The sequence below is a fragment of the Argiope bruennichi genome, chromosome 3 (genome assembly GCF_947563725.1).
Source record: "Argiope bruennichi chromosome 3, qqArgBrue1.1, whole genome shotgun sequence".
NCBI classification, from domain to species: Eukaryota; Metazoa; Arthropoda; class Arachnida; order Araneae; family Araneidae; genus Argiope; species Argiope bruennichi.
The window spans coordinates 27,761,382-27,822,329 of record NC_079153.1 but is presented as its reverse complement, the minus strand read 5'-3'; the positions used below and the strand labels follow the sequence as shown (position 1 = coordinate 27,822,329).

Here is a 60,948-nt window from a genome sequence, read left to right as displayed (position 1 = left end):
TCATCTTCCGCGGTCACCAATATAGCGGATTAGTGTGAGTGAGGATAGAACGACCTTGTGGTTCGCAGCCGAATAGCAAGACCACAAGATAAAAGTAATACTCGTGTCTCGCAGCTGTTATCTGGCTTATAAGTTTCACCACACGATCCACTAAAAATTCACTCGCATCCTCCAATTTAGGACCTCTGATATAATGGGTAAGTGTACTTCAACAGATTAAACGAACATCTTTTATTTAAAAAAAAACGCAATTACATTTAAAAAGCTTTATTTTTCGAAATAAAAGAATTGTAGATCTTAAGAATGCTGCAATACTAGGAAATAATCATAATTATCTGCAATGTTCATGAGTAATATATACAAAACAGTTCTAGCTTAGCTAGACAGCGCATCATTTGAAGATAATGACAGCATTTAAAATTTATTATGAAACAAAATAATCACATGAGAATTCAAAGGAAAATGAAAATATAGAAAACATTCGACTCATACAACAGTAACAGACAGAAAATATAAATCAAAATTTTTTCATGAACAAAATATTTATCCAAATATAGAAATAAATCAATAATTGTAAACTGTACAAACTATTGTCAATGTGAAAATACTGCTATAATGAAAGCACTCATTTTTAATTCGAAGAATATTTTTTAAAATTAAATTGATATTGTTGTCAAAATTATAGCAAAATATCTCAATATGTATATAACCTTAGAGAAGCTGCAAAGTGAGATACAAAACTTTATAACTGCAAAATTGCAGATGATTTAATTGCGATAAAAATATCCATTTCATAGATCAATACAAACAATGCCATTGTACTTGATATTTCAAAGTTAAGAAATAATCACAATGATTAGTTATTATTTTAGAAAAGTACACAAAATATATATTAGCGTAGCTAGGAAACAAATAAAAAAACGAAAATCACAGCTGTTTTTATTAAAATTTAAACAAATTGCACAGATAAGTAAGAAAACTACTAATTATTAACATTGTGTTTTGTATTTTAAAAAAAACCCTTTTCATGCTACCATTATGATATTACATTAAGACAGCGAAACAATTTATCGACGATTACTATTTATTTGGTTTTAATTTGAATTACAGTTGTACTTTCATACGGAATACTCTGACTTTCTTTGGAACGGCTAATAGCCGATTTTTTTGTGTTGTTGTTCGCTTCGACAAGTTAAATGATCAATTATGTAAGTCACTATAATACTTAAAAGATTGGACTGTTCCTGTAGGTAAGCTCATACTTCCTATTCTAGTTTTCACAAAGGAATTATAGATTGATCATTAGACAACAGAATGCAAGGCCAGTTTAATCACAAAATGTTTAAGCCCTATTGCACAAGATATTGTACGATGTCTCCACAATGATATCCAACATTCTGAATGCTGGTCAATATTGTGTAGTTATTTAACAATATCATTAAGCATTTTGTGCTAATAGAGAGCTGCGTACCTGATTTTTATTTATTTTCCCTTGAAATATAAAATGCGTCCTTTAATCTGGGAATGATAAATAACTTTTAAGGTAAGTTCTTAATTTTATGAGTTATTAAATTGCCTTATTTTTTTCTACTTTTAGATATCGTATTTTATATACATACAAAACAACTAATGACCTATTTGACAAGATCTAAAAAAAACTAGGTTGAAATATAACTAGAGTACTGTTTGTTATAAAAAATAAAGCAGTATTATGTATGCCACTTTATAGACGGTAAAAATATAAGCATCCAAAACCTTCGAGGCGCTCAATTTTCTATGACTTCTGAAAATTCAAAAATCAGTGTTGAAAGTGTGGTAGTACGATGTATGACAAATTACAGAAAATTAAAACATATTTCAATAATAAAGAGTTTCAAAGTACTTCATTTTTTAATGGAGAAAAGGTGTTAAAAAAGTAAAGTTGAATGTATGGCAATATACTGTGTATGACATAACATTAGTGATAGGTAAGTATACAACAATCCAAACTTTCAACATGATCACATTTTAACGGAAAAAAACAACAGAAAAGCACATACTAATTTTAAAATTATGATAATACTCTGCATGACACTTTATTGGTCATTCAGCCAAAAAAAATTAACAGCCAAAAAATGTAGACCATCCCCAACCAATCTCGGTAATCTCGATATAATTTGAAAATCACCAGGTAAACCAATTATCTTGGCGATTTTGCATAATCTAAAAATCGGCGCTAAAACCGGAACTGCAACCATTTTGGTGTTTTATGTATAGAAAAGCTTGGCAATCTTGTGAAAATCTTAATATTGCAAGCAAACCCAGGGACCGTAAAAATTAACAAATATCCTTTAAAGATTTTTTTAAGATCCTTTTTTTATTTTTCGTGAAAAATGAATTATGAATATGATAAAATTGAATACAACAGTGCATACGACAATTTATTTGTAAATGATTAGCATTTTAATGAAGAACTCCAATTTTCAGTTCAATGTTTTTATAATGAAATTAATACGATATATTTGCATATGCATTATTTCTAAATCCATATATTTGAATGATTTCGTAAAATTTAATTTTATTCTATAAATAAATCTTTGTGCATACTTATCTCGTGTAACTGAAATGATCATTGATTGCACTTGCTTCATTGGTCAGTACCATAAAGGGTTTATGTTATAAACTTATAAATAGAATCTGTAAACTTTCATCCACATTTTGATCATTAATGAATGATATATAGTAAAGAGTTTCTGTATGTGCAATAGTTTATGGCAAATTGCTCATTAGAAAAAGGTAACTCATTATTAAAAATATACGTTACATTCATGACTGATTTTTGTTCTTTCTACTACATTGCCTATACCATTTCATTTTTAATGACTAACTCAAATGGCTAGCTTTTCGTGAAATATTAAGCATACACGATTGCATAGCAAATACTATAAAAGCTATATTGATACATTTTCAGTTTACTGCATGCATATTAAACATTATTGGCATACATTTAAAGAATATTTTGTGTAACAACAAATTTTCCTTTTGCAAATATGGAACATCTAGAATGTTTAAACTTGAAAAGATTGCTGGTTCTTCGAGATTCCCAGACTTTTGATGTATCTGTTAAAAAAGAGAAAAAAAAATGACTGAATAAATTAAGACATTATAATATATCACAAATAAAATATTTTTATCCCTTTTTTTTCATAGAAAAAGTGTATTAAATGAAATTGTATAAATCAAAACAACTAAGAAATTTTTTTACTGCTTTGTGAACAAAAAATATTAAGCATTACAGTGATACTCCATTGAATTATTTCTTGTTTAATAATCCTCGTTAATTCTCCCCGAATTTTATTCGTAATGCAAAACAGTCATTAAGTGAAACATTTTTCTCCATAGGAGTCTATATTAAATAGGACATTATGTTCCATTATGAAAGAAATATTCAGATAAATTTATAATTAGGTAATTTATTATTTATAATGCATACTTTTCCTTTTAAAGACATTAAGCCTTGCCTAAGCTTCAAAATTGGGCAGAAATTAGACATAGCATTATCGTTAAATGAATTTGTAGCGGACATAGGTAACACGACCGTATCATGATGATGATTCCTAACAGACGTACAATAATTTCTTATTTTTTGGCATCTCTATTATTTCAGTGGAAAGTTGTTGCATTGTTGCGTTTATTATTTCTTTCTCTCCTGGTTAAAATCTCCTCAGCAGCTTTTTGCGGTGACACAGAATGCAGCTCCATAAGCTCTTCGGCAGTTTTGGCTATGTTTTCCCATCCCAGTTTTCCCATTTCCACGAAAAATTCGAATACAACGATATTCCATTATGTTTCCGTACTAAAGAAAACGTTTCTGAATTAAAATCTATTTTATGCGCTTTCATATCGCAAAGGATGATAATAAAATCAAATCGTTAGGATCCAAATCAAAATGGTTGACAAAGTAAACAATACTATATAGAGAGTTGTTAGAATTCCATCGTTTGTTTGGATTAGAGAATAACAACTTTTATTGCTTTTTCGCATGTATTCATCGTTTAAGTTTTGTTTTGATTAATATATTGGTGACTAACTCAAAGGATACTTTAAAGTATATTCCCGATTCAATCCGGTTTCGCTTTTATTACTGAATTACAATTGATATCATTCATTCAAATAAATCAAAAGCATAACTGCTTTAAACAAGTGGTAAAACAATTTAATTTTGAGAAAAAAAAATGAAAAAAGTTTTCATAAATTGAAGTACCAAATAAAACGATTTATGTGCTTCAATGTTACTTATCGGTTAAAGGGGCCATTTTTCGCAACCGAACGAGAAAAGTGGCGAACATGGACGATAGCCAAATATTGCTGATATTTAAAAACGGCGCTAGAATTTGGCGTCGTAATTTCTCGTTGGCACGTTTGACTCCATGGTCCCTTTAACCGATTAGCATATGGTTTAAATCATATGATATAAAGAATGATAAAAGAGTTTACTTTCTGTCTGTTTCTCGTGCCCAGAAATCTTCTTAGACCCTCTTGTATGTGCCCAGGCGAGCACCACACCCGGGGCAGGTGTGTTGGATATCTTTACATGAATCAATACACAAGGGGATGAAGAAACATGGGCAGCTGAAATAAAGAAAAATAGTAAAGATTACTAATGAGCAGCTGATTGAGGTCTTAGTATCTCTTTGATATTTTTAAGTTTTTACTTCTAGTCTAATTTATGATTGCATGGGTTCGTTCATGTGGACAAACCATGTTCACTTGATAAACAGCAAGTACATCACTTTAGCAATAATTTTGGGACGCACTATGTTAATTATGCTGTACTTTCCAAAATGGAGGAAAAAAAGAGATGTATTACAAAAAATAAATAAAAAAAGTCAAATTATCGTATAATTTTGGCAGATGTTTGACCGAAGTTCAGACAAAGTTTAAATAAACTTCGATTTATTTCACCATGGGAGGGCAAGTATTGTACATGGGAACGAAGTTGGGATGCATCCCTTCGCACCAGATGACAAGAGCAAACTAATAGAAAATTTTTCCCTTTAGTGATTTTACAGAGAGATTCTGATAGGGATTTCTTTGATGCGTGTCGACTTAGGAAAGATAATCTTTGAAAAGAATATATAAGTGCTAGTGATTTTATTCCTTGATTCGGAATGTGAAAAACTAAAATATCAGTAATATTTTAGAACGCGTGTTAGAAATAATAAAATAAAAAAAGTAGAATTTTGATCAGAAAATAAGAGGAAATTCTAGAATAAAGTAACAGGCTAATTTAATAAAAAATTAAGAAATAAATTAAGATTTAAATTAGATTATGAAATATCTTTACATATAGATGGGTGATAAAATAATAAGAACACCCATGAAATAAAAGAAAAGCTTTAATAATACGGGGTAAGACTACCCTTAGACTAATTACAGATTGTATGCGACTTGGGATGGATGCATAGATGTTATGAAACAACGTTTAATAGAATAGAGGCATTCTTCATGAAGAGTAATTCCAAAAGGTAGATTATTATTGCATTATCATATGTATGGTTATGCAATAAAAACGACAAAACTATAAAAAGAAATAAAGTCTCATTTTAACAGAGCAGTTAATTCTTCAAAGTATTAAGAAACATGTTTGCCAAATTTCTTTCGATTATATATAGAGAGATAGACAAACGCGAATATTTAATTAATTTCCATATGAAATTGGATATTTTATCATCAACTTTCTTCTTAACTGTATTCTGATTTAAATCAAAAATAGCCATAGAAAAAAAAAAAAAAGAAAAATTAAAAGAAAAAAGATTTACATAAACATTCGTTAGTAAAATTATTTTGATATATTCCACAGTGAGTTACTCTATCAATATAGATAAAAATTACATTTATACAAATATTGATCTATTGCCTTTATTTCTAGATACATCAAGTTCATATTCTTTGTTATGTTTTCATTTTAAAATAATCAGGATGAGTTTTATAGCAACGAGTAAATTAAAATTAGTAAGACTCAGTTTGCAATAAAATTGAGTCAATCAATCCTCATGTTGTTGTTATTGTTGTCGTGTCTATGCATACAGTGCTAGTGCAAAAGATTAGAGTCCTCCAAAAGCCTTGATGATAAGATCTGCAAGTTCTGGAGCACGATGGCTATGGAGGATTTCGGTTGGAGCTGCTCCAAGTTGGAAGAGGGAACCGATAATGACCTGGCAGTCAAAAACATGATCTGGAGTTAGTTGCGAATGGGGACAGTACTTACAGATGGGATAGGATTTTATATTGGTTCGTGAGATCTTCATGCCTTTGAAATGTCCAGTACGTAGCCTAGCTATAATCAATCCTCATATTTTCATTATATTCCTTATATTCACATAATATTAGTAAAAAAATTAATACATTTTAAAATCCGAAATAACGCAAAATTTTTCAGTGTAAAAGTCGAATGCATTTTCAAATTATACATCTTTTCGTAGCTGATTTTATCAAATTTGATTTAGGCCTACAGTTTTGTTGTTGAACTGTTAGATAATTGTTTTTAAAATGAAAGAACAAAATCGTTCATCAATTGATAAAGAATTCTCTAATATCAAACCACAATTTCTCCAAAAATAAATATTTCAAACGTCATAAATAAATTTGTAATACAATTTGAAGATTTTAAATTCTAAGAAGAAAAGTTCGGCTTTTTTTTCAATTTTTTTCATAGATATAGAATTAGCACCTAACTATATACAAATGGTGGAAATCGATAGCCAGTACTGTTCAAATTTGAAGACACATTCAATCAAATATATGCGCCTAATTTTTACAAATATTTGCTAGCCAGATTTAAAGTACAGGGAAAACAAATAAGAAATTATTTCCGTGTTCAGTTTCTTAATTATTTCCACTTTTAAAAGGAAATCACTCTTACTATTACTGGCATTCATCTTTCGATAAGTTTTGAAATTAATCATAGCATAGTAAATAAGGTAGAGTGGCGGAATTCCGGGCACCTATGTAAGTTTAGTAATAGTAAATTTAGTAATGTTTTTCATTGGGCAACTTCTTTTAGTACAATCATTAAGTGTGAAATGAGAGCAATTCTTATTTGTCCCAGCAGTTTATTTTTTCTCTTTCAAAATAACCAATTGTCTAAAAAATATCTTTTCGCCGTATTACCAATTACAACGAGCAATACCACGCAGGATTTACCATCGTTGTTTTTCGATTTGTTCTAAATTGTAAATTCGTTTTTCGATTACAACTGTACTTTTTTTAAAAAATACTTTAAAAATTTTTGAAGTAGTTTTCTACTTTCAACTTCTTTAAATCAGAATAACGGTTTACGACAATCGATTTCTGCTTTTTTTAATGATATCCATCTAAATGGAAAATCTCTTTCAAATGTATATCACATAATTTCGAGGCATCTATAAAATTTACAAAATATCCATTAGACACAAAATTTTTTTTTCTACGGAATAATATCGCGCATCAATTTTTATGCTGCACGGAATTATGCCACTCAAAGTGTATTCATTTGTCAGGTCCTATTTCAAATAAAAATAGATAAATGGACTAAAAGAAATGGTTTATTCTAAAAGAAAAATTGACAGTTCTGAAAATATATAGAGATGCAAGCTTTTTTTTTGTGTTGCCTTGAAAAAGAATTTTACCTAGAACAAGAAGACCATAATTGAAGAAAAATTTTGATTTCTTTCCCTATCCAATAATGTTCTAATAATGAAATGGAATGGAAACTGGAAAGTGAGAAGACTTTTACCATATACTGACTGAAAAAAAAATCCCAAAACCAATAAAAAATTATTGTAGTGTAATGAAATTTCAGCATCGCATTTGTCTAGGCAACATATTTGATTAATTAAATTTTAAAAATCACGGGTTTCAAATGGGAAATACTGGTATATTAATAACCGGTGTAACCGTCAGAAGTTTGGATGCAAACCTGCAAATATGGATGCAGTCTGTTGAACAGGAGTCGGATCTCAGTTTCTGAGATGGAGTTCCATGCCTGTTGCACCTGGTCTGTCAATACAAGGATGGTTAATGCTGGGGTTAAATGACGGTGGAATTGTCATCTAATGATATCCCATATGTGCTCGATTGGAGAAAAATCTTGTGGTCTAACAATCCTTGAATAGGGATGGCGAATATTTTACGAGCGGTTATTACGTAACCAATATCAAAAAGTCACAAATACAAGTGATCAATACTTTTCAAAGAGGGGTGTGATTCAAATCCTTGATACGATCTTACTGGTGATATTTCGATTACAGGTTTTGGATCACGATAGAAACTAACAATCGATACGATATTACTGAAATTTACCGGAGCGGTGACTTCACTGGAAAGTAACAATCGATACGATCTGTCCAATGGAAGCTCTCGAACATAACAGAAAAGGAGAAATCTGTGAACGGATTGAAAAGTGAACGGACCGGTTATTGGAATCATCGTATCACTGAATTGCATATCACTGAAATTTATCGGAGCGGTGACTTCACTGGAAAGTGTGATATCGCCGCTCCACTTCATGAGAGTAACCGGTCTTACTGGTATTCGTATGTGTTGATGCACTGTTCCATACAAATCGTTCTTAATTGCTTGTGATTTGACTTTGCATATATTCCATTTACTGCTGGCGCCATCTATTGGTAGAATATAGAACTAAAGTAAACAATTTAAAGAAATGACATTTATATTTAATTCAAATTTTTCAGAAAATGGTTTACTCCAATGCAGAAATTAAATAAATAGTTTTGAAAAAAATCAAATTTAAGAAGTAAGCCGAAATAGATAAATTAATTCAATCACACGTTACTTAAATTAGTAAATTAAGTATTAATTACAATTAATAAATTTTATATTTAATATTAAATAATAATTTTAAATTAATAATATGATTGAAATAACAGATATTTGGAACAAATATTTAAAAATAACAATAGCAAAATTATTTGTTATTCAAAAAATGGTGGATTATACATCTCTGTCCTTGAATGCTGTTCATGAATGGCAATACAATAGGTTGAATCACCAGACTGATGTACAAATTTGCATACAAGATACGTGAGATAATCACGAGAATGTTCTTGCCATCATACGAAAATGCTCTCCAGACCATAACACCAGGTGTAGGCCCACTGTGTCTAGGCCATAGAAAGGTTGGTTGCAGGCGATCACCTGGTCTCTTTCTAACCAATGCATGCCCATTATTGGCACGAAAGCAGAAACGATTTTCATCAGAAAATACTACAGATATCCACTCCGTCCTCCAATGACGCCACTCACGTCGAAAACGGCAATACTTTTGGTGTCAGTGGAATACAAGCTACATTGCGTCTGGTTCAGAGCTGTCCTTGAAGTAGCAGATTTGTAAGAGTTCGTTGTGTCACTGTGGTGTCAACTGTAGCTCGAATTTTTACTACAGATGCAGTCGATGCGCCACAGTCATATGTTGAATATGGCAATCTTCCCTCTTAGTAGTGGGACGTGTCCGCTCAGAACCAGGAATTTTTGAGGCAGTCCCTTTTCTTGTACACTGCTGCTAACAATCATGCACAATGGATATATTCTTGCCAAGTATTCCTGCAATATCTCGGAAAGAAAATTCACCTTCTAATAGCCCTACTACATGACCTCGTTCAAATTCAGTGGGCTGTTGATAATGGCAACTCCGTCTTCTTAAAGGCTATTTTGATTAACATCAGCTCACTACGTCAAATCTCAACGATAAATAACGCTTATAAATTATACAGCAAGTACTTAAAGCAAACCTGATTTGTAAGTTCATAGTGGCACTACTAGCGCCACACTTATCCGCCTAGTACAAAATTTGAATAGAAGTTATCTTTTAGATGTATAAACATGTCTACCAAATTTCGTTTATCTAGCACACTTAGTGTTTGGAGTTTTTTCGTCAGTGCATATACTTCCTATCATATATTTTCTAATATATTTCAAGTATGTAGGTGCTCAATACTATTTCCCGCGCTTTTTACTGCCAAAAACAGCTGTGAGTGGAGTTACTGCGCTTTCCACTACATCCTTCGAATTTAATTTAGTTCTATTAAACATTATTTTTCAAAACGCCATAGCTCTATTTTGAAACAGACTTTGTAATCTTGAGTTTCGACACGGAAAAGGCGAGGTGCTTGGACTGACGCAACACTAAAGGAAGATATTTGGTTTCCACGGATTGGGGTTGCATCAAATTCGCTAGTTCGATAATTCTTTCGTGGAATCATTCATGTAATTAAATTTTGAACCTAGAATTTATTGGCCGCGGAGCTGAAACCTTAACAGTAGGCCACTGACCTTCATGGATCTTACCTTTGGATCATGGATATATAGTAGATCTTCTTATCATGTATATATAGTGCCTTTCATGGATCTTACCTTTCAGAAATACAGAAAAACTTAAGTGTATTGAAAGAAACACAGATGGTCGCTTACCAAAAGATGAGTACGATGATACAAGCAATATAAGCACAAGCTCCATTTTCTGCTGTAGTGGTAGTGATGACCGTCTGTCTACAGTTTCCACAAGTTACCTGGACGGGTTTCTCCCCGAATTCCGGGGGGACAACTACAGTCACATTTCCTTGCTGGGGTGAATAACCTAAACAATTCAATAAAAGCTTATTAAAAAATATGTAATATCAGATGAGGAAAAAGTTGAAAGTTTGTCTCATAGTTTTTACCAAATTATTTTATTTAGAATGAATTAACTTATATAGCAGAATCGAATTTTTTTGTTCTTTGGTCTAAATTTAGAAAGGAAAAAGAAAGAAAGAACGAAATTTGATTATGAAATTGAAATTCGTTGTAGCTATTCTCGTCTAAATGACTGTGGCTAGAGTTCTTGTATTCAATTGTATAATGTAAATATAATGTTACCTGTGTAATTCATAATGTATAAAGTAATAGTGCTAATGTTGTAATGATACGAGGAATTAAAAAAAAGGGGTTTTGCAACTGAATTGGGATAATTTTGAATGTATTTATATTGATGAGGAATGAAAGTTCGGAGTACGGTGTTATGCTTGATGCAGTGGTTTAGTATTCAAAATAGCAATCATGTAATCCCTTATTGGACATTAATCTAAAAGAAATAAGCATTCTAATAAATACTTTGAAAGTCAATCGCATTGATTTTCCAAAAGATTAATAAAGGAAAATTCCACTTCAAACTTTATTAATTTTGAAAACGCTATTTCATTTTATACAAAAATTTGTCTTAAAAATATTAATAATAATTACATTGTATGTTTAAAAAGACAAAAATACATAAATATATAAGACATATCAATAAAGTTTTGCTGCAATATTTATAATTATACATATATCAGCAATAATGGTATAATGGCAACTGATGGAAAAGAAGTTTAGTTTTAGGAGAAAAAAAGGTAATAATTTTGAACACATTTCTATTAGTAATCTAAGACTATTTTTATTAGTGATAACTTAATTCATGAAAAAATTACAAAGTCAGTGAATCTTAAGAATCAAGATGACAGAAAAAGTGAAAAGTTATAGTCTCAATAATATATATTGATGAACATAATACAAAAGTTACAGTCATTGAGATTAATTAGTTATTATCTCTACTAATAATAAAGATAAGTGTGTGTTGCGTAATACAATCCAGATTGTTTAACTTATCGATCGAACTATCTTTACTATCTTAACTATCGAATTAGGCTCGCATGTACTTTAAAATGTGGAAATGTGCCCCTCGAAACATTTTTTTTTTTTTGAAATTTTAATCAGAATTTTAGTCAAACATTTTGTCATTTTCCAGTGATAATTTCCGAAAATAGTATAACAAAAAAAAAAAAAAAAAAAAAAAAAATTCACACTTTTTCAAAATTTAAAAATCAAAATTAATTTTTTTATGATACCAATATAATTATCGAGCAAATTTTTTCTAAATTTTATCAATTTTTAGAAAAAATTCTTTTACCTAATTTATAACAATCTGTTATATATAAAAAGCTAATGTACATGGCATAGTAATAGCTTTTTTTACTTGTCTAATGACAACAATCGAATATAAATAAATTAAGTGAACTTTCCAAAACTTTCATACAGATGTTCTTAATTCAACGCTTCACTAATTAATAAAGCTTCAATTTATTATTAGAAATGCTATGGAAAGGGTTTACCAAAAGTTCTATTCATTCAGAGGAAAGAGGATGTAAAAGAAATTAAGAAATAGAAGTCAAACAAAATTTAATCGAGTGGGAAAAAAAGTTTAAAAAATGCTTAATTTATTTTATGAATATTTTTTTTAACCCAGGGCAATGAATCAAAAATGTCGTTCAGTACGTCTTAAATCTTGGTGCACGAATAATGTATATATTTAAGTTCAATAGAAGAATTTAACGTAATTTTACTTTTACTCCAAAACAATTTTTAAAAAATGAAATTATTCATTACAATGTAATCAAATCTGAAAAAAATTGATATTTAATTCAAACTTTAGTAAATTCTTCCAACCGTTGGCGAGTCCTAAAAATTAGAGTCCAATACATTTTTTTCCGGTATGCCTGACAATTTATGATATAGCAAGCAGGAACAATAAAATTTAGTTATTTAACTAAAAAAAAGCATTTGTCAATATATGAACTTATTTAACTAAACAACAATTTTCTTAAACTGGTTATCTAAATAACGAAATTCAGTACCTAACTGCATGCTTAGTGACAAAATTATAGCTACAAAAATAGTAGTTAAAACTTTTGCCAAAATGACGATCAGTTCTACGATGCAGATGTTTACACAGAACGGACAGCTGTTATTCTTGGAAGAAATAATGCTTCATCCTTTATCTGCAGGTAAAGACAGATGACGAAATGTCACGTTAATGATCAAGTTAAACACTTCTACCCTTTGTTATTCAACGGATTTGACACGTTTGCTCAGCTTTTTTTTTGAAAGAGTATGTAATATGGGCATTTGCACCTACAGCATGCATTCATCAATCTTCACACATAAAATATGTAATAATATTTCAAGGTTAAGTACTTTAGTACTGTTCATTTTTTTTCCGCATTTAATGATGACTTGCAATTTTCACAACGTTAAGTTGGAATAGCAGCATCTACGGCGAATTCTCGATTTTGGTATAGTTAATATAGACGAATAACAATAATAACCAGATGAATAAATTACTTTCTCCAGGGGTTGGACTTTTTTGAAAATTATAACCTGTCAGTTTTAAATCTTCAATTTTAGGCCTACTTTTTCACTGTAAAGTACAAAATTATCAATAAAAGGAAATCTCTACTAATAATAAATTTGATTTTATGTGTGTTCTGTCTTTGCTTGGCAAGATTCTCACTTTACTACGGCCAGTTTGATTTAAAGCTACCAACTGCAGTATATACATACTTTGGAGGATGAAATGCACAACTGGAAACGGATTTTCATTTAAATTTTAATACTATTAAAATTTATTTAAATTTCAATTAATTTAAACTAAACAAGAGTTTAATGTTTCTTAAAATATTCCAGCACAAGAACGATTTTTTCACTTTTTTTTAAAGCTTAAAACATAGTCTTTTCATTCATATTCATTGGTGTCATTAAAAATGTTCCATACATTAAATTTTTTTTAATGCATTTGTTTAATTTTCAACAACAGGCTTCATTTTTGAAATAAAATTCAATTCACTCTCATTGTTTCATGAAATATATTAATTGAGTGATTTTCTTCCGTCATTGAAAACTAAGGAATAAAATCTATTATTCGTGCAGTTTTCCTCAAGAATCGGAAAAGTGAGCCCGAGTGCCAAATAAGACAATATGAAATTAGAAGCATATTATCTGATGCTTAAAAATATAATCCTATATATTTTTAATCATGAGATAGTAATAGTATTCAAAAGTGGTTAAGCATCGGATAGTGATTTTAAAGTCAATGATGACTTTAAAATCACTATCCGATCCGACAAGTCAGCGATGAATATCAAGTTACGTAAAAGAAATTTAATCGAAATCTGTTTTACATAACTTAATAAAATTTACCTCTGTTTGACGTCAGTGTTTTGTTTATGATAAAAATGTAGGAATTCACACCGTACAGTGTACATGATTTTAATTTTCGTGCCATTAAAAATTATATTTAAATATGTACAATACTTTAGTGCTTGAACTACATTTTATTATAATAATTTTCTAAAACGTATAATAAAGTAAGGAAAGAAACATTTTTATGATACCTATATTCATTTTATATTTTATTGTTTTTTCCATTTATATAGCTGTTATCACGGTGAGTAATTTTTAGTTTCCTTCATAAGTAATACTATATTTTGTTTTAATTTTTAATTTCTTTTTGGCATCGAGTTTATAATATAAAACTAGTGGGAATAGTCTCTCTAAAACCTTCTAACATAGTCTCTAATAAATATGTTATCCCAATGAACACTTTGCATGGTATGGGTGTACAATTGTTACGAAATTTGAAACTCGGGCGAGAATTTAGCATTTTTACTGAATCGATCATGTGAACCTTGGTGAATATTTTTCGGCGATTAATGCCTGTATGTGTACGGATTAAAAGTAACTAAAAATCGAATTTAGACGCGTTCTTCCAATAAGATTGAAACAAATATTTGGCACAAAACTACAGTAAAAAGTCACAAAATCGAATATCAAATTCGATATATTTAAACCATTGCGTTTTTCAGTAATAGCTCTTACGTTTTTCTTAAAGTGCAGACGGACAAGTAGTCAATCCCTTTTTGCATTTGGCAAAAAATCTAGTAGGTTATTATATTAAAGATGTTAAATCCGTGTACTGAATTTTATATATTTATCTTTCATCGTTTTGTAGTTATTGTGTTAGCTTATATTCGAACAGCCGGACAGACAGACTTCCTCAGAACGTTCAAAAACTGATAGAAATCTACAAATTGATTTTAAGACTTTATACCAAATTTCATCTGGTTAGCTCAAAGCATTTTTGAGTTATTGTTGTCACAGACAGACGGCTATTTTCCAAAAATGTGTTAATCGAATTCAGGAAAGTCTGAAACGTGGAGATTCTTTAAAATCTCGAGTTCGAATTTTTTGACAATTATAATACTTTCTCTATATTTCGTATATAAAAAAAGTAAAAATGAAAAAAAAAATCAAAAGTATATGCTATTAGTTTATTAAATTTAACTGCTTCACTTCGTATACAAGAAAGTAAGAAGCAAAAAAAAAAAAAAAAATTAACAAGTTCATTAAATTTGGCCGACAATTTTCTTAAGTTAATATAAGTTCATAAAACATTTTGTGCTGGCGGTGGTTGTGGGGGAGCTATGACAATAAGGAATACTCAATAATCGAATATTCAAGGATGTACGGAAGGACATAGAGGTTGGAAAATACTCATCTAAAGCGATAGCCTTCCATGCCTTATTAAATAACGTACCGGCAGATGAACTTATTTTCCTTAACCATTTATTTTAGGGATAAACGTTTCAGATACAATCATAATAAATATCACGCAACTGTTGCATGAAAGTGACTGAGGTGGCAGACAGCTCCAGACATTGTTGTCAGATTTGAAGATTTAAAAGCGAAGTAATTATGCTCCAAAACAGCAGATTTGAATAATTTGCAGATCAAACAAAAAATAAATAAATTAGTTTTGTAATGATGCACTTATAAATGAAATAAACTTATTTCTAAAGTGTCCATCCTATTCATAATCCCAAAAGCTATTTTCTAAACTGTTAGAGGTAAGCCTCTAGTTCCGACTAGAAATATTATCTAAGAAACGAATTGTATTTCATGTTGTTTGAGTCAATAAATGTATTATTGAAAAAAACTCGAAGATTTGAACTCGAGATTTTGATGAATCCCCACGCTTCAGATCTCCCTCAGTCCCCAAAACATATTTTTGGCATTATGCCAGCCTGTGAACAAGATAACTCAAAAAACGATTTGGGCTAGATGGATGAAGTTTGGTATATGGATTATACAACACATTTGCAGTTACCTTTCAAATTCTGAACAAAATCAGTTCATTGGAAGTCTGTCTGTCTTTCTGGTTATTTATATATAAGTTGACACAATAAAACGAGAGAATTATAGGTATAAAATTTCATACATAGATTTGAAATCTTGCATGGAGATCTATGTCAAATTTGGAACGAAATCCATTAAAGGGTTGGCCGCCTGTCAGTCTGTACTCTCACAATCATGTAAACGCAATTACTTAAAAATTCAATGATTAAAATATATGAAATCTGATATGGGGTTTTATGATTTTGCTTGCTGTTCCGTGTCAAAATTCCGTTTCAATCAATCGGCATTCACTATTTTTCTCGATCTACCCACAAAGCATTTTTCGGACTTTTTTAAATATTAATTTTGTTTACTTCCTTCGTTCCTTAAATGTTACATCGACATTGCTTAGTTTGGAAAAACTGTATGATAATATCGAAGAATACATTCTAAAATTTAGGACAAACCATTTTTCAAATCGTGGAAAGTTTATATCTTTGTGGTGAAATCTTATAAGCCAGCTAACAGCTACGGCACACGAGTAATTACTTTTGTCTTGTGGTCTTGTTACTCGGCTGCGAACCACAAGGTCCCAAGTTCTATTCTAGCCAAACCAATCTCCACATTGGTGACCCGGCCGTGATGCAAATATATCTCCACTAATTTTACAGATATTTCCATGAAACTTTTCCCCGTGTTTTTATTATGGTATAGCATGCATTTTTCTTACTGGACTGTTAGATCGATCTTCTTTATTTTTCGAGTTATTTTTGTATAACTTCCTCATTTCGCCACTAGGGGCATTGTAACTTGTCTCAATAAATTCAGCATAGTCACTTTATTGTAGATACACGCTACTTTCCTGTCTATAGAATACTCCGGTTGAAATTTAAAGGCTTAAAGGACTTTACTGATCACCCTGCATAATTTGATTGTGATAACATATATCTGTGAAATAAATTAATTCTTTTTCGATTTATAGTGTAAGCAAAGTTTTTATTATTTTTTTTGGTGCTTTCATCTAATTCATATTGCACAGACAATGTAAAAAAAAAAATGGCAATTTCAATAAAGAAACAATTTTTTTTTTAATTCGGATATTCTGAACCAGACAGTTTGTTTATTTGTCTGACCGTGGGGAATAATCGTGGGTTGTATTGGAGGTTTTTCGTTTTTCTCCATTGGTAATAAATATAGCCAGCAAATATGAAGTGATTAAATTAAGCTATTTGGTAGAGATAAAAGACTCCAAGGATCAGCAAATTCAGAAGAGTTCGATCGGTTCTGAACGGAAAATTTAACCACATATTTAAAAAAATTCTGATCAAGCCGGTAGTTTTACTTCACAATTGTGACTCTGAACATTATAATTATATGGAAAGAATGTGAAATAGTGATGCAGAAACAAAAGTCAAAGAGACTATATTATTTCATTTTCATGTTATTAACTATATTATTCGTTTATAATCATATACAAATTTAAAATGAATTCTCTTGTATTCTAGAATAGTAGCTTTGTTGATAGAATTTCCTGAAGTGAGCAGCACAGATTGGTTAATATGATTTTATTAAATTAGCTATGTTAGGCACTCTTCTAAATTAACGCACCATTTTAAAGCTACATTAAAGGTTATTTTAGACGCGAATTTTGGAACACGACAACAGGACAATCAAGCATCAGAGGAATGGAAATTACACATAAACTTACATACATAGCAACTTGAACCTTGAATTTGAAGAATCAGCTGCAAGTTAAGCGTTTAATTTATGTCATGGCCTTTCAAAATTCCCTATCCTTGTTAGTTTAAAGAGGTCAATTATTTTTCTTATTTGAGGCGAGGTGAGGTCAATTATTTTTCTAATTTAAGTGTGAGGGTTCCAGGTTCGAGACCCGACTCCCCCGAAGAACCGTCGTGTAAGGGGGTCTGTTGCACGTTAAATCCGTCCTGACCAAACGTCCTCCCGCTGGTGTGGAGAGGGGGTGCCAGCTCAGGTGTCGTCCTCGTCATCTGACCGCGGTTCAAAATTACGAGGTCCGTCCCAAAATAGCCCTAGTGTTGCTTCAAACGGGACGTTAATATAACTAAACTAAACTAAACTAAAACTAAACTTATTGACAGAAATAAAACATCGAATAAATAAATAGAAAAGATGATAATTTTCTCCGAAAATCATCAAAATTGATAGATTTTAAACTGCTTTTTCTTATCACTACATATCTAATGATCTCATTTGAGATGAAACAGAAAAAAATGACTAAGATATAAAATGCTTCGAAGAATATAAAGCTAAAATTTATATTTATGGTATTCAAGATTCATTCCCTCCTGCTTCTTTTGCGATAAAAGAAATAAAAGGAAATTTTCACGTGAGCTAACTTTTTCCGTTTCATTCATTTAAATCATTTTCACATTCCTTTCTCGGAATTCAGTGACATCATCTCCTCATGACTTCGGCTACGTCACTAACCGCAAAATAAGGAAGAAATCGCTCAAGAGATAGTTTCACATTTGTGTAATTGCTAATTTAAAGGAAAAAGTTTACGCTAATCGGTACTTAAGTAAGCGATATGATGAAAAAATTATCTGTTTTGAAATAAACAGCAAATAATGGTATAGAGATTATACAGTGTGGTCATAAAATTTTTACCTGATATCTAAACAATTATTAAACCAGAGGAAAAGGTCTCCCCAAAATATTCTCGCATACCCTCTGCTAAAGCGTATCCCAGAGTACATCTTGCAAGGCATTGTCGTTTATAAATTACGAAATATTTTCCTTTGGCGCGAATTTTGCATTTTTACTTAAACTATTATCTGATCCTTGGTGATTATTCCCAGGTATTCGGTTAATAATATCTGAAAATAGAACTCATGTTTCGGACTCGTTTTCCCCAACCAGTTGAAGCAAAAATTTGACACAAAACTACATTTACAACAACAAAATTCCACACCAAATTTGATATATTTAAATCACTGCATTTCTGAATTATTACATCTACATGTTTCTGAAAGTACAGACAGACAAACGGAAAATCTTCTTGTTGATTCAGCTCAAAATTTGATAAGTGTCTACACTATAGATCTTAAATCTGTGTACCGAATCTTATCTATCTAGCTCTCTTCGTTTTGAAGTTATCGTGTTAACTTATGTATATTCAAAAAGCCGGACAAACAGACAAATCTTCTGAACAGATTTTGTTCAGAATTTGATAAAATCTACAAATTTGCTGAAAAGACGTTACAGCAAATTTCATTCGTCTAGCTCAAAAAAAATTTTGAGTCATCTTTGTCACAGACACAAAAACGGACATTTTCCAAAAACGTGTTTTTCGAACTCAAGCAGGTTAAAACGTGGAGGTTCGTGAAAATTTCAAGGTCATTTTTTTTTTTTTTTGACGATTTCAATGCTTTATCTTTACTATGTGTGCGAGAAAGTACAAAACCACCAATGGAAGCAATTCTCTAAAATTTTAAATATATAATAGTTATTTTCTTAGTTTTTTTTAGTCCAACGGATGATGCAACTAATGAAGAAATAGTGACTTTACATTCGATAATTATCAAAATATCAATGAAGAAAAAATTTCAATTGTACTCTTTGGTTCCATGAATTCAAATTGTCCATTAATGCTTAATGTCAATTGATATTGATGCTCTCAAAATTAAGATTATAGATGCTGTGTCTATTGTGACACTCGAAATGATTGCCAATATTTGATGAAAATCGGAACATAGCCTTGACATTCTTTAAGCTACTGAATGAAAATGAAATTTATTGATGTAAGTGGTTTCATTAAGAATATTATGAACGTTCTTTATTTGTCATATGGTTGCTTGGGTATAATAGTTTTTACAAAAAAAATTTTGTAGGCAAAAAAAGAACTTGTGACCACCATCTATAAACATTTATCTTGTTTCAAAGTTATGAATACAATAATTAATAGAACAAAGCGCCAGAGACCCGTTTGATGTTTCTTAAGTACCATTAGTTAATTGGAATTTAAATAAGTGAATTTCATTAAATATTGCATAGCAAAAGATAGTCTTGGCAACTTTAGATAAATTTAAATGTTAGTAAAACAAGTAGTAGAGAAATACGAATTCAACTGATAATAATGACTCTATTTAGGGTGACCAAAGACTCTTGAAGGTCTATTGAATATCACAGCATTATTTTTGCACTTTTATTACGTTGAAAGTAATAAAAGTATGTAGGAGCTTTCTACCATAAATCACAGATTATACTACTTTCAATATTTTAATTTTCTTCATGTTAATTTTTATAAACATTTTTAATAAAATATACATATAACTCACCAAATAGCAGGATTTCATACTGCAAAAATGAAAGGAGATATATTGCATAAAGGATTGTTTTCAAAAATGATATCGGTGCAGAAATATGTTATATGGGGGTGGAGGTGGTAAAACGATCAAAATTCATTTATTTATAAAGTACAGAAAGTAAAGAACATTTTGTTGCAATAAATTTTAAAAACTATTTAATTTAAGAGACAGAAGAATACGATTAAATTTTAAATTCCTCCATTCGATGGAGGCAGGGGTAAAAACAGAGAAAGAGAGAAAAAGCTGCAAGTTTTGCGAGGGACATATTTATGAATTAATCAATAATCAGAGATTCTTTTTTGACTAAATTTTAACACTATACAGTCAAATAAAGGATGGAAAATCTCTACATCAACTAATAAGATGTGTGTGTGTTGGCATTCTACGGACTAGACCATTTAACATAAAATTATTCAATTCGACAAACATATACTTTAAAGAATGGAAATTGTAGTGATTGGATTTTGAAGCGTTAGGAAATAAACATTCATAGATGGCGCTAGACAACTAGCGCGAGTGTAATTAAAAGAGTGATGTCATTCGAATGTTTGCTTTTGGAGAAGGAGTTACTGAGCAGAATAACTCGAACGAATCTGCAATAAATTTGTTGTTAAGTTTTCTATTTGCCTATTTATTCAAAGCACTCACGAACCAGCCACGACAAAAATATTCAACTTAGAGAAAATTTTCTTGAAATTTGAATTAATTAAAAATGGAGTGAAATTTTGGCGTTTATCCATGATAACTTTCGAAAGTATTACAGCACAAAATTCACTTTTACATCATCTTTAAATTAAAAAAAATATCTTTTCAATAATACCAAGTTTTTTTGTCTTTTGATTTATTTCTATTTTTTATTCATTAAAAAAATATGTTTAAGCATATTTTACAACAATATATTTCTTGGAGTGAAACTCCAGTCGCCTTCGTAGTTGACTGTATTTTAACCTGATTTTCTTTTTTCGTGGTTAATTTCCAAGATTTATCTCATTTTTACATGTTGAGTAGATTTTAGTATAAAACATGGAATAAAATTTTTGCAATATTATTGTACTTAACATTAAAGTTTAACTAACTCTAAAAGTTTGAAAAGTGCACACATTTTTAAACACTGCATATAATTGGACGCACAATGATATTGAAAAAAAATTAGAAAAATGCTTAAATGCAAATTAATGAAAAGTAAAAGGCTTTTAAAATAATTTGAATTATACGTCTATCAAAATTTAAAGCTTAAAAATATTTCGCTGAGAAATCCATCAAGACCAAGTTGCCCAAAACATTTATTTTTAGAAAATATTAATCTTGACAAACCAAATGGTCGCCAAAGGCGTCTAGTAAGATATAAGTTCAGATATAATAAATTCAACAGTATCTGTAACGGCAGCATGATTCTGTTACACACAGTAGTCCCTCAAATAAAAAAATTTCAAGAAATAATCTTTCAAGCAACTACTCATGTTTACGCCTCAGCGAATATTAACTAACTACCCTTCAATTAAATTCAATGCAATTTAAAATTTAATTTGTTATCAAGAGGATAATCCTTTATAAATCCTTTTTAAAAGTAATCAGAACACTCGAGAACTCACAGAATAATGCAGTGCAGTTCAGTATGCTGGTTACTGAGTAAGGAAAAGAAACGAAAAATAGTAAGAATAAATATAGAGGAAAATAATAAAAAGAAATAAAGGTAAGATAAATACAAGCTCAAATTAAATCAATAAATAATAAGAATAAACAAGAAGAATAAGAAAACTATAATCGTTCATTATTATTGATTTTTCACAAAATAATATAAAATACAAACACAGAGCGATAAAGAAGCCCCTGTTTGTTCATTTTTTTTTCTTTGGTCATGGTTTAAGGTTGCTATTGACAACAAAGGTTGAAAAGATGATAACTTTTGTAGAAATCAGACATACTTAATCGTTTTTTTTTGCAGTTTAACTATTTGTTGACAGATTTTTAAAAATGGGGCAATTCGAAATACAAAAAAAAAAAAAAAAAAAAAAAATACTACTACTAATAAAAAAAATAACACGATAAATAGAAAAAAAAGCCATAAATATATAAAAAAATCATTAACTCTTGACCTTCAAATTTATTTGACTTCCTAATTAGATGACATCATATTTGAGATACTTATCTTAACCCCTTCTAGGGCCGTAGGAAGTATTCTTCCCACCAACTAATCAATCTTTGTATGAAATTATGTAGGTTGGCATCAGTTCTGACAAATTTTTTTGGAAAAACAGAAACTTAGATGCTTCAGTTCTTTATTTCACACAAAATGATGTGTCTTGATTTGTTACTTAATTAATAATAAACCAAATTAATTAAGTAATCATATTTAATTTATCTAATAAGCTAAAAGAATTCCTTTTCTTATTCTAATTTCAAGCCTAAAAATATTTTAACATAATATGACTAGAAAAAAATGGCCCTTTAAAGGGTTAATTTCTATAACATTTGGGCATTTGAGATATTAAAGCTTTCTAAAGTGATTTTTTTTCAATATAAATTACTTAATATTTTTCATTTAATTCCATTTTTAAAACTAAAAATTCGGTCATACGATGCGCGAGTCAGATTCGTCAATGTATGCAAAGGGGTTAGCGTTTAGCCATTTTACATAACAAAAGTTGGGAGGAAGTAGTTTTTTTTATTGAGAATTTGATTTAAATTTATTTCTAAATTTTACAAAATTAGAATCTCATATATTCTTTATAGATTAAATCTTTAAATATAAGCTTTTTATGCACCAACAAAATCAGAGACAATTCGAAAATTCTAACTGAAATCCGGAACAAATATGAAACACTTTTTAAGTCCAAGTAAATTTTTGAATCGACACTCAAAATACCGATTATCTCGGATAATCAGGTTAATCCGGATTATCAGATCATTTCAATTTATATTAAATATTCTAAATTCATTTATATGCATTCTTTGAATGTTTGACTTTTTTTTAAAGTCGATTTAATGCTATTGAAATTCAACATTTGTGAAGAAAAGTGATACGCCAGTCAGCACATGCCTATTTCAATACACACAATTGATAGTAGATAATTTTCGATTATAGAAATTACGTTTCATTGTTATTGAAATAACGATCGTCGAATTTTCTATGATTTCTTTGTCTCACTTCGCAATTAGACGGTGAATACCAGCTGAAAATGCATTTTTATTGTTTAGCTACACACAAAAGAACATTTGGTGAAAACGCGACATGATGAGTATGCATTATGTAAAACAAACACGCTACTCTAACTTTCTACGCATTAATTTATGAAATTTCCGCTACAAACTTCTAGTTGAGGATTCATGTTTTAATAGCAAACACCGCGAGAGAAGTGAGTTAAATAGTTAAATTTTTACTATGCGCGTACAACAGTTCAAATATTTCACACAACTACATGCAGCATAAAAAAGTATGCTTACATGTATTTAAATGATGTCATTGAAGAGTTTTCACGTTCGCTTCGTTTCAAGGTCAAAACTTTTGCTTTTTTGATTGAGAGTAGAATTACACAACGGAGAAATAATAATAATAATAAAAAAAGAATGATGGATCTATTCATCTTTCTGTTAAGTGGTTCCCAAAAGGGAAAACCACAAAAAGGGGGGAAAGAAAAAGGAGTGCCATTTTTTTGCTAAGTTAAAACGAGTTATGCAAGAATTTGACAAAGATGACTGCTTATTTTCTCACTAAAGAATGAAAACTGGTATATTTGGTCTTAAAAATTGATAGCTAAAGAAATAATTGCCTTAGAGTATAAATTTCATTATCTTTCATTTAGTTAGGCAAGTTAGGCAAAACAATGCAGCCGAATACCTTTTGCACTTACCTTTTCTTGCCCTTATCTGGACCGGTGGCAGCTAACTTACAGGAAAATGCTGAGATTATAATGAAAACATTAGAGGGTGTAGTCTCCCAAAATTTTTCCCGTATACTTTGTAATAATCTGATGTTATCCCAGAGAACGTCTTACATGGGGTTGGCTTACAATAGTTACGAATTATTAACCTTTGGAGCGAATTTACCATTTTTATTAAATCTATCATGTTATCCTTGGCGAGTTAACATTAGAGGAAGTAGTCTCCCCAAAACTTTCCCGTATACTTTGTAATAATCTGATGTTAGCCCAGAGAACGCCTTACATGGGGTTGGCTTACAATAGTTACGAATTATTAACCTTTGGAGCGAATTTACCATTTTTATTAAATCTATCATGTTATCCTTGGCGAGTTAACATTAGAGGGAGTAGTCTCCCCAAAACTTTCCCGTATACTTTGTAATAATCTGATGTTATCCCAGAGAACGCCTTACATGGGGTTGGCTTACAATAGTTACGAATTATTAACCTTTGGAGCGAATTTACCATTTTTATTAAATCTATCATGTTATCCTTGGCGAGTTAACATTAGAGGGAGTAGTCTCCCCAAAACTTTCCCGTATACTTTGTAATAATCTGATGTTATCCCAGAGAACGCCTTACATGGGGTTGGCTTACAATAGTTACGAATTATTAACCTTTGGAGCGAATTTACCATTTTTATTAAATCTATCATGTTATCCTTGGCGAGTTAACATTAGAGGGAGTGGTCTCCCCAAAACTTTCCCGTATACTTTGTAATAATCTGATGTTAGCCCAGAGAACGCCTTACATGGGGTTCGCTTACAAAAGTTACGAAATATTAACCTTTGGAGCGAATTTACCATTTTTATTAAATCTATCATGTTATACTTGGCGAATTTTTTTTTTTTGGCTATTAATCCTGGCGTGTGGTTATTAGAATAAAAAAACAGAATTCTGCTTTAGACGTTTGTTTCGCAGTCGATTGGAATCAAAATTTTATAGTTTCGATTATGATTAAAAAATTCCTTACCAAATTCGATATATTTAAGTCAATGTATTTTTTGAATTATTCGCGTTTACATGTTTCTGACCGACAGATGGACAACCCCTTGTTGGATTTGGCTCAAACTTTGACGGGTGTCTATGCTATAAATGTTAAATCTGTGCTCCGAATTTTATTCATCTTGCTCACTTCATTTTGCAGTTAATATGTTCACCAATATTCGAACAGTTGGGCAGACAGACTTCCTCTGATCGGAATTTTGTGGATTTCTACCAGAAATGTACAAATTTGATTAAAAAAAAAGACAGTACATCAAATTTCTGTCATCTAGCTCAAAATGTTTTTGAGTTATCTTTGTTACAGACATATAGACAAACAGACATTTCTCAAAATGCATTTTTCCAGGGAAGTCTAAAATTTGGAGATTCATCAAATTTTCGAGTCGAGTATAAGAGGGGAATGACGTAGCAATTTTCAGAAGGCTTAGATATATTGCTTGAAGTTCGGATGTAAATACAGAACAAAATGGGTGAAGTCTTCCGCATATTGTTACATTTCGGAAAACTGCTGCTGAATGATTACCGCTTTTTGAATCAAAATGTGGTAATCATTAGCCGATATGATTACCACATTTTGACCCATTTGTATAAACAGGTACTGTTGTTTGTGTTCCTACAAAAAATTCTGGAACATCACGTCTGAAGTTGATGGTTTCAGGAAGTGTATAAAATCATTTATAAAATTAAAGGGTGCCTCCTGTCATAGAGGTGGACTGCTAGTATTTACAACAATCGGGAAGTCTCCAGTTTTGAATAAGCATAAAATCTCCTAAACGGAATCCAAAAGTTGCTGTAAAAGACAATTTTATAGAGAATAACGAGCCGTATAAAGGATTGAGAACCATGTTGCACAGTGGGTGGTATTCGACACTTTTAATTTTATAACAGTAGTATCAACAAAGTCGTTTCCGACTGAGGTCTAAGGAGGGCTCACCACTTATAACGTGTAAACTTTGAATTGGCGTTGTTCTAAAAACTCCTATAGCTATACCAAGTCTTTGATTATGTACTACATCTAATAATTTCAAGGTAAATTTGGCAGCTGGGCCATATATTGGAACTCCTTAGTCAAGCTTTGAGCGTATCAGTGATTTGTTTATCTTAATCAAGGAGGCTCTATTTGCTCCCCAAGACAGGATTTTTTAACAGGTGTTTGACAGGATTTTTATAATATTTATTATTTGCAGGCAATTTCTTTTCAAGTTTTTAATATGAAAGCAAAAAGTCAATTTATTATCTAATATCACGCTTTAAAACTTTTTTCCCTAACTGTAGGAATACTGTAGGAATGACCGACTTATTCAGTCGAAGTTCTAGATCTGCATGAAGACCACGTCGCTTTCAGAAGTGAATGTTAACTGTTTTCTAAGGAAAAAAATTTTTTTTTTCAAAGCCCAGTTTGTCATATTATTTATGGATGTTTGTAATTGTTTTTGAATGAACTCCATACTTTCGCTAACACAATGCATCTGGATATCATCGACATAAAGTGGTGTACAAATGGTGGGATATTCGAAACAATCCGATTTATTTTTATGATAAACAGCAAAACAATGCTACCTTGAGGTACATCTTTATTCTGAATGAAAGTATTTGATAAAATATCACCTACACGAATTTGAAAAATCTTTGTTCGCTAAAAATTTTGTACGAAAATTGATAGATTACCTTTTGAGTCTAAGTTAAATAAATCTTTCACAATGCCATAACACCAAGTTCGGTCGTAAGCTTCACCTATAGCAAAGAAAATAGATACAAGATGTTTTTACCTTACAAAAGCCTCTCTCATAGCGGTTTCCAGTTTCAGCAAATTATCCAATATACTACTCTTTTTTGCGAAAGCAACTTTGGAAAGAGGAGATCTAGTTTTTCTCTACTAAGGCATAATCAGTCTGAAACTAGCCATACTTTCCATTAATTTACTGAGGCAACAGGTGAGGGCTATAGGTCTGCAGTTAACAGAATCTTGCCGATCTTTTAGTTTTCAGAATGGGAATTATTATTGCTTTTTGCCAGCAAGATTTGAAGAACCTTTCTATCCAAATTATGTTAAATAAAGTAAAGAGTACCCGCAATGATGAATAGTTGAGATGTTTCAGCGTATCATAATGTATTCTGTCAGGTTCCCGTGATATAGAATTATATTTTTTAATGCTGTTTGCAAATCATGTAATTTAAAAGTAGTATTTTATTCCTATTTATACACTGGTGTGCTAAACTTAAGCAACAATGTACATTTTAAGCAGGTAGACATGAAATTGTAGAAAAGGGGTTATTGAAAAAATACAGTGGGTACAAGGGTACAACTAACACACAATTCAGTAGAAAGGTGATGCGTATGCAAATGTTAGGAACAAAGCATCATAGGCGGTTTCAGTGTACGCAAAACGCGTATAGCTCAAGTCTACAGGAAAGGAAGAACGGAGGCGCAATCAAAGACATTCGCTGCAAGTGCAAGTGAGTTCTTTCGTGAAATATGACTAGAAGAAATCACCTAGATGACTTTACACGTAGATGCTGGAAGAGGGGCGCAGTTTGACCAGTGTAGCTGAAGAGTTAGGAATCAATAAAAGTATCGTTTCGCGCGCTTGGAAAGCCTTCTAAATCATAGATACAGTTATTAGAAAGGTTGGTGGTGGCCACTTTAGTGAAACAACTGCAATGGTTGACCAATATTTCGTCCAGCAGGCGAAAAAAAGATACCAGTCAGCAAGCGCTATTGCTCAACGACTGTGTACAGCAACAGGGCAACAAGTGTCACGGTTTACTGTAGCCAGACGCCTTCAAAAAGGTGGCCTATTCGAACGCCATCCTTAACGCTGCATCTCTTTGAAAGTTGGACATCGGTGGCACCGTTTAGAGTGGTGTAAGGAGCACAAAAAATGGACATCTCCTCAGTGGAGTCGTTCTCCTTTTTACGGATGAGAGTCGTTTCAGTGCCAAAAGTGATTCTCAACGCCAGTTGATTTAGAGAGAGTCGATACAAGGTTTCATCCCAGTGACATCACGGAAAGAGACCGCTACGGTGGACCTGGAGTTATCTTCGGGGAGGCATTATGCTGAACAGGCGGACTGAGCTCCACGTTTTCGATTCTGTAACTGGAGATTGTTATCGTAAGGAGGTGATCCTTCCCCATGTACGTCTGTTTCGAGTTGCTTTTGGACCAGACTTCGTTTTTATGGATGACAATGCACGGCCACACTGCACTGCTGATGTTCAGCAGCTACTAGAAAGTGAAGATGTCACTCGAATGGATTGGCTAGCATTCTTTCCTGGCAAGATTTTCTCTCGGTTGGCTAGAAACCGGCCATTTATCTTAAATCTTATCCGATTTTAATAAGCATTTGAATCAAAACAATGCTGCAAAATATAAATACAGCTTATGAACTGTTAGGTGAAAATCAATTCCGTCTTTAATCAATTTTATTTAGTTTCATTATCATGCGAGGACATGATGTTGTTTTGGTTCGGGGGTTTTGAAGTTTCAAAATACACAGGCAGAAAATTGGCAATTTATCGCTTTTGAGACACCAACTTTTTCGCTTATAGGGTTATTAGAAAATGATAAAGAAGTTGGTCACATTTGGTGACTTATCACCAGCAAAAAATACAACTTGGCACGAATGTCCCCCATGTACCCGATTCTCCTGTCCAACCAATCCAGGGTAGAGTCGTAAGAAGTTATTACCAAAACAAGCACGAAGAGGAAAATGGGAATCAACACGTAACAGTGAGGGGAAATAGCAAAAGGTATATATATATATATATATATATATATATATATATATATATATATATATATATATATGTTCTATTTTTCTAGCTGGCAAAAAAAGTTTTGGAGCTCAAACAATTTTGTGAAGGGGGGGGGGAAATCATCGTTTATTAAATATCATCGCATGCGCAATCTGATAGTTACGTGATTGTTTCAAACAGGTTTTAACTGGTTTTTTCGAGAAAAAGAGTTTCTTTGATTCCCCTCCCGTTTAGAGAAAACCACTTTGAAATAACAAATTCTAATATTTGTACATTTATCGCTATTCAGTACAATGTAACCACAAAATTTTTTAATGCTGTAAATATAAAATCCTAAATGAATAGGAAAAGAAAGGTCTTAAAGAATATTTTATGTCAGAAAGAAAAATTCACATGAATTAATTGAATCAAAACATGAAATAAATTTAATGTAATATTAAAGTGGCTTATTTTTTGAACTTATACAATTACCGTAATTTTACAAATGGAATTTATATTTTTTTTGTGTGTCACATTAGATCTTTTTATTTGCTTATAAAGTAATTGATGATTGAAGAATGATTGTTCGATAATAATAATCTCTAGACAGAAACTCCAATTCAGAGTCCATTAGTTTTATATAACAGTTGAATTTGCTGCTCAACAAATTTTCAATACTTATTTATATAATTTTTTAAATCATGGTAAAATTCACAAAACTATATTAGAATTTGTGAGCATTCTTTTCATTAATGTTGATTAAACTCTTCGCACACAAAGATGAGTTTGACGCGCAATGAATTACTGAATTTTTAATTTTAAAAGTGCATTTAAGTGAAAGTATTAAGTAATTTAAAGTGCAAATGGCATTATAAATGCTTCAATATCTCAAATGTTCTTAGATTGATTTTAGCTGCAAATGCCTACAAACATTTCATGGTTACCCTGTATATACAGAATCATTTTATGGTTCTAACATAAAGGACAAAAAATTAATAATGTAACAAAGCAAATTTAATTTAATATACGCATTTTAGACAGCTTTAACGAATTATTTAAATAATTTTTTGAAAACATCCTTTTTATTTACATTCAGAAAACAATTGGACAAAAGAATGCCTTGTCAATTTTGCAGCGACTTAAAATTTTCTAATTTTTGAATTATTTTACATTCGGATTTATACGTTAAAGTCCTATATAATTAATTTTTTTTTTTAAAAAAGCAATTGAATAATTTCAAAAAGTATAAAATTTTTTTAGCTTCTGCCATTTAAAACTATTTTATGGAAGCGATTTTTATTTCATTAAGCACGCACTGACACAATTCTTTTATATATTTGTTAAAATTTCTCTTAAGTTAAAAAATTTAGTACTTCAATATAGAACTAAAATGAAAAGTACTTCAATATGAACTAATTCAAAAGTACTTCAATATAGAACTAAAATGAAAAGTAGCCTTAAATATGTAACCTTTTTTCAATAGATAGCTGCCCACAACATGTAACTATTTAATAAACCTTTTTAAATAGGTCACCTATAAATTACAAAGTCATAGCATTTCGATTTTAGACATCTTTCTATTCACATAAAACATTTAGTAGAGTATAGAATAGAATACAGTACACCCCCGATTATCCGCGGAAGTGGGTGGCGCGGCGCAAAAATCGCGGATAATCCGAAAAAAGCTAAAAACGGGTATAGCAAAAGAGAAAACAGTCATTCCAACTTTGAAAAATCGTTTTATGTACAATAAAACGTAAAATAAACAGCAGGAAATGTTTAACTAACGCTTAATATTTTAGTATATCACTCAAAACTAACCTAAAATGCATTTTATTAATGAAAATGCCGGCGTCCTGGCATAGGGGTAGCGCGTCTTCCTCGTGATCTGGGCGTCCCGGGTTCGAGCCCGGTTTGGGCATGGTTGTTCTTCTGTTGTTCTATCTGTGAGATGTGCGAATGTGCCCTCCTGTAAAAAGGGGATGTGCAAGCGAATGAGTGATGCGTGAGTGGCAAAGTCGTACTCTTGGCCCTAGTTGGCGCTGCTATAAAAAATAAGAGACGTTCCCCCTCAGGCTTAAATCACTGTCTTCGTAACAGTGGGCTTGGCAGTGGCAAGTGCCATAAGAAACAAACAATTAATGAGAACAGAAAAGTGCTTTGTACTTACGAGAGGCGTCAAGGATGCACAGAAAAATTAATACATATGTACTGTTTTAATACTGTAATGTATTATGTAATTACAAAAGCATAACTGTAAAACTACACCTTTTTGAAGAAATCAGTCATTTGTGTTTACTTCTTGCTTTGGAAGCAAAAAAAAAAAAAAAAAAAAACTTAGTGTGGCAGGCGCGGATAATCGGGAGTCTACTGTATATCTATTATATATACAATGGATAGATTCTATTCTTTATTCGCAATATTGTGGAATATTGATTAATATTTTGCAACAGATTGTGATACCTGGGTATATTATTCTAACTATCGGAAATGATGGAATACTACGTTCTAAGCAACAAGAATTGTCGAGGATTGGAAGGATTCGAATAGGATATTTCACAATATTTGGAGCAAAAGATAACTATAATAAGTTTAACATACCTTGTTGCATGATTGAAGTTCAGGGAGTGAAATTCTGGATCAAGTATCTGAAAAAGAAAACTATATAAACGAATGATTTTATGATTTTTGTTTTCGTACTTTAGTTGTTGTTTGTTTGTATGCAGATAAAGAAAATAAATTATTACTATAGAAATGCCACTATTTTTTTTTTTCCTTTTTAACAAAATATGAATAATCGCAATAAACTTAGAAAAGTCTTATACAGTTGAAATGACGTGTGACTTGTAAAGTTATGTTATACAGCATTTTGTTTCAATTAAAATATAATGTACAAGGTGAGTTTTCAGGCGATTTCTCGCCAAGTGTTGTAATTCTGATATATATATATTATAGCGTTAAGAGTTCTTACTATTTCTTTTAACGATTAACGATTCAAGATGGCAAAGTTTTAGTGAGTTTTTGGACGGTTGCCACGATGTTTTGGTACTGGTGAGAAACTAGATGGTAGACATTTGAAATGCGAGTTCGCAAATTGTACAGACTAACTCTATGGCAAAGGATACCGACGTGCTTTGATTGGTTTAAGCCTTGGCATCGTTTTGGCAATGTTTTGCACTCATAATAGTGTAGTTATCGCTTATTTGGCTTAAACCTTGCAAAACTGTGCCAAACTGTTTCCGATCTTTGTTGATATTCTTGAATCCATTTCTAAAATATGTGTTCCAGAAATGCAAGATATAAGTATTCAAAAGAAATGTATAAACTGTTTATATATTTATAAATATTAATATTGTTAATTACAAATATCAAGATTAATAATTAGATTGTTAATAACTATATGAATCTAAATATCTTAACAAATATAGCACATTTGCAGATAGACATCTTATGGTAATAATTTGAATACGAAATTAATAAATATCTCCTTGTGTTATTTTATTTTGCATGAATATTCACTAAGAATTATAATGATTTCTATTCCGTTTAATATAATCTAAATATCATAATAAATATAGTATATTTGCATATAAATATTTTATGGTAATGATTTTAACATAAAAATTTAATAAAAAAAATTCGCCGATTATTTCTCATAAAATAAAAGTTTAATTTTCAAGTCTTATTTTAATAATACTTCACAGAAAAATTGCTACTTGTGCTAATTCTTTATTTACAAGATCTGAAATACGAAACATAGCTCTATTCTCATCAATCTCAATTATTTTATAATTGTATTTCTCTGGAAGATTTAATTTCTCCATTTTGAAAAATGGCAGGCAAAAAAGTACGTAGAAAATAAACAATGCAACAGGGTTGCAGCAGTTACAGCATAGAAAGTCTGTGCAAAAGAAATCGACCAATCAGAGCACGTCGGTATCCTTTACCATAGAGTTAGTCTGTACAATTTGCGAATTCGCATTTGAAATCAGGATATTATTTACATTTACCAGCGCATAACGAGTGCCTGAGACACTATCTTATTTCAACTTATGCCGGGTTTACACTCGGCTAGTTATAAGACGGCCAGTAGGCAGCGCATGCGCTAAAAGGGTGTGATTTATGTTAACCATAATATAAATTGAGGCATTTCATGCTTGGCTATGAATAGTCGTTTTGGCGTCCCTGAATCTTCAATGCGAAACGTATGTGCCCTGTCTTTTTCATTGCGAATCGTATTAAAATGATGGATATTTACACAAAGAAACATGATAAAATAAAAAAAATCAACATACCTGAATTTGAAAAACTATAAAGAAATGGCAAATAAAATTTAAAAAAAAACGTAACCTAGCATCTAATAGAATAACGAGCAGGATTACTCTTGGCAAGCCACAACACTCAATATTGTAGGGTAAAAAATTGTCTTGCATTTACTTTTCTGAGGCAGTCTAAGACATTTAATTTTTCTGTCCATGGTTTTCAATATAACAGACGACAACGAACTAATAAAATGATAATTTCGTTGATGGCGCCAACCTCTACAGTATTATTTCTAATAGCAATTACACTTTGGAGAAACTTGAACTACAAATGCGTTGGTGCAGAAATACATTTCGTTCAAATGCGAAAAAGTTATTTACAAATATTTAGAATCTCATCGCCAACATCGGACCTCTTTATTTTACACAAATATAATTATTTTTTAAACATTTTTTACTATAGAAATTGTTTTATCTTACAAGAAAAGACAGTAGCAAACACAGTACATGCCAATAAAAGCATTATAACATAAGTAAACATTTAATATAAACATTTAAAATTATATTTTCAGCAATAAATGTAAAAGGTGGTAGTAAACACAGAAAATGCAGCCCATGATTGAGCGTGAGTTTCATTGCTTTTACAACAACGCTTCTATGGGTGCAGAGATGTTGCCATTCTTTTCATGCAAAATCGCAACACAATAATATTAATGATAAAAAAAAGGATAAAACGTTATATAGACAGTTTGTTGGACTATGTGCCAGATTAGTTAATAATCTGGCACATAGTTACTTTTTCGGTAATAAGTATTCCCCAAGAAATAGTTTTCAATTTTGCATAATATTTTTATATTTTTTCCTCGGGAACGTCGGATCATATTGTTGCGCAAAATGTTTTTATACTACTTTAAAATTTAAAATATAAATTTTTCAGTGATATCACTTTATTTTTTTATGTATTTTTTCTTTAATTTTAATATATTTTTAAATATATTTTACATTAATAATTTTTATTATTTTTGTTATTGGATTTATATTTATAATTTATACCAAAAATAATAAATAAATGTTTTAAGAGCACATCATTGACTTTATAATATCACAGCAAATTTATATATATATATATATATATATAAACGCAGACTAATAAATTCTATAACATAAACATTCTACGACATTTCGAATTAGAAAGGTTAAAATGTCGTTTTATTTTTTTTTCAAATAAAAAATAAAAATATAATTTTTTTCCTGAAATATTGATACAAAAGAAAAATTAGTTTAATATCTGTGATATTTATTAAACTAAAAATTTATTATGCTCATACTTTAGAAAATAATGATTATGAAGACCTCAGGAAAAATTCAAGGAAATAACTTAAGTGTGATAAAGAAAACAGCTATAAACGAATATGATTCAACCACGCTTCTCACAGGTTGATGGAAACGTAAAAAGTGCATTTTTTTTCTTTAGTCCTTTTTCCCATTCGCTTTAAGTAATCATATAAAATGAATTGTAATTGTAGTTCTGCTTACCCTCCGTGGAAGTTTGGAGAGATACTGGTTCAGATTCTGTTTTCTTTATCTGATCACGGTTCAAAATTACAGTTCAAATTCCGTTTCAAAATATTCCAAGTGTTATCTCAAAACGAGACATTAATTTGTAAGGTTCGATATTTAATTATCAAATTGAAATGGTTCTAAAAGTAAGACTAATCATAACCACTATGTCTGATCATCGAAAATTTAATATTCCGATAAAGAAATGAAGAAGAGAATAATGTTATCTAAATATTTGAAATGGAAAACGATTTTGTAAACAATAATATTTGATCACTAACAAATATTATTTGAAACTGTTATGACATTTACTATGTATTATGACAAACAATATGCAAAAGAACCATTTCTTTTTTCAATTACTCAGCATATTGATGTTACATAAACTTACTGAAAATATTAACGATGAATTAAGAGTTTAATCGAGTTTCTATGACAACAAATGACAACAGATTTCATAGAGACACTTTTTTTTTTTATATAAACAGTAAACTTACATTTTAAAGGTTTTCTAATACTAAATAAAATATCAAAGGATCAACATATTGCAATATCAATCGAATTGTAAGAATGCTATTTGAAGTCAAATTTCAGAATTACTAAGTTGGATCGCCAATTGCGTTTGTCATCTTGGCACAATAGCTAACTATACATACCAAAATTCATTGCTTTTTAAGTAGATTGGCCATGGAACTGCTGAAGTAAAAAAAGCTCATATGGCCACTGTGCAAAGACTAAATAATTTAAATTAAGAAAAAAAACAAAAACAACTCTACCTGAAAAGCTCTTTCTAATAAAAATAATCCACTTATTATTAATTATTTGGTTGAAATCTAGTTTAATGTGATCCTTGATGTCTCAACAACATGGTAGCCCAAACAAGCAAAGTATGTAACTATTCCGATAACCCTATACATAGTATTGTTTTCCTTGTCAGTCATTCAGACTTTATGGCGGGTTTACACTCGGCCAGTTATAAGATGGCCAGTAGGCAGGGCATGCGTAGAAAGGGACTAATTGATGTTTGCCACAATTTCAAAAGACAAATTCTGGCATTTCATACTTGGCTAAAAATTGCCGTTTTGGCGACCGTGAATTTCTTTTCACTGCGTATCCTATTAAAATGACGGATATTTACACAAAAAAACATGGTAAAATAAAAAAAAAGGTCAATATGCCTAAATTTGGAAAACACTAGAAAAGAAATGGCAAATAAACTGAAACACACACATACAACCTCCCATTAGAAAGAACAAACATCAAAAAATGTCGGAATTAATCTTTGATAAGTAAACCATTTTTTCACGCCAAAAAACCTGCCAAATTCCACAAGCGCATGCGAAGTAAGAAAAAAATACAATACAGCGGCATGTTGTTGTCACTTCGGGACGATTACTTGCCATCGACAGAAGAGTGTTTTTCATCCTTTCTACGCATGCGCTTCCTACTAATCGTCTTATAACTGTTTGAGTGTGAACCCTGCATTAAATTTAGTGACTTCGCCATTGTTGGCATCTTTGGAGAACTGAAGGAATACTTTAAAATAATTTCAACCCAATTTTTCAGCATCTTTCATTCACAACTAGCTATAACTCACTATTTGCAATCAGCTGGTTCCCCAGAATTATTATTTAATTCATTCAAATTATTTAAAAGTAATTTCTTGTCCGTGATTTCGTCGAATTGTCAGACATTAAAACCATGATATTTTAATTGTTTTACATATGTTTTATTGATTGGGCAGAGGAAAACTTTCCTAATAGAGACCAAGCCTACGACATCATAGATACATTAAAAATATAATTTTCCTCTCATATGTTTATCAAGTTTCGCGATATTATAACTTCACTTTTATAGTCGTCTTGTAAAATTTCACAGATATTAAACAAAATCTTTCTTCCTTACCTTTCAGCAATGGAAAAAAAAAATTGCGACGAAATACTCGATGAAAAGATGAAACCTGTTTTAATTTCCAACAATAAATCATTTGATAAATGATCTATTGTTGGAAATTAAGCGAAAAAATATTTTAAAAAATTGCCAAAAATTAAGGAAAAATCATGTGATTATTAAATTGATATTATTAATAATTTCTTTAAAAACTGAAACGGTGTAAAAACCATTTTTATGTAATAATATTTTCGGAAACTATCGCGGAATTATCCCAAAACTTAGCTAAATTCTTAATTTAATAAAATTCCAAATAAATAAATAATAATAATAAAAAAACTTTACGAGGTATACATTTCTACTCTTCAAGGTATATATGTGCCAAATTTGGTATCTGTAGTCAAATGATCCAGCCTTCAGAATGCCAATACACATAAAGTAGCTAACACAGATACATGCAAAGACATGCACACATTCCTCGTTACCAGTAAGGCCGCGGTGGCCTGGTGGTAAGGTCTCGGCTTGTGAGCGGTAGGGTTTTAGGTTCGAGACCCGATTCCACTGAAGAACCGTCGTGTAAGGGGTTCTGTTGCACGTTAAATCCGTCAGACCAAACGCCCTCCCGCTGGTGCGGTGCGGTGTTGTATGGTGTGGAGAGAGGGGTGCCAGCTCAGGTGTCGTCCTCGTCATCTGATCGCTGTTCAAAATTGCGAGGTCCGTCTCAAAATAGCCCTAGTGTTGCTTTACAACGGGAACGTTTAAATAACCAAACTGAAATCTTTACCAGTAGAGATTCTTAGTTAAAAATAAGAAACAAAAATACCACTACTTGTGACTACTATTTGTTGCTGCTTCACTTCTGCTTTTTCACAAACTGCACACGAATGCAGCTTATTAATGACGGCTGCTTTTTCACAAACTGCACACGAAGGCAACTTACTAATGGTCAGTAGCGCACAGCTAGCAAGGCAAAAGTACTTCTTTCGCGTATCGATTACATTTTGACATTGCAAGGACGTTTTAGTTTGTTAAAGGATTCTGTCTTTAAAGGTTAATGACTTTGATAGTCTACGTAAACAAGTGATTTAAACATGGGCGTATCCTACTTCATTTTTATTGTTCTGCCATAGTTATGCCTAGATATTGGAGGGCACAAGGACTAAGATTTTCTAATGATGAAATGCGATATATTTATGGAATTTTTTTGTAACCAAATTGCTATTTATGATTTAGCCTATGGTAAAATAATTTAAACATTGTTAAGAATTATTAAAGACAAAAAGCATTCCGTAATTATAAAAAAATAATAATAAAATATGATATTTCCAACATGAAAGAAAGCCGAATTTTAATGCTTCTTTTAAGGTCAAGTTTTGATGGCTAATAAATAGCTGTTATTTCTCGATTTTATTTTAAAGAATAAAGAAATAAGTTTGAACCAGGTAGACGCTACAGCTATTTTTTATTTAAGTGGAAAGCTGAAAAAATGATAAAATTTAAAACATGCTTAAAGATATGAAACCATTCAAGAAAACCAATAACATTTCAGAACAAAAATTTGTCAAATCAAGATGACAATTTAATTATTTATTAAGTTTGGTTTTATGTGATCTCAAGTATGATTGATAAGAAAATATATCATAGATTTATTTTACTTATGAATGTACGGTACTAATGATACAGAATCATAATAATATACGATCATTTTACAAATACCATACCTTTTAAATGTTTCCTGAAATTATGCGCTTCACTAAAAAATACTCTTTCGTAGAAACGTAATAACGATTCATATCTGTCAGGCTTAGATGGCAGACGAATTGTCAGACTTAGATGACAGACGTAAGTTTATTTTCCTGATTACATCTGTCTGTTGGAATGTAAGTGAATACGAGAACTCAAAAACACAGTAAGCGTGTTAGATGGAATTTGATATGTAGTCTTTATACCACAATTTTAAATTTGCATGAGGATTTAGACAGAAATCCATTAACTGAAAGATATATTTTACTCAAATGAATTCTCGGTTATTTTTAGTATGCAATAGAATTATATAAAATTGAGCCATATTTATAATGATTTCTTTTTATTAGTACATTATCATTTACGTTTTAAGAAAATGTAGTACATTAGTCAATCATGAAACTAAGAATTTTCTTGGAAGTCACCGCGGCACATACGATAAGAACCAACGGGAAAGGTCTACCCTAAACTTTTCTGTATGCGCTCAGAAAAAGCTAATATCACCACTGCCTAGAGCAAAAATTGGTAACACTGGAAAAGATCGTCAACGCCACAAGTGCTCAGATTTTTACTTTCATAGTTCCCGCACCTGAACTTTCCTAGCTTCTCAGTATACTTAAGAAAGTCCAATAAGCTGTTTGGTCATCTTTTAATCAAACGATTGAAACAAAAAACTGGTGACGAATTTCAATTGTAGTAGCAATGTCATATGCCAAAATTCTTTAATTTTTACCCTGAACTATCCCATTTATATGCATGCGAATGTTCGGACAGATAGAGGTCAATCCTTTGACGCATTTGGTTAAAATTTCATATCAATATAAAATTTAAATGTCAAAATTGTATTAAATTTTTTTTTCTCATATTTGGTTTTATATTTATCGTGTTTGTTTTCACTAGAGCAGAGAGAAAAACCATCGTCCTATGATTGGATTTTGCAAGAACTCTCGGCACAAATCTACAAATGCGGTGCAAAGATCACATACCACATTTCATCAGTCTAGCCCAAAGCATTTTTGAGTTAACATGTTCACAGAGGGAGAGGTATAGTTCCACAAATATTCTTTTGGCATTCATGAACGTCTGAAACGTAGATATTCGTCAAAATTTGCAACTCAAACGTTTTGACAATTATAATACTCGCTTTGTTTACGTAAAAGTAAGAGTGTATTTGATTACATGTGTAGATTTGACCTTCTAATTCTTACGTGACGTCAAAGCCTGGCTATGATGTTACGTCAACTGACTACATTGGACAAAAAAGTTCTGTAATTTCATTCGATGTATCATTTGCAAGATTGTTTCTCTAGTCCTTAACAATTATGTTATTTTTTATTTAAAAAAAGTAGCAAATGTTCATTAATTAAAATATTATTTCTGGTTAAGTAAAATTACAGCAAAGAACTATTTACAATATTTTTGTTAGTTTGAAAATGTAGGATTTTTTAAATTTTCGAATTGCAAAGATCTAATATTTTCGAACATTTAAAGATGACTGAATCAGAATTTCCATTTACAGATTTTCCTACATTAAGTACAATTAAGAATTAAAATTTTTAAACTGTGCACTTTGATTTGAAACTCTTATCAGTAATTATACAAAAAAAAACTATTTATATTGTTTTTGAAACATTTCAAAGAACGAAAAAAGTGCTTGAATCAAAAAACATATCAAAAGTTTTATTAAAATTATGAATAATACGACTAAAATATGATCGCTCAGTAACGATATTTTAAAACTGAATAAAATAAAATAAAAAAATCCTAATTTTTTTTCTAAATGTTTGTACTTAGAAAAAAGCATTAAGTGCAATGCAAGATCCAAATTTGGTCAATCTAATTGATTTTTCCGGTCAAAATCGTTTTTTAAAAATTCCAAATGAAAAAAAAATGTTAGGGAATATGTAAATTTGAATCCATATCAAAGCTTTCATTTGGGATATTACGCAAAATTATAAATACTAAAACAATTTAAGCAAATTAAAACAAATTATAAAAATTTTGAAAAAAATTCTATAAGATATTAAAACTGTGGAAGATCTCTGTAATAATTATTCATGCGCTAATTTATTTCAATAATATTTCATATTAATAAAAACATATGTTTCGTACAAGAAAGAAAAAAGTAATAAGTATTCTAGAGACGGAACATGGAAGGAAAAAAAAGTCCTTTTCCAAACTTTTTATTTATTTATTTATTTTGATTTGTAGACAGAATTGTGGAATCTGAAGATCGTGGTTTAAATTCCAAGGTCACACAGGTGCATGAACTTTTGATGATTTCCCCGTCTACGTCTTATTTACACTACCGGTGTCTGCGTCTTCATTTACCGATAAAAAGACGCATTTCCTTCATGATGGCGTAATTTTTGTCGAATTAAATTAATTACCGAGAAATCCGTAAAAGTTATGCCTCGCATTCCATGCTGATTTTTCAGTTTTTGAAACGCGTCCTTGTATTTTATAATCTTGAGACGAAGTATTTTCTTATCAAATATTCTTCTTATAAAATGAACTTTTATATAAAATGTTATAACATAAAAAATTTTTATAGCAAGAAACATTTTTTAATTGAAATGAAAATGTCAATTTAGCAGACGATTTGTTTCCTAACAATGTGATATCTATAAATTTCCTGATTTCAAAATCGTCTGCAGTATTCAATTATTTATTAAATTTTTCGAACAACTAATAAAGACGATAGGGAAATATGGCACAGAAATGAAACTGGTATTGTTGAAAAGGTAAATTATTAAATTTCAAGATGTAAAAAAACTTGTTGTGGAATAACTTGCTCTTAAGTTATTAACTAAAAACGGAAATTTTTGGTTAATTTCTATGCAATGTGCAATTACCTTTTGGATTGAATTGGCACTATACTCTCTGTTTTCTTAAAAATAAGTTTATAAAGTTTGGATGAATTCAGTCAACATTTTGGAGGAAATGGAGATCATGTATATATAGCCACAATGATTTTTATTTGTAACATGTTGATATTTCCAACTATGCGCGAGATTAAAATCCTTGCATTTGAAATATATTTTATATACAAACTACTTTTATACAAGATATTTTTATTATCTAATATCTTTATCGTCTGCTTTTAATTAAAATGAAAATATCGTTTGAACCAAACAATTTTTAAAAACCATTGATAGCTAACATTATCCATAACTTATTATTATATTAAATTAATAATACAAACTTTGTTCACAAGTGCTGAAGTGAAAGAAAGGTCATATTTGTTTGCGCGATTGACTTAAGCTTAGCTTTAAGCATGGTTAAATCATTATTTTAAGATATAAAAAAAAGCATTATCAAAAGATGTAAACTAAACGACAAATTAAAAAAAAATAATGGTAGAGTAATTCAAATTGTAAGAAAGACGAAAGTCTTGATAGTTTCTAATAACTGAATATTTAATTAATTTTTTGCTTCAAAATATTAATAGTATTCCTTGTTATGTCTTATATAATATGAGTGCAAAATTTGGATGAAATTTGGCCGAATTTATTTAGTATGTGGAACATATATTACATTCTCAACGACTTTTATTTAAATTAATGCCGGGTTTACATTCGGCCAGTTACAAGACGGCATGCAAACAGCGCATGTGTAGAAAGGGACTGATTTATGTTTGCCACAATTTAATAAGATAGATTCAGGCATTCCATGCTTGGCTATAAATTGTCGTTTTGGCGTCCCTGAATTTTTCTTTTTCATTGCGTATCGTATTAAAATGATGGATATTTACACACACACACACACACACACACACACACACACACACACACACACACACACACACACACACACACACACACACACACACACACACACACACACACACACACACACACACACACACACACAAAACCCTTGATAAAATAAAAAAAAAACGATCAACATACCTAAATTTGGAAAACTTTAGAAAAGAAATGGCAAATAAAATTTTTTTAAAAGCACAACCTTCTCATCAGAAAGAACCAAGAGCAAAAAATATCGGAATTAATCTAAGATAAATTATCAATTTTTTCATGTCAAAAAAACCCGCCAATTTCTACAAATGCATGCGCAGTAAGAAAAAATACAATACGGCTGCTTGTAGATGTACTGTCGGGAAAATTACTTGCCATCGATGGAATAGCATTTTTCAGCCTTTCTACGCATCTTTCTCTTCTCTTCCAGTGTAAACCCGGCATAAGATTAAGGGTATATTTCATTTATTTTATGTCTAATATCAGCAAAAGGCTTTGATTTTTTTCGTATATTTCTACAATATAAGTGATGACCTTGTGCAAAACGTTGTTTATAGAGAAGACAATTATATATGCATTTCAAAAAGTTATTTCTTCCTATTGACCAGTCGTACGCAAAATTTTATACAAATCTGTAATTTCGATTTTTTGATTTTAAGATTACACCCCGAATTTCATACATCTAGCTAGTTCTGTGTTTGAGTGATCGCGTTTGTAAAAATAAATTAAGAGATCCAAAGTCCAGAATTTGACAAGCATCAAAATTTTGGTAATAATTTATATAATCAAATTTATTGCATTTTTCAGAAATAGTTTTCGCGTGAGCATGAACTATTATCCAGACAGACATTAACTGATTTCCTGATACAGGGATTTTGCCCCAAACTTGATAGATATTGCAATTTTGTTGCAAAGAGAACACACAACAAATTTTGCCCTTCTGAATCTGAAAGTTCTGAATCAAGGTATTGATAGGTAAGTTTTTAATTTTAATTTAATAGGTAAGTTTATAGCTTCTTCCAGATTTGAGGAAGTTTAAATGGCTGATATCTATGAAATCCCGATTTCCAATTTGTATCATGATAATATTATTGGTTGACATATTATCTATAAATTATGACATGAAAGATAAAAAATCTCGCAAAAAATATTACTCAAGGAGCATAATTATTTCTATGATAATAAGCTCTCATTCAGAACTGTATTGAGAAATATAATTAGAATTTTTGATTAAAAGTTAATTAAAATTTTAATATTTTTCTTCAGTGGAGGAAGATTAATTTAAAAGCATGTAATTTGTCAAAAATTAAATTTAAATATTTTAAAATTCATAAAATTAGAAAATCCAAAAATAATAAAATAATATTTGTAAAATTCTCCCTCTAATTAAATAATTTATAAAATAAATAAAATAATATGAATTTTTAGGGTACATTTTACAATAATACGTTTCATTGTTTTATATACTGCATTCATATTCAAGTGCCTCGCAGCGATACTTGATACAAGATATTTTGTACGATACTTGATACATTCTTTTCGAGTACAAATTATCGTTGTTCTATACTTCAAATTTTGAAAATAAAATTGAAAAAAAAATAGACGAATGCAGATTAAAACATTATCATACTACGATGTTTCGCAACAAAAGTTCGAAATTTCTAAACCCTTTTTTTTTTTTTTTTTTTTCGAATACGAAGTATAAAGAATTTATTGTAATCTTAGAAGAAATTCGAATTTGAGATTTTGCCAAATTTTCACTTGTCAGACCACCCTGAATTCGAAAAGTATATTTTTGGAACTTTGTCTGCCCGTCTCTCTGTCTGTGAACATGATAGCTCAAAAACGTTGTGAGCTTTTCGAATTAAAATTGATACATGGACTTGAGATCGAATTTGTAGAATTCTACCCAATTTTGAAAGAAAACCATTCAAAGGAAACCTGTCCGTCTGGTTGTTTTAGTACAAACAAATCCGATAAAATTTAGTAAACAGTTTTAGCATCTAAAATATGGATACTTATGAAATTTTGTACAAGATCTGTCAAAACGTTAACCATCTGCCGGTCTGAAGTTTTGCATGCATTTAAGCCCCATTACTCTTAAACGCAAATCATTGAAATTCAGTAGTTGATCTTGTAAATACATTTGTAGTTTTCTTTTAAATTTTCTTTTAAATGTGTTGGAAAAAGGTGTCTAAAATAAGTATTCGCACAATAGAATCATTAAAATTGCTGGAATCATGCCGAAATTCTTTATTTTTAACAAGCATTCGCCAATGCCACGCAAGATATTCGCAGTTTACCCACTTTTAAGCGGTGAGTAGGGTAAAGATCTTTGCTAGAAAATATACAAGAAAGTTTTGGGGAGACCTAATCTGGCGGTTAATAATCGCAATATATTCTTTCTATACATTTCGTATAGAGAAAGTAAGATGTTCATTTCGAATACTAGATTCGCCTATCATATAGATAATTTCTTATGTACAGCCCTGTTGTCATATATTGTAGAAAATTATTTCGGGCACTGTTTAGAAGTAGAATTAATGCCTTTTATAATATTACTGCGCTTTATGTAAAAACTTTCTTTATAAACATTCTTAAATTGTTTTAAACTGGGATCTTTATCGGATCCTCTTCAGTTGGAGGTTATTGTTGGTATTTGCTTTCAAAATTATTTTTATTTTGTTTCAGGTATTGCATTTTCTTTCTGACATGAATTACTATCGTCTATTTCAAACCTATCTTAATAATTAATAATGTTATGTATTAATTAAGGAACATTACGGTTGGTGAAAATTCCAACGTAAGAAAACAAAACTTTTGATGTTATAATATATTTACAACTGAAGCGTAATATAAATAATATTTTTTTATATTTTAAGTATTTGTCAGTCTGAAAGGGTATACTACAACTTTTGTTAGTTTTTCTGTGACAATCACATCTGAAATATTGCTAATGGTGGCATATTTTCTAGTATATATAATAAAGATCGAAATCTTCTTATTAAAGTCGATAACTCCATCACTTTCCTTTATTCAGTAGTTTTACCACACATTGCATATATTTAGTAAAAGATGGAATGGAAAAAAAACATGGAATATGTACTGTAAAGTACTGAAGGACTAGACACTTTGGTGAGATGGCGACAGAAACTAAATTTAGTTGGTGCCGAGTGGCAACGTGGAGCGGAATGCTGTGGTGTGCTTGAAAAGGAACACCGGAAGGAATAGTTTATTAAAATTTAAAATGCTTCATGTTTAAATATTAGTCTTTGTAAAGTTGTGTAATGTAATGATGGTCCCTATGTGTCAAAAAAGAAATAAACCAATTCGGTTTAACAATCGGTCTGTTTCTTTGGAATAATTCACGCTACCATATTACAGTACAATAAGCGTCCAAATTTTTCTATTGAAGTGAATAACTTCGTTATTCTTCTTTCTTCAGCAATTTTAATATACATTGCATACATTTGGTAAAAGCTGGAAAGAAAAATACTCGCAATATGTACAATGAGAGTCCAAATTTCTGAATTAAATTTAACAACAAAGTTACTCTCATTCCTTCAGTTTTCTTACTATGCATCGTATAAATTTGATTAACGTTGGAGAAGGGATATATGAAATAAAAGTATCTACTACAGCGAACAATAATCTCACTTTTGTAATTTTTTAAACTATTATTAAGGAAAGGTTATTTAAGGTATATATATTAAGGTTATTTCTATTTAATTAAGCATATGCTATCATTGTGAATAGAAACTCATCCAAAACATCTTGGGTTAACTACGATAACCGATTTTATTGCACTTTATTCTAATACCTAGAAAATCAGGGGTGAAACTTAGGAAAATTTCTTTTCATTAATTCGATACTAGAATGTTGCGGACAGTTGATCTGATCTAATTCCTAACAGCTTTAGGAGGTAAATGAGAATAAAGAATGAAAAAAAAAAACTGTTTAATTACATTGCACCATCAAATAACTGGCCTCACCACATGCTAAACCCCTTTCGGTTATTTGCTATAGGAGAAAATTGATAGTCAGAGACGGGTGGGAGAAGGAGTGTAGCGGTCGCCTTCAGGAGCATCGACTTTCATCCTTGAACGAGCGAGCAACTAAATAAAGCCCAGATCAGAGCTTTCTCTAGAGTAGCCATTCTTCCAGTCTGGAGCCAGACTGGAGAAGGGGCCAGACATATATTAAATTAAGAGGGACTGGGCAGAAATGACAGGATATCACTATCTCTATAATGGCTTTGTATAGTTATCTGAAGGATTATAGCCATAAACGCCTAATCTAAAGTCCTAAAAGAATTGTTAGCTATAACAAAATAAAATGAAAAGCAATATCTGAATATTTTATTAAAAACATAAAGATTAATATGTTTTATGTAACTGAATAACACTTATCATGACACAGACCTGAGGCTTCCCTTTTTTTTTAACGTTTCTATGCCTGAATTAATTGTGAAGTGCTTTTGATGATGATTTTGCGTAGTTATTTGAGGGATTATCGCTATAAGCGGCCAAATCAAAATTTCTAAAAAGAATTGATAATTATAATAAAATAAAATGAAAAGCAATATCTGAGTATTTGAGACAAAAAAAAGCACACAGTTTATCATATGTTTAATATAACTGAATAACTTCCATCATTACATAGACTTCCTTTTTTTAACGTTTCTATGTCTAAATTCATTGAAAAGAAATGATGATTTGTGTTATTTCTATAATGGTTTTGTGCAATTATCTGAGAGATTATCGCCATAAACGGCCTAAACTAAATTCATAAAAGAACTGTTATTATAACAAAATAAAAAGAAAATCAATAAGGTATAACGTTTACTTAATTGCGTAAAACTTGTCAAACATACCTAATATTTCCTTTTTTCCTCGTTTCTATGCTAGAATTCATTGTGTAGGGCTTTAATGATAGTTTGTGCCATCGCTATAATGGTTTTGCGTAGTCGTCTGAGGGATTATAGCCATAAACATTAAAATTAAATTCCAAATAGAATTGCTAGTTATAACAAAATAAGAAGAAAAGCGACATCTGAATATCTGATGAAAAAAAAACACGTAAGGTTTATTATACATTTTATACAATTGATTAATACTCATCATTATACAGACTTAAGATTTCCTTTCTCTTTTTAGCGCTTTTATGTCTGAATTCATTGCGAAGTGCTTTTCTGCGTAATATAATTTGATTTATTTTCCCCTTTCGATGGAATCAAATCCTAATTAATTCCATTTTATCCCATTTGATTCCATTTATCAAAAGGAACAATTACTTTTTAACTAAAATTTTTTTTCGCACCAATCTTCTTCCCTGACATAATTGAATTTACTTAAAAACAACATCAAAAATTTTATTAAAGCTGAATTTTACTACAACAAATTCGGACAAGTCTTTCCCAACAGTAATAATTTTTACTTTTTAATTTTCAATGGATTTTCAATTGTTTTAGCTGTTGAAATACATTACCATGACAACAACATTAAGTTGTCGCTTGCATTTTCAATATTTGCCATTTTTTATTTTTCAAAATGTTTTCGATCAATTGACATCAATAAGCAATGACTGGCACCAATAAACAATCAATTGACAAGGCCCTCATACTAGATGACGTTAGAAAATTCATATATTCATAAAGTAGTTCAACTGATTTAAAAAATTCCCTAATTAATTCGATCATTTGATATTTCGGCGAAATAAAGTGGTTCAATTTTAATTATTTATTCATTTACTTATCAACTTTCCACAAGTTTAAAAAGAATTCCCAGTGTTTTTGATATGATATATTTCCATATTCCATTAATGATCACCAAATATGAAAAAAATATGATTTCAATAACTTGGATACTAATTTTCTATTAAAATAATTTGCGATTTCTATAATAGTTGTAAATTTCATACCACCGAAAACGACTCATTTAAAATGAAATCTTTGAAAAGATGATTAACTATGCGCATTAATTTATGTATATTAAGTAGAACGGCTGTGTGTATATGTGTATTCTTTATACACATTCACATTTTTTTTTCTATTCTTGATGAAATTTTGTATGTGTGCTCAAAAATCAGGGAATGATCACTAAGCTTTTAAAGCCCAAAAGTGAATTTCATATTAGTTTATTGAAAGATAAAGAAGTTTTTAACAAATTCCTCTTATCTCCTTGAAATATTACTCATCAGAAATTACTTTTACACTGTCTTGAAAAGTTTAAAAAATTGCCTTAGCATGATAAAAAAAATAAAATAAACATTTGCTTTGTTTTCTAATTAAAGAATTTTAGTTTTATTAGAATTTAGTAATTATTATTAATTCGAGTTTTCTTTCCTTTAGACATTTTTAAGTAAAAAAAAAAAAATAATAAAAATTAACAAAAATTCTTTACAAAAATTCATTATTTGGAAAATTATAAGGGATAGTTCTTTCTAAACAGATATTTTGGTTAAGATTTAAAAACATGGTTTGGAAGCTAAATTTTTTTTCAAGCAACAATTCGTTAAATTTGGACATTAAATTTAACAAAGTTAGGATCGAATCGTTATTTCGGCGCTTTATGTTTTACTTTGATATCAAGCATAGAAAGAAATTATTCATTTTAGCAAAAGTTTTCATTTCCATTTAATTTATGTTTTTCAATCTTATCAAACAACAGAGGTTCACCTCTAAGTAATTATACATTTTATAATAATAGTTTAATAGCCGGAAAAACAATACTACGTATGAACAAGCTTGTTTAAAAGCGGAGAGAACTAAATAATTTTATCTACAGACTAATTCGTTTTTAATCTGATAAATATAGATGACACTTAGATACTGAAAGAAATATCAGTTCATAAACTATGCAATAACAAATAATGAGTCAGTTACATTAAATAATTTACTTAATAATAAAAATCTTTAACAAACTATTGTTGATTTTGTGAAAGTGGGACAATAGTTATAAATATTTTTGTCTTTTAAAAATGCATTTATTTAATTTGAGGCAAGCTTTCATTAAATAAAATTTAAAGTATATCTCTAATTAAATTTTGGAAAAAAATGAAAAGGATCTGGAACGTAATATTAGAACGTAAAGTATTAATTATTCTTCTACGATAATTTTTAGGCTTTTAATTTTTTTAAATCGAAAACGCAATGTACAGAATATTAAAATTTCATATATTTAGATTAAGTCTCTCGGAGTATTACGTTCCTGATTAGACACCTCATATTTAAAATCTTGTACTACTTAAATGAGAATATAAATATAAATATCATCATAAAATAATCTTCCGATTAAAAGTCAATACAACTTTTATAATTAAGAAACAATCCAAACGGATACTATACAATTATATTCATAAAGGAAATGTTTGCTATAAAATAAAATACAAGTCTACCCGTTTCAACATATGACACAGATCTATCAATAGCATATGGTCAGTATGGACACTAATGTAGAAGCCAAAAAGTGAAAAAAAAATAATAACATATATGTTTTCTGAATAAAAAAATATTTAAATTAAAAGTTATAATAGTCGCCAATTTACATTCCGTTCGAACATTGATTCTGAGTAAGAATTGCAAAGCCGATAATAATGTAATGTTCCATTATTGCTGCAATATATTATTTTAGGAATAATAATTCGAAAAAATAATTTAAATATGAACGTCAATAAAAATAAACAATTTATGTCTGAATTATATGTAACAAAATAAAAGAACCATGAATTATTGTTAATAGTGAAATAAACCAATTTTTCTAATTTTGGACAACGCATTCAGCAGAAGGTTGACAAATTTTGGTTAAATTATACGATTATCGGGTTTTTATATCTTGCTTTCCAGAATAATCCCATGTTTAGTTAGTGATCTAGATAATAATTAAAGAGGAGACTAATTCCTTTCAGTGATCTGGACACTAATTAAAGATATAATGGACACTTGTTGATTATAGCTACTTTTTAACTAATTCCTTTCAACTAACAGAGATAAAATAATTATAATATAAGCATATTTTAAAAATCTTCCTTTTGATGTTAAAAATTAATTTAAAAAATAAATAAATTTCAAACAAATGGGTGCAATTAAAATCAGTTTCAGAGCATTTTTTTTCCATATCGAATGCCGTTTCAGATCTGTAACTTTAATTTTTTTTTCAGACTTGCAAAACAAGGATTAATCAATGACATACATAAGATAAATTTAGTAAAAACATTTTTTAAAAACTCACTTTGATTCATCGACTAAAATAGATTTCTTGAAACTTTTAATTATCTTCTAGATTTCTATCCATAATAAAATATAAGAAATTCTATAGAATCGCAAAAAAGAATTTTCCTAAATTCACTAACAAATAGAAACACTTTTACTAAATCAAAATGGTAAATATAAGAATAAATCTATTAATTAATCATAATTAGTTATTTTATAATTAATCCATTAATTGTACTAAACTTCAGAGCACTATTGTATCAGGAAGTGATAGTAAAATTGATTAGAACATTCCATTTTTACATCAATGAGTCTAGACCAGTTAAATATAAGTTTATAATTAAAAACAGGAAAAAGTGCTGACGGGAGAAAAAGAACAAAATCCCAAAGTAGGGGCGGGGCGTATGGTTGTCAAATAGAATTAAACTTCAATCGAAACACAGATCAAGCTTAACGCGATTTATCACAAATAGTGTTTAAGAATAAGAACAATATTTTTAAGCAAATAATAATGACAAAAATTCTATAATACGAGAAAATACTTTCAAAATAAAAGTCGCGAAACCGAAAAGAAGAGCAGAGGTACTCACAAAGCGTGGGCGAACACTCAGACCAGTCTGATTCCCGCGCGTTTGGAACAGAGATGGTAGCTTAGAATATTTTTTCTCCCAACTGCATGTTCTCTGTCGCCGTAGCCTTGACACTCCCCCCTCCCTCTCCGACCGCATCATTCGCATCAAGCAGTGAATGCTAATACTTTCTCCTTTATTCTCTTGTTCTTATTCTATACGTCCCCTTTAGGGTAGCTGTCAAAAGAACATAATCTGTTGGAAGGATGAATCTTGCAGAATAGAATGGAATTTGGAAGTAATGATGTCATGATTGCATTGGTTTTGTTATGAATTTAAAAATGAATTGTTCCTTTTCGTTTTGCTTGATTTTTGAAGAATGCATTGGTAAGTTTGCATTCTAACTTGTAATTGGGTTGATATTAGAATATTATTGGGCGAAACTATCGATGGTTGTTTTAATAAGAGCCAATAATCACAAACATATGCTGAACAAACATTTTGGCGAGAGTGTTGGCGTAAAGAAATCAAACAATTGGCGCGAGAAAATCAAATGGCTCTGTTTATCAGAAGTAACCCAATTAAAGAAAATCGCTATGTATCAGTCCACTCCTTTCAAACTTTATTTTATGTTTACTTTTAAAATTAAATTTATTTTTAAAAATAATTTTAAATTTTGCTTTTAAACTTAAATTTACTTAATAATTTTTACTAAAAAAATTTATATATATATATATATATATATATATATATTGAAAAATAGTGTGTAAAGTAAAAAAATATTTTTTACGAAAAATGGGTTTAAAAGCGAATCTTATAATAAAATTTACATGCTATGTAATTTTTATTTATTAAAATTGGAGAGTAAAAAAATCATTTATATGTAAATTATCAAAATTTAGATGCATTTTTTTAAATTTAAAATTTAAGTTATTGATTAAAATAACTGATTAGAAAAGTATTATTTTCTTGATATATCTGTGATAATTGTCGTATTTGTCAAAATATGAAGTATTTTATTTGCTTGAAACTTCACATGTAACATCTCCCTGAAATAAAAAAAAAGTTTTTATGTCTTCGTCTGTCTCTCTGACCATGCACATCTATATGTAATCAAATAAAAACAAACTATATTGATGAAATTTGGTCAGTAGCCTTTTCTTCAAAATGGTAATTCCTTTCAAGTATTGGACTACACCTATCTGTGGAGGACTGCCTATCCATCTATATGTGAGCATGTATATTAGATATACTAGATTAGAGTTTTTCAAATTGTAGTACATGTACCAGTAATGGCACATAATAATTATTTTGTTAGTACAATTTTTACTAAAAAGTTTTAAATGAATGTTTAGTAGAATGAATGTAAAATGGTGACATTTTTGATGACTCATACACATAAAACTTCAATTTGGCTTTAAGTCCGATTGCGGATTTCCGACGAGGCACAGTAGAAGAATGTCTAGGACCGCTTGGGTACTAAAAGGCCGCAGGCAGTTGGGTCTAATAAAAGGTTATTAATTTATTTACTAAATAAGTTTCTAAAAATAAAACAAGTTCTAATAATAAAATGTAAAGATAGTGCAAGTATATTTTTTGGAACAATAATACATTGCGTAAAAAAAATAGAAGAACAGTCGTTTTCTGTAAATTTTCTTTTATATTTTTATCCTGGATTATAGAATTTTATGTAGGTTTTATTTAACAACGCTTTCTTTATATTTATGCAAAAATGAAATAGCTGTCACTATTTATGATTAGAAAGACGAAAATATGTGATTTACAGTTTGTAAAAAAAGTAGAAGGACACCTAATACATTTTTTATTTGGTGGAATGTGCACGAGTAGAAGAGTAGGTATATACTTTTTGGAAACTGTTTTTTCTCAGGAAAACGTATTTTGTTAAATTTCACTGCTTTAATTTCAGAATGCCTAGAGGTATAGCCTTAAATAATTTTCAAAAGGATCAAATTGTTACATATAAATATGAAGGTAAAGGTGTTAGAGAGATCACTCGTCTACTGCACGTCAGCCCCAGTACAGTTTCTAACTTTATTAAAAATCCAAACAGAAGCGGAATAAGAAAGAAGACCTGTAGACCTAAAAAGTGAATGCCTCTTGATGAAAGAAAACTCGGTCATGAGCTTAAAAAGAGTAGTGGAAGCACTTCATAAGCTCAAAATGAAGCAGGACTTATTCATGTCTGTAAGAAAACAATATTCATCTACATCCAAAGGTCCAAAAGATTCCTTTTCTAAAAACAGAGGCATCATCTAAAGTGGAAACAAACACATATTAATAATCGTTTGTCTTGGGCTAAGGAACCCATATGATGGGCCTCAGAATGGACTTCTGTGATATTTTCAGATGAAAAAAAGTTTAACTTAGATGGTCCAGACAGTTATCAATACTGCTGGCATTGTCTGAAGAATGCAGAACAATATTATTCAACTAGACAAATGAAAGGAGGAAGTTTGATGGTCTAGTTAGCTGTTGGTTATGGAGGAAGAACAAGTTTAGTCTTTCACAATGGTAGGCAGAAGCATACAGACTACATTAATTTTCTGCATTCTGAGCTTCTTCTTTATGGCTCCGAATTAGGAGGAGCACAGGGGATATTTCTATAAAAAGGAGCCTCAATCCACATCGCCAATAGAGTTAAAAATTGGTTCGCTGCAAATAATGTGCGGGTTTTACCATAGCCATCTAAAAGTCCCGATCTGAATATAGTCTAAAACTTTCGGACAATGCTGGTTCGTCGAGTAATCGCTAGTGGGAAGCAGTTTGAATCGCTCTCTGACTTCGAGGGCATTAAATACTTCATGGGATAATTTTTGTCAAACAGAAATCCAATCTTTATATGATTCACTTCCAAACAGAATATTTGAAGTCATAAAAACTAAGGTAAAGAGTCTTCCTTACTAAAACCGTTTATATTTTGTTCTTTTTATAATTATCCTACGTTTTTTAACGGTTTCAAATAAAAGAAACCATTTTTGTTGTCATTTATACTTTATATTTGAATATCTTAGTAATGATTCTATTATTTTTTCAGTGAATGATCTAAAAAATAATTCTTATAAAAATAATTGCAATAAAAATTAAAAAATCCTTTTTTTTAAAAGAAAAAATTCTGGTGTCCTTCTATTTTTTTTACACAGTGTATACTAAATAATAATGAGCAATATAATAAAACAATATACTAAACAATAATTGCTTAGATTCTTCTTCATTTCATTATAATCTCTCAGTTATTGCAAAATTTATAAACATCAAACATATAATTAAATAATTTTGGATATAAACTTAGTTGCCACTCAACACATAAGTCAAAATAAAATTTAAAAAAAAATTAACATGTTCATTTTTAAAAACTGAAAAAGATTGATAAAAGTCTTTAGAATTTGATGAATGTAATGGACATGTTGATTAGGAAGAAAAGAAATGTGTGAAAATGCGAATAATTGACCTAAGAAAAAAAGTTCGTCATAATATGCATTGCCTGGGCCTCAAAATGCCTAAATTCAGCGCTTTTTAAGGTATTTTTTAAATTGGAGGCCTATTGGGGTGGCTACATTCGTCAAATGTTACTGTGATTAATAACGAAACAAGTAATCCAATTTGTATTTTCTTGTAAAGTAGAAAACACTTACTTTATGAATATTAATGAATAAATTTCAAATCTAAATTTAAAATTTTACATTGTTTGATTTTAAATACTTTGTTTAGAATACATTAATTTTGTAATGGTTAATGCGATTTTAGATCTTATTTTGATGATATAAAATTTAAAAGTTTGACAATATCTCAACTAAATTTATCGCGAGAGTGAATGTTCTGAGAATCGAATTTGGTATATTATCCTAACACCAAAATTATATGATTACTAGAAAATGTGGTTGTCTAGACGGTCTGTTATCCTGTTAGCAGTATCTCAGATCTGATGAAATAACATTTGGCTTTGCCTCTCATTCCTTTGTGCTATTATCTCTCTAACTAATCTTTGTTTTCTTGCAGAGAGATTTTCTTTACATACACAAAATTCACTAACACTCAAACAACACTAATCTCGAAAATCTGATTGAAGTAAATAGTGATCTTCTAACAGAAAGGGACACATATTCAAAGGTGAAATATAAAAAATTAAATGAGAATATAATGAATTACGATAAACTGAAGGAATATTCGGAAACACGCAAGAATTTTGTCTCTTTATCTATTAGAAACTGAGTATTGGAGAGTCTTCTTATAAATTCGATACCCTGTCGAAAAACCTACATAAATACAAAGGGATGAAGTGATTCAATTGATTCCCTATTTGGTATGTGGATCGCAGAGCGAGCTTTCTAGTTGTGCATTCTGAGCACTACTTCTATTTCCTAATTAGCGATTCGCTGTCTGCTTGCATATTTAATTTCTACACGCCCTCTTCATTGTGTATCCTCATCTCGGCTGTGTTTTTGCTACATTTACTTCATATTTTCAAGTAGAATAAATGCCTTTTTAAATTATACAATGTTCTTCTTTTACTATATTTAATTACTACTTTTACTATTACTTCAATTTTCTTTTACTATATACTTACCCTACAATATTCTCTAAAAATTGTGTGTGTATATTTTTTTAAAACTGAAACTTCATTGACAGTATATTTTTCCAATTTTTCTTAAGGGTATGAGTAATTAAGGCTATTGTTTTCAGTGAAAAAAAAAAAGAAGAAAATTTGCAATTTATATTTCTGTAAATCAAAATCTTTTCTTCATATCTAATCTTTTAAAGAAATTCCAAGCTCAATTTATTAGACCTATATGCATCATGATTTCATCAATTTTAGTTCGAATTGATCGTATATCTTGAGATATTTTTCTGAAAGATCTGCGTCAGTGGAATCTGACATTTTCAGAGCTGACAATTCTAGGACAGAAAAATCAGCTTATTTTTCGTGACTCTTGTTACAGAACGCGAACTACAAAAAACAATATAATACTACCTTTCCCTCAGCAGTTATTAACCAATACATTACTTATTTTCGTGACATTGATATGTGTTAGTAAAATCACATTACTAAAATCTCAAGGTCTTTGTCCATTATCTAACTATTGATTATTGAGTAAAGTGTTGGTAGAGATATTGCGTAGCGCATTAGTTTGGATGTGAAGAAAGCACAAAAATTTATTCTTTAAATATTCGTTTCTAGGTTGATTTTCTTTTCTGAAATGTAATAGGAAATTAGTTAGTCTGTATTTACTATAAATAGCATATTGGAATTAATTTACTGAGTAGAATTATTAAAAATAATTCAAACTTTTTAATGCATTTTAAGGTTACTTTTGTAACCTAAATAAGATTTCTATTTAAATTCGGGCACAAGAAAAAATTTTTAGTTGTTAGAAATATGCCTAATCGAATTTGTGTTTTAGACGTGTTTTCCCCATCGAACTGAGGCAAAATTTTGTCGAAAAACTGCAATTGTGTTCACAAAATCATATACAAATTCGATATATTTCTTTTTTTTTCGAATTATCACGTTTACATGCTTCTGAAAGCATAGACTGACAGACAACCAATATCTTGTTGGATTCGGCTCAAAATTTGATAAGTGTCCACAGTGGAAAATCTTAGATCTGTGTACCAAAATGTTTCCATCTAGTTCTCCCCATTTAATAGTTATAGAATGAGCTTATATACAAACAGTCAGATAGACAGATCTTCGGAATGGATTTTACCCAAAATTTGAATTCTACAAATTTAATGTAAAATATACACACACAATTTCATTCATCTAGCTCAAAGGGCTGTTGAATAACCTTCTTCACAAACATACAGACATTTTCTGAAAATGTGTTTTTTCGTACTCAGATAGTCTAAAACGTGGAGATTTTTTTCAAAATTTCCAGTCAGTACGGAACGACCATGGTTCCCTCACCCACAAGGCAATATGCGGCCAAATTTTGTATCCCGGGTTCCAAGTTCACCCCCGGAGAGTATTGATCGAAAGAAAAAAATGAAGTAGCGAGAAGAGAACAGTAGGGGACGCCATGTCCTGTAGTGTTTGTTGATGGATTAGAAAGGATTCTCGAGCCACCAAAGCTATATATTCCCCAAATGTCAACCCCTGTACATAATGTAATTTAATTGTCATTAAATCTGTTGCCTAGAATCTGGTGCTCGTACTTTATTTATGAGGACATTCATTTGACCACATCTACACTACATGAACTGACAGACTAATTAACTGAACGGACAACCCGGGTAGTTGTGAAACACGGAAACTCGTCGTAGCTGGATGGAAAACCTTACTCAGTTCGAATTTTTTGATCATTTGATGTATAGAGAAAGTAAAAAATATGTTATTGCACCCTTCTTCATAAAAATTTGTGAACTTTGGCAAGGCTGTGGACACCGTGTATCTCAAATTTTTATTACAAAATCTAATATAAGGATGTTTTATACTTTGCAATATAGTAAAGCGAATATAGTTTTGGATGCTATATTATCGACCATTTATAATTGATGATATAAAGGACATCTTACTATCCGAATCAATCCTATATATCGAGGAATTACTATATATATATATATATATATATATATATATATATATATTTAATGGATACATCGTTAAAAAGAGAATGGTTTCGCTTTAAATTTATCGTTCGCCTAATAATGTTATGTTGTATGATTGAAAATCAAGAATAGCCAAAATCATTATTGCTTCGTTCAAAAATAAATTGAATAAATATATATATTTGAAAATATTCAAAACATTAAAAAATGTGATCACTAAAGGTTAAAGATATACAATTGGGAGAAAATGCATATTGTTAATCAACTATTAATGCACAGCTATTAAGTTTTCTTATAAATTACAGTTCAATTTCAGTTTTCTGCTTATATTTGAATGTGCTAATACAACACTTGAAAAGTTTCTCTGGGAGTTTTCTACTTTCTTGTATACATAGTATAGAGAAAGTATGGTATTCGTAAAAAAATTCGATCCAAATTCAAGATTTCGACGAATCTCCACGTTTTAGACCTCCCTGAGTTTGAAAAAGACATTTTTGGAAAATGTCTGTCTGTCTGTTTATGACTAAGATAACTCAAAAACGCTTTGAGCTAGACGGATGGAATTTAGCACATGGATTTTGAGCCACATTTGTAAATGTATATCAAATTTTGAATAAAATCTGTTCAGAGGATGTCTGCTGGTACGGCTGTTCGAACTACAAAACGAAGAGAGCTGGGAAGATAAAATTGAAAACACATACTTAACATCTATAATGTACACACCTATTAAGCGAAATCCAAAAAAGGAATTGACTGTCTATCGGTCTGTACTTTCAGAAACATTTAAACGCGATAACTTAAACGAACGAAGCAGCAATAACTTAATTTAAACGAAAATCAATAACTTAAATATATGAAATTTGATTAAATATATGAATTTTTTCTGACCATAAGTTTAGTTTTGTGCTAATTTTTTTGTTTCAATCAGATGTGGGAAACGTGTCTAAAATACAAATACCATTTTCACTCACCATTAACCGCATGCAGGAGATTAATCACCACAAAATTCGCCAAGGATGACTTGATAGATTGAATATAAGCGCTGAATTCACGTCAAAGGCTAATATTTCATAACTACTGTACTCCAATGCATGCAAGGCGTTCTCTGGGATAATACCTTTATTAGAGAGTATGCAAGAAAGTTTTGGGGAGCTGGTATCAAGAATGTATTGATTATGAAAATTTGGGAATGGTTTGTACAAATGGCTATCGATAATTGGAATAGGCTAGCCATTTGTACATTTGGCGTTATGTTGAAATCAAGGTATCTATATTTTTATTGATATGATTGACACTAGCAGTACTTGTACAGTGATTTTGGCATGATTCTTTGGTCATTGATTTTTATTTCGCATCACTCATTGCTCCACGAAAATGAGAAAAATGTGACACGTTCAGCTAATAGTGCAGTCAATAATAATCAATAATAGTACAGTCAATAATAATCCAATAATAGTGCAGGCAAAAGAAATGATTTCTGATTCAGATCTGTAAAGAAAATTTTTTAGCTCACGATAACGATTTTTAAAGAAACAATTTTTATTTTAATTAAAGAGAAATGTTCCTTTTATTTAATTAAAAATTAGAAAAATGCCATACATTTAGAATGCTGGACACAAGAAATTTTTTTTCGGAAAAACAGACAATCAAAATATTTTCCAAAATTTAGTAAATTTCATCAGATTTAAAAAAATAATGATTAGAAAAATACTTTTTTCAGTCAAATGGCTCATTGAATTTTTCTACAATCATCAGAAACCATCTTCTTTTCAAATACATGTGAAAAATGACTAAAAATACAAGAAATAAAAATATTATTTATATACTTACTAATTTGTCACGAATAAAATACAATTTCAGAAAATGTAATTTAAGGAAATATTTCTGTTTTTAAAGATATAAGAAAGACTGAGCAGAAAGGAATGCTCACAGTATCGCTTTCAAGATAAAGATTAAATATACTAATCGAAAGAAGTAAAGCACGTGCTGCTTCTGGACTTTCCTTATCAATTTTTGCATGATGTTGCCAGATTTCGTTCTTTATTTCTATTTATTTTACTATTTCTTTTCAAGCTATTAAATTATAGTTCACATATACGGTATGATTTTTGTATTTTTATTTACTTGCCTAATTGTCTTCAACCTGTTAAATTATAGTCCATATCCCTTGAATGATTTTTTCATTTTTCATTTACTTGACTATTTGTTTTCGAGTTATTAAATTATAGTCCACATGCATTGGATGACTTTTGAATTTTTTTTATTTACTTGATTATTTCTCTTCAAGCTATTAAATTATAGTTCACATATACTGTATGATTTTTGTATTTTTATTTACTTGCCTAATTGTCTTCAAGCTATTAAATTATAGTCCATATCCCTTGAATGATTTTTTCATTTTTCATTTACTTGACTATTTGTCTTCGAGTTATTAAATTATAGTCCACATGCATTGGATGACTTTTGAATTTTTTTTATTTACTTCATTATTTCTCTTCAAGCTATTAAATTATAGTTCACATATACTGTATGATTTTTGTATTTTTATTTACTTGCCTAATTGTCTTCAAGCTATTAAATTATAGTCCATATCCCTTGAATGATTTTTGCATTTTTCATTTACTTGTCTATTTGTCTTCAAGTTATTAAATTATAGTCCACATGCATTGAATGAATTTTGAATTTTTTTTATTTACTTGATTATTTCTCTTCAAGCTATTAAATTATAGTCCTCACCTATGGATTTATTTTTGTATTTTTTATTTACTCAACTATTTGTCTTCTAGCTATTAAATTATACTCCACATCCATTGAATGATTTTTGTATTTTTTTTATTTACTTGACTATTTGCCCTCAAGCTATTAAATTATAGTTCACATGCATTGAATGACGTTTGAATTTCTTTTAATACACCGAGGTTTTATAGTTTATTATTATTTTTCCAACAGGACAATATTATAATCAGAGGCACACAAAAATGCACAAGGAATTTAAAAATCGGTCTTTGTGGTGCATTAAGTCATTTAGACACAGTTTAACAAACGTCGGGTTTACAAGCGACGAGTTTATTCATCTTGACCTTTTACACATAGCATATTAGCAACTCCGTCTACTATACATGTTGACGAATTCTGTTTACAGAATGAGTGAAATGAAGTTAAAGCAATCACGAGAAAAGAGACAAATTTTCAAGCTCCGATGGTTCCTAAAAAAAGATAAACGTAGAACATAATGAATTGATAAGAAATATAATGAATTGATTACCAAAATATATGCACAAACAAAATGACTTTTTGACGTAATCATCATGAAGAATCAGGTATTTGTCATATCAACAGTCCAGATTTCCTATCCTTTCTTCGATTTTTTTTTTGAAAATG

General features: G+C 30.1%; 1 protein-coding gene across 1 annotated transcript; it reads right to left on the bottom strand.

The window, feature by feature from the left end:
- Window positions 1-251: 251 nt before the first annotated feature.
- LOC129963201 (lipopolysaccharide-induced tumor necrosis factor-alpha factor homolog) lies at window positions 252-51,157 on the bottom strand. Its single transcript, XM_056077380.1, has 5 exons — window positions 51,022-51,157; window positions 31,611-31,657; window positions 10,450-10,615; window positions 4,477-4,611; window positions 252-3,099 (listed from the first exon to the last, which is right to left on the bottom strand). Exons 2-4 carry the CDS (start codon window positions 31,618-31,620, stop codon window positions 4,509-4,511), a joined length of 279 nt encoding a protein of 92 aa, XP_055933355.1. The 5' UTR covers window positions 31,621-31,657; window positions 51,022-51,157; the 3' UTR covers window positions 252-3,099; window positions 4,477-4,508.
- Between the last annotated feature and the right edge of the window lie 9,791 nt (window positions 51,158-60,948).

Excerpts from the sequence above, each read along its gene's own strand:
- LOC129963201 (XM_056077380.1), bottom strand. Across the intron at positions 4,612-10,449 it reads ATCATCGTACTCATCTTTTG|CTGCCCATGTTTCTTCATCC; the intron begins GTAAGCGACCAT and ends TCTTTATTTCAG.